Below are 72,089 nucleotides of genomic sequence, written 5' to 3'. Positions count from 1 at the left end.
CAAAACCTCTTTTGTAAGCTGCCTTTTCCTTTTCAAATATGCTCTAAAAGATAATTTCTAAACATACTTTTTAAATATGTTCTGAACATTAAAATTGAAAGAAAAATGTTATCATTCCAATACATTTTTATTTATTAAACATAGTTGGACACTTTCCCTGTGTCAGTAAGTGTTCTATGATCTGGGGGTGCAATTTTAAGAATTAAATTATTCCCTGAAGAGTTCCTACTCAGTGAAGAGACAGACAAGCCCACAGAAAGTAAATTCAGCTTCTCAGAGGAGAAGAAAAATACCTTTGGAAACAGAATTTATTAGTTTTCTTGGGCTGCTGTGACAAAGTACTGTAAACTGGATGGCTTAAAGCAGCATCAATTTGTTGTCTCACAGTTATGGACGTTAGAAGTTTAAATCAAGATGTTCGTGTGCTTGGTTCCTTCTGAAGGCTCTGAAAGAAAATTTGTTCCATGCCTCTCTCTGAGCTTCTGGTAGTTTGCTGGTAGACTTTGGCTTCTAATGCATCACTCCAGGAGCCTTCTAAAGTTGTCCTGAGGACTTTCTGGAGTTCTCAGTCTTGGGTCTCCCTCAGAGATGGTCTATAAGAAGTATCACCCAGATGTCTTTGGGGACAGCTGACCACAGGATGAATAAATTGTACACATAAGTGCAATAGGAGCCTTATTTAATCCAAGTGTGAATCTTATTTGATCCAAACAAAAACAAATGCTTTATTGAATATCTGCTGGGAACAGGGTGGTGAGTGAGGGAGAGGGAGTAACTTTCTGATACTTATACCATTTAATCCTCATAGGAATCCTCTTCCTCCTTAACAGGAAAGAAAGCTGAGGCCTAGTGATTTAAGAGGAGTAGCCTCCTTTCCAGGTTAGGTCAGATTGACCTGAAAGGCTGTACTGACTGTCCATGTGTACTGGATTTATCTGTTCTTTAGTCCAGTGAGAGAGGAATATAGCACAAGGATGCCCCAGAAAACCTAGAGACTGCATGCAGGAATATTTTGCTGCATAACCCCACCAACCCCATGATTCCATGAAAGTAAGGATGAGGAGGTGTGTGGTGCACAGAGTCCTCTTGTTTCCAAACTGTCAGGGAAAATTAATGGATTTCAAGCATACTACACTTTTGCTCTTTTAAAGATTTTGATCTTTAGTTTGACCTAATAGTTTTAACAAAACTTCCAAAAGACCATCGCAATCTATTTTAATTATAAAAATCTGTCTTAAGCCCTTAAAATTTAGAAGGGTGTTTCCAGAGGAATGAGCAAAGTACAATTAAAAAAATGAGGGACAAGTGTCTAAATTGTAGGGGAGTTAAAGGTAATTTTGAAAGATGAGTAGGAGTTTTCTAGACAAAGGAGCTTAGAGGAAGACTATTCCAGGCAGAGATCCTGTATATCATCTCTTAGTCCTGAATTTCCTGCTTGTGTCCATGGCATTATTTTCTCTTACTGAAGTGAGACTGCTTTATCTGTCTTGCCCCTGCTGTGTTCACACAGTCAAGAGCAGTGCCTGGCACAGAGCAATCATTCACTCAATAAATACTTGTGATGTAGAACAAGTGGCACTCCCATGCCCAGCAGTGACTGGCTATAGGAAAAGTCATTTTTATTCTCTTGGTTCTCCTACTGTCAGTCTGTTGCCACACCCTTTCCTTCTGTTTCTGCTCCCATCCTTAGAGCAAGATTCTCTTTACTGAAATTAGGGCAGCGGCCCCATAATTCATCTTCCCACTTCATGTATGTGAGTATTTCACTTATTTTACCCACCTCTGTAAACTTGGTATTCCTGAAGAGCAGTTAGAATATTTTTTTCCTCTGTTCAAAAACCATCAGTGCTGAGTACAAATCTATCTTAGCTTTCAAGACATCACAATATATGTGAGCACTCTTCTTTTTCAACTTCAGAGCTTACATCTTATCTTTTTAAGTTCTATGCTCCAGAAAAATAGAAATATTTCCTGTTTCCATGACATGGTCTCTATTTCCTTCACCTTTAAACTTTTCCTTCATATGATTTCCAGAATGTGGAAGCTCTCTCTCCCTTCCAAGTACACCTGTTGAGATCAATCCATCACCCAAAGGCAAACTTGGGCACGACTACCTCCATTAGTCTTTTCTGATCATGTCTTTCTATCATTTTGCACATTTGTGATGATACTTGAAATTTTATTCTCTGTGCCCATATTTCTATCCCAGATCCTTGAGTAGAGTAGACATTCTATGATATTTTAGGCATTAATCTGAGCACCAGTTATACATCAAGCCCACTGCTAGATGCAAGGGTTACCTTCTGAGGATGATATAAGGGAAAGCATGAAGAGTTACTTTGTATGTACGTTTGAGGTGTATACAGTTGGTGATAGTGGTGATGATGATGAATGTGCAGAATATTCACATTTCCCCTTCAAATCTACACTCCACTTTTCTCATCCTGCTCTTTCCCCTAGAAGGCTGATCCCTGTGACTGTATCAGCCAGGCTTCTTTGCCTTTTAGTTCCTGTTTGATTCAGCCAATAGGAAAAAATATCAAAGAGAAACCAGAAAATGAGAGGAGAAACAATTTGTGTATTTTTCCCCCTGGCTGTCCTTTCTGGGCTTAGTGTGATAGTGGTTGCGTTCAGAAAGTCACAGTGCCTTTCAGCTGATCTCTCCTGTATATTTAGATTCCCATAAGCTGTTCCTACCTTGCCCCTTCAGGACTAGGATGGTAATGGTTCCCCACCCCTTGCTGTTGCCAGTCCCAGAGAATGCTACTAATAAGTAAGTTCCCTTAAACTCCCCATAACCAACTTTATAAAACTCACAATTTTCCCATTTCAATATGGTAGCTACATTTTCTTACTGAGACCAACAATGATCGATGATGGTGGTTGTGGTGGTTTTTCTCCCAGCTGGTTAGTCTGAGAATCCTAATATGTCACTCCATGTAGAGAGGCTAGAGACTTGTGGCAAAGAATAGCAAGGTGTTCACTATATTAGTTATCTATTACTGTGTAACAAGTCACCTCCAAACTTAGTGGCTTAAAACAGCAATAAGTTATTATTTCTTATCATTTTTTTTGCAAGTCAGGAATTCAACTGGGTACAGCAGGATGGTTCATTTCTGCTCCATCATGTCTAGAGTCTCCTGCAGAAGGCTGAAGGCTCATTCACTTACAGGTCTAGTAGTTGATCCTGGCTGTTGGATGGGGAGAAATTGGGGGTTCTCAGTTGGAACATACACATGTGGCCTAGGTTTCCTCACAACGTGGTGGCTGGAGTCCAAAGGTGAGCATTTAGAAACACAGGGAGAGTGAGCCATATTGTCTTTTATAACCCAGCTTTAGAAGCCACTCACTGGCACTCTACTATGCTCTACAAGTGGAGAACACAAATAAGTTCTATCTAGATTCAAGAGGAGGGAATGAAGGCCCCGCCTCTCAGTGGAGGAGTGCTGATGTCTATGATTTATTGCCGACTGTATGATGTGGACTAAAGCCACTTCTGGACCTACACACAAATCTCCACGTGCTACCCACTCCCTTTTTTATGCAGTGGCAACAGTGTAGAATACATATTGAAAATGATAATGACACAAAAATCAAGGAGCCTGGATCCCTGAGTCATCATTTGGAGGAGCATCAACCAATCCATATTGACCTTTGTGAGTATGATAATTTAACTTTTCATGTGTTCTCTGAGATCTGGCAATTGCTACAATAATTTTATCCCTATCTCCAATCTTTGAGCCAATATGTTTCTCTTTCTGTATTAATAGCATAGCTATCAGGATGACAAATCTGTGATGAAAACAAGACACTAGAATTAAGTTCTTCTTCTCCCTTATAATCTATGCAACCACCCCCACCCCATGTAGTACTCATCAGTCAAATGACCATGAAAAAGGGAGAAAGAAGTCATGGGACTGCGTAGGACTTGACCAACAGGATCACTGACGGTATCCAAGTACTAGGCCAAATCAAACAGTGGCAAAGGGAAAGTGTTGAGATAAATGTGGTAAATATTCCGTCCTTCTTTGGAGGATCTTGGGGAAAATTGAGATCTTTGTATTAAGAATGATTGGCAAGCAGGCATCTACAGGGGCCTTTATAACACCACAGAGATGTTGTCTGAAGAAGAAAGTACGCATAATGTTTGTCCCAATAAAAGCCTGGGAAAAGCATCTGTAAAGTGACATTTAGAACTGATATTTTCATATGGATGCAGCCTATAGGCTTATAGAGGGTTTTCACTGGGCTTGGAAAACCACATTTTCCATACTTTTTCCCCCATGTTCTGTAATTAAGCAATGTTCATGGTGCTAAATGTATGAGTTAAATGACATTTTTAAAATGTTTTATTTTAAAATAATTTTGATAATAATAATAATTTTAATAATAACAATTGAATAATAATACAGATAATAATTGAAAGAAGTAATATTTTTCTTAAAATTTTAAGAGTAAATTGCATACATATCATGGTTCTTTACTCCTAAATATTTTCTATTTACCCTTAAATATTTCAGTATATATATATTCTAGGAGTAAAGATATTTTTAGCCCTGGCCAGTTTGGCTCAGCAGTTAGAGCGATGGCCTGAAGTCCAGAGAGACCCAGGTTCGGTTCCCGCTAAGGGCACATACCTCGGTTGCCGTTTGTCCCCTGCCCTGGATGGTCATGTGGGTGGCAGCCACTCGATGTGTCCCTTTCACGTGGATGTTACTCTCTCTCTCTTCCTCTCTCTCCCTCCCACTCTATCTGAACAAAAAATGGAGAAATGTCCTTGGGTGAGGATAAAAAAAAAAGATATTTTTTACATAACTGTACTTATGTAAATTTAAATTTGCATATTTGTAAATATGTAACCTCTGTAAATTTAAATTTGACAATATTTTATCTAATCTACTATCAGTATTCAGATTAATTATTAATTTGAGTCATTAATACACTGTTTAGCATTTTTCTCCCTAAGCACATGTTGTTAGTCTCTAGGATCTCTCCCTTTTTTAAAAAAAATTTGTATTAATTTATTTTTGTTACAGATGTTTCTACTTTTTATCCCCATTGACATCGTCCTCCCAGTACCCCCCACTCCATACCCAGCTTTGTTGTCCTTGTCTATCGGTTATGCGTACATGCATGTAAGTTCTTTGGTTTATCACTTCTCTCCCCCCAGCACCCATTCTTCTGAGGGTTGTCAGTCTGTACGCTACTTCCACCTCTATGGGTCTACCAAATTCCTCAGACTGTTATGTTCATTATATTCTACAAATAAGTGAGATTATGTGATATTTGTCTTTCTCTGCTTGGCTTGTTTCGCTCAGGATAATACTTTCAAGTTCTCTCCATGTCATCACAAAGGATAAGAGATCTTTCTTTCTTAGAGCTGCATAGTACTCCATTGTGTATATGTATGACCGCTTTTTTATCCATTCACCTACTGATGGACACTTGGGCTGTTTCGAGATCTTAGCTATTGTAAATAGTGCTCCTATAAAAATGGGGGTATATATATTCTTTCTCTTTGGTGTTTCAGGCTTCTTAGGGTATATTCCTAGAAGTGGGATCACTGGATCAAATGGCAATTCAATTTTTAATTTTTTGAAGTAACACCATATTGTTTCCATAGTGGCTGCACCACTCTGTATTCCCACCAGCAGTGTACTAGAGAGTCCCCTTTTCTCCACACCCTCATCAACACTTGTTGTTTGATGATTTGTTGATTGTGGCTATTCTGACAGGTGTGAGGTGATACCTCATTGTTGTTTTAATTTGCATCTCTCTGATGATTAGTGATGTTGAACATTTCTTCATATGTCTCTTGGCCATTTGTATGTCCTTTTTGGAGAGGTGTCTATTTATCTCCTCTGCCCATTTTTTAATTGGGTTCTTTCTTCTATTTGATGAGTAGCATAAGTATTCTATATATTTTGGAAATTAACCCCTAATCTGATATATCATTGGCAATTATGCTCTCCCATACAGTGGGTTGCATTTCCATTTTGATGATTGTATCTTTTGCTGTGTAGAAGCTTTTTACTTTGATGTAGTCCCATGTGTTCATTTTCTCCTTTGTATCTGTTGCCTTCATTGATGTATCAGTGAAAACTCTGCTGTGTATGATGTCTGAAATTTTGTTGCCTACAGTTTCTTCTAGAATTTTTATGGATTCATGGGTCACATTTAATTCTTTTATCCATTTTGAGTTTATTCTTTTGTATGGTGTAAGTTGATGGTCTAGTTTCATTTTTTTGCATGTAGCTGTCCAATTTTCCCAGCACTATTTATTAAAGAGGCTGTCTTTACTGCATTGTATTCTCTTGCCTCCTTTGTCAAATATTAATTGAGCATAATGTCTAGGGTCCATTTCTGGGTTCTCTGTTCTGTTCCACTGGTGTATATGCCTGTTCTTGTGCCAGTAAAAGGCTGTTTTGATTACAGTGGCTTTGTAATATAACCTGGTATTTGGTATTGTGATCCCACCTACTTTGTCCTTCTTTTTCAAGATTGCTGTGGCTATTCGTGGTCTTTTTTGTTTCCATTAGAACTTTTGAAGTGTTTATTCTAGTTCTGTGAAATATGACATTGGTATTTTAATGGGGGGTGCATAGAATCTATAGATTGCTTTGGATAATAGGGACATTTTAATGATGTTAATTCTTCCAATCCATGAACAAGGTTTGTGATTCCAATTTTAATGTCTTCCTTTATTTCTTTTTTCAGTGTCCTGTAGTTTTCTGCAAATAGGTCCTTTACTGCTTTGGTTAAGTTTATTTCTAGGTATCCTAATTTTTTTGCCGTGATGGTAAATGGAATTGATTTTTCAGTTTCCCTTTTTGTGAGTTCATCATTGGTGTATAAGAATGCTGTGGATTTCTTAACATTAATTTTGTATCCTGATACTTTGCCAAATTTATTTATCAAGTCCAGTATATTTTTTATGGATTGTTTAGGGTTTTCTATGTATAATATGTCATCTGCAAATAATGACAGTTTTACTTCCTCCTTTCCAATTTGGATCCCTTTCATTTTTTTCTTCCTGTCTGATTGCTGTGGCTAGGACTTGCAGTACTATGTGGGTGGCCAAAGTGGGCATCCTGTCTTGTTCTTGTTTTTTTTTTTTTTTTATCCTTACTTAAGGACATTTTTTCATTTTTGTTCAGATAGAGTGGGGAGGGGGGGAGAGAGAGAGAGAGAGAGAGAGAGAGAGAGAGAGAGAGAGAGAGAAAACATCGATGTGAAAAAGACACATTGAGTGGTTGCCACCCACACGACCCAACCAAGGCTGGGGAAAAATTGCAACTGAGGTACCAGCCCTTTCCAGGAACTGAACCCAGGACTCTCTGGATCTCAGGCCGAAGCTCTACCACTGAGCCAATCCGGCCAGGGTTGTTCCTGTTCTTGAGGGAAATGCTTTTAGTTTTTGCCCATTGAGTATGATGCTGGCTGTAGGTCTTTTATATATGGCCTTTATTATGTTGAGATATAATCCCTCTATCTCACATTGCTGAGCGTTTTTATCAGAAATAGGTGCTGAATTTTGTCAAATGCTTTTTCAGCATTTATTTATATGATCATGTAGTTTTTATTCTTTATTTTGCTTAGGTGATGTATCACATTTACTGATTTGTGAATATTGTACAAGCCTTGCATCCCTGGGATGTATCCCACTTGGTAATGCTGAATAATTTTTTTGATGTATTGCTGGATCTGATGTGCTAGTATTTTGTTCAGGGTTTTGGCGTCTATGTTTATCAGGGATACTGGCCTGTAGTTTTCTTTCTTTGTAGTGTCTTTTCCTGGTTTTGGTATTTGAATTATGCTGGCCTCATAAAACCTGGTTGGAAGTCTTCCTTCTTCTTGAATATTCTAAAATAGTTTGAGGAGAATGGGTGTTATTTCTTGTTTGAATGTTCGGTAAAACTTCCCTGTGAAGTCATCCAGGCCTGGACTTTTGTTTGCTGGGAGAGTCTTGATTACCTCTTCAATTTCCTTAGTGGTTATTGGTCTTTTCACGTTTTCTATCTCTTCCTGGTCCAGTTTTGGGAGACTAAGTCTTTCTAGAAATTTGTCCATCTGATTTTGTGTATTTGCGTTTTCTCTCGTTGTTTCTTGGTAAGTCTAGCTAAGGGTCCATCAATCTCATTTATCTTTTCAAAAAACCAGCTCTTTGTTTCATTAATCCTTTGAATTGTTTTTTTTTTTTTTTTGGTCTCTTTGTCATTTATTTCTTCTCTGATCTTTACTATTTCCTTCTACTTGCTCTGGGGTATTCTTTTTGTTTGCTTTCTAGTTCTACTAGTTGTGAGGTTAGAGAGTCTATTAGAAATTTTTCTTACTTCCTGTGGTAGGCCCGTAGTGCTATGAACTTCCCTCCCAGAACTGCTTTCACTGAACCCCATAGATTTGGTGTTGTGTGTTCATTTTCATTAATTTCCAGGAAGTTCTTAATTTCTTCCTTGAGCTCCTCGGTAACACATTCATTGTTAATAACATGCTATTTAACCTCATGTGTTCAAATGTCTTTGCATGTTCTTCTTGCAATTGATTTCTAGTGTCATGCCATTGTGATCTGAGAAGATGCTTGATATGATTTCAATCTTCTTGAACTTGTAGAAACTTAGTTTGTGTCCTAACATGGGTCTATCTTTGAGAATGTCTCAGATGCACTTGAGAAGAATGTGAATTCTCTAGTTTTGGGGTGTAATCCTCTGTAGATATTTATTCAATTCATTTGGTCTAGTGCTTCATTTAGACTCTCTGTTTCCTTGCTAATTTTTTGTCTAGAGGATCTATCCAGTGATGGTGTTATTGAAGTCTGATGCTATGATTGTGTTGCTGTTGATTTCTCCTTTGACGTTTTCCAAAACAATTTTAATACATGTTGGTGCTCCTACATTCGGTGCATATATGTTTACCAAGGTTATGTCTTCATGTTGGATAGATCCTCTCAATATTATGTAGTGGCCTTCTTTGTCTCTAGTTATGGCCTTCATTTTGAAATCTATTTTATCAGATATGAGTATTGCTAGCACAGTTTTTTTTTCCCTTTCTGTTTGCTTAGAAACATTTTTTTTATCCCTTCACTTTCAATCTATGTGAGTCTTTGTTGTAAGGTGGGTCTCCTGTAAACAACATATATCTGAGTCATGCTTTCTTAACCAGTCAGCTACTCTGTGTCTTTTTATTGGACCATTAAATCCATTTACATTTAAAGTGATTATTGATATGTACTTATTTATTGGCATTTATTCGTGTGATTATATTTTTCTTCCTATTTCTTCTATTGTTACAGCAGTTCTTTTAACATTTCTTGCAGTGCTGGATTGGTGCCAATGTATTCCCTTAGCCTTTTTTTTTTTTTTTTTTTTTTTTTTTGTCTGAGAAGCTCTTTATTTGTCCTTCTATTTTGAATGATGGCCTTGCTGAGTAGAGTAGTCTTGGATTCAGTTCCTTGTTTTTCACGACCTTGATTACTTCATGCCATTCCCTTCTAGCCTGTAGTGTTTCTTTTGAGAAGTCAGCTGAGAGCCTTAGGGGGTTCTTTTGTAAGTAACCTGTTGCTTATCTCTTGCTGCCCTTAAGATTCTCTCTTTGTCTTTAACTTTTGGCATTTTAATTACTATGTGTCTTGGTGTGGGCCTGTTTGGGTTCTTGTTACTTGGGGCTTTCTGTGCTTCTTGAACTTGAATGCCTTCTTCCTTCACCAAATTAGGGATGTTTACTGTCACTATTTCTTCAAATATATTCTTTAACCCTTGCCCATTTTCTTCTTCTTTGGGACTCCTACAATGCAAATGTTATTACATTTCCAGTTGTCACACAGTTCTCTTAAGCTGTCTTTCTGTTTTTTAATTGTTTTTTCCTTTTGGTTTTCTGATTGGTTGAATTTTTTCTATCCCATCTTCTAATTTACTGAATTGGTCCTCAGCTTCCTTTACTTGGCTGTTTAGTCCTTCCAATGTGTTCTTAATTTCTGCTATGTCATTCTTCATTTTCACTTCGTTGGTTTTTTAATGTTTCTATATCTTTACTCATGGTGCTGATGTCCTTTCTCATGCTGTTGAGTTTCCTCAGAATCATGGCTCTGAACTCTACCTCTGATAATTTGCTTAACTGCATTTCATTAATCTCATCTTAGATAGAGTTCTCTTATTTTTTCATTTGGGATTTGTTTCTTTGTTTCACCATTTTGGCTATCTTAGTGTGTTTAGCGGCCTGCCAAATTTTCCCTGTGGGTGTTGGTGTTCTGCTGTTTGTGGCTCCCTCTAGTGTGTTTGGATGAGCGAGGGAGGACCCACATTAAACACCACTGTCAAGTCTTACTTAATGGGCAGAATTGCAATCCCAGGAATAGTTCCGTTTTCATCTAGCTTTTTGCCTGGAGGCTATTAGTAGTGGTTATTTGAAGAGCCTTTGGTTCTTAGTTGAATAAAAAAGCTCTCTCAGGTGTTCAGCAGTAAGGGGATTTCCTGAAGGTAGTGCAGATTCTTATTGTTAATGAGCCTCAATTTCCATTTTAATGGCTACCCAATCTCTGAGGGAGGGGCCACCAACTCTCCCCAGAGCCCTGGGAAGGAGTAAGATGGCCACCGTCCTGCATGGCTGCAACTCAGCAAAAGCTCTGAGGGACCTCCAAATCCCGACTGTCCTTACACAGTTCCAGTCCAGTCCACCCTCCCTCTGCCGGAGCCCAACGTGAGTGGCTGTGGCTATTTCAGCACTCTGTCCCGGCTGTCTGCAGTGTGACACCGGATTGGGAGTTTAACCCCGAGGGCACTGCTCACAGCTAAGACCACCGTTGCTGTCTGTGGGCTCCAAGCCCCTCTCTCATGCCTCTAATATTCTACCAGGATTGGTTCAGTGTTCCTGGTTATATGGTCCTTGAAAGCTGCTTTTCTGTTGCTTTTTCCTAACGGTTTTTCTTTATTTTAGTTGTAATTCCAGTTTGGTCCTGGGAAATGATCTGTGTAGCTTTCATTTACTCTGCCACCAGTTTTTTTCTCTATGATCTCTTTTAATCTGGAAGAGTTCTATAACCTTTCCTTGTACTTATGATATTGACAGTTTTTACAATACAGTAACTTATTTTTGTTTTTTCTGTTTCCTCATGATTAGATTCAGGTTGTGCATCCCTGGCCAGGTACCCACAGATGATGCCATGTCCTGCCTAGGGCATCACTTCAGCTGCACAGTGTCCATCTCCCTTCATTGCTGATGTTAATTTTAATCACAAATGGCAGTTAATTTTGTAAAACTTAAAAAAAAAGAGATACTTTTGAACATATATTTCCCTGAAAACTATTTTTCAAAGTATAAGTCTGTAGAGTTTCAGTCTCTAAGAATGAAAATTTTAGTGTAATGTTTTCTTGATGGAATAAAGCCGGTCAAATATATCCTGAGTGGAGCAACTGTGCTTTTGACTTTGACTATCAGGGCGATGCTCGTTTTCCACTCAGGCTAAGAGAAACCAAGCTAGAACATACAAACAGGCAAAGTCCACTGTCATGCTGGGGTTTTAGATACAGAGGGAGGCCCTACACTTGTGGTTAAGCTTTGGAAAAAGAAAGCCAGGCTCTGCAGTTATTTTCCATCAAATGGAAAGTTTCTGAAGGAAAACATTGGTTGGAAGATAGGCGCATCGATGGATGTCCTATTTGGAGAAGTGTCTGTTTAGTTCCTATGCCCATTTTTCAATTGGATTATTTGTCTTCCTTTCATTGACTTGTATGAAAATAATTTTGTAGATTAACCACTTATCTGATGTATCATTGGCAATTATGCTCTCCTATATAGTGGGTTCTCTTTCCACTTTGATGCTTGTTTCTTTTGCTGTGCAGAAGCTTTTTAGTTTGATATAGTCCCATGTGTTTATTTTTTCCTTTGTTTCTCTTGACTTAAGTGTTGTATCCATGAATATTCTGCTGCGTGTGATGTCTGAAATTGTGTTGCCTACATTTTCTTCTAGAATTTTTATGGATCTTAGGAAAATGCTCTTAGTTTTTGCCCATTGAGTATGATGTTGGCTGTAGGTCTTTCATATGTGGCCTTTATTGTGTGAAAATATGATCTATTCCCACATTACTGAGTGTTTTTATCAGAAATGGGTGCTAGATTTTGTTGAATGCTTTTTCAGCATTTATTAATATGATCATATGGTTTTTATCTTTCATTTGTTTTATGTGGTATATCACATTTATTTTTTTTTTGAATATTGCATCAACCTTGCATCCCTGGGATGACTCCCACTTGGTCATGGTGAATAACTGTTTTGAGGTATTGCTGGATCTGATTTGCTAATATTTTGTTAAGGATTCTAGCATGTGTGTTCATCAGGGATATTGGCCTGAAGTTTTCTTTCTTTGTAGTGTATTTATAAGGTTTTGGAATTAGAATTATGTTGGCCTCATAAAATGAGTATGGAATTCTTCTGTGTTGTTGGGTTTTTGGAATAGTTTGAGGAGAATGGGTGTTAGATCTTCTTTCAATGTTCATTGAAACTCCCTCGTGAAGCCTCCCAGGCCTCAACTTTTGTTTTTCTGGCAGTTTCTTGATTAAATCTTTAATTTCCTTAGTTCTTATTGATCTGTTCAAGTTTTCTCTCTCTTCCGGGTTCCGTTTTGGGAGACTGTGAGTTTCTAGAAATTTGTTCATTTTGCCTAGATTGTCCAATTTGTTGGCATATAAGTATGTTTTAATGATCCTTTGTATTTCTGTGGTGTCAGTTGTTACTTCTCCTCTTTTGTTTCTGATTTTGTTTATTTGGGTCCTCTCATTTTGTTTTTTGGTGAGTCTGGCTAAGGGTCCATTAATCTTATTTGTCTTTTCAAAGAACCATCTCTGTTTCATTGATCTTTTGAATTGTTCTTTTTAGTTTCTATATCATTTATTTCTGCTCTGACCTTTACTATTTCTTTCCTTGTACTTGCTCTGGGTTTTTCTTTTTGCTTACTTTCTAGTTCTTAAATTGTAGGGTTAGAAAGTCAATTAGAAATTTTTCTTCTTTCTTGAGGTAGGCCTATTGTGCTATAAACTGCTTTCACAGTGCCCCATAGATTTTGTGTTGTTGTGTGTTCATTTTTATTGGATCCAGGAAGTTTTTAATTTTTTTCCTAGATCTCTTTGGTAACCCATTTGTTGTTTAATAACATGCTATTTAGCCTACATGTGTTTGAATGTTTTTGTTGTAATTTATTTCCAGTTTCATTTCAATATTCTTGCATTTATAGAGACTTACTTTGTGTTCTAACATATGGTCTGTCTTTAAGTATATCCCACGTGCACTTGAGAAGAATGTATATTCTGCAACTTTGGGGTGAAATGTTCTGTAAATATCAATTAAGGCCAACTGATCTAGTTCATCATTTAGGGATTCTGAATCATTGTGATATTTTTGTCTAGAAGATCTATCCAGTGGTGTCAAAGGGGTGTTAAAGTCACCCATTATGATTGTATTGCTATAGATCTCTCCCCTGAAGTACTCCAGGAGATTTTTGAAATATTTTAGTGCTTCTGAATTTGGTACATATATGTTTACCAAGGTTATATCCTCTTGTTAGATTGAGCCCTTAAATATTATGCAGTGAAATGCTTTGTCTTTTATTCTGGCCCTTGTGGGTTTTTTTTTTTTTTTTTTCTCCATGTGTTTCTAACCATTCATATATCTTTTTTTTTTATTATTTTATTTTTAATTTTATTATTGTTACAGATGTTACTTCTATTTTTCCCCATTGACACCCTCCTCCCCATCCTCCCCCGCCCCGTTCCCGGCTTTGTTGTCCATGTCTATTGGTTATGAATACATGCATATAAGTTCTGTGGTTTATCCCTTCCCTCCCCCCACCACTCATATTCTGAAGCTTGTCAGTCTGTACTCTACTTTCACGTCTCTGGGTCTACCCAATTCCTCAGACTGTTATGTTCATTATATTCTACAAATAAGTAAGATCATGTGATATTTGGGATTTTCTGCTTGGCTTGTTTTACTTAGGATAATACTTTCCAGGTCCCTCCATTTCATCTCAAATGATAAGAGATCTTTCTTTCTTACAGCTGCGTAGTACTCCATTGTGTATATGTACCAAGCTTTTTTATCCATTCGTCTACTGAAAGACTTAGATCTGGGCTGTTTCCAGATCTTAGCTGTTATACATAGTGCTGCTATGAATATGGGGGTACATATATTCTTTCTGATTGGTGTTTCAGGCTTCTTAGGGTATATTCCTAGAAGTGGGATCACTGAGTCAAACAGTTCAATTTTTAATTTTTTGAGGTAACACCATATTGTTTTCCATAGTGGCTGCACCACTCTGCATTCCCACCAGCAGTGTACTAGAGTCCCCATTTCTCCACACCCTCATCAACACTTGTTGTGTGATGATTTGTTGATGGCGGCCATTCTGACAGGTGTGAGGTGATACCTCATTGTTGTTTTAATTTGTATCACTCTTATGATTAGTGATGTTGAGCATTTCTTCATATGTCTTTTGGCCATTAGTATGTGCTGTTTGGAGAGGTGTCTATTTAGCTCCTCTTCCCATTTTTTAATTGGGTTCTTTGTCTTCCTTTGGTTGACTTGTATGAATACTCTATATATTTTGGAAATTAACCCCTTATCTGATGTATCATTGGCAATGATGTTCTCCCATACAGTGGGTTGCCTTTCCATTTTGATAGTTGTGTTTTTTTTTTTTTTTTTTGCTGAGCAGAAGCTTTTTGGTTTGATGTAGTCCCATATGTTCATTTTCTCCTTTGTTTCTGTTTCCTTAGATGATATATCAGTGAAAATTCTGCTGCATATGATGTCTGAAATTTTGTTGCCTGTATTTTCTTCTAGAATTTTTATGAATTCTAGGGTTACATTTGAGTCTTTTACCCATTTTGATTTTATTTTTGTTTATGATGTAAGTTGATGGTCTAGTTTCATTTTTTTTTTTTTTTTTGCATGTAGCTGTCCAATTTTCCCAACACCATATATTAAAGAGGCTTTCTCCCCCACCCAGGGTATCTTATTTTTTTATTTTATTTTATTTTTATTAATTAATTTTTGTTACAGATGTTTCTTCTTTTTCCCCTACTGATTTCCCCTTCCCCCTTTCTCCCTGCCCTTTCCCCAGTTTGTTGTCCATGTCCACTGTTCATGCATACATGCATATAAGTTCTGTGGTTTATCTCTCCCCCACCACACCCCTCTTCAGGGGATTGTCAGTCTGTACCCCACTTCCACGTCTCTGGGACTACCCCATTCCTCAGACTGTTATGTTCATTATATTCCACAAATAAGTGAGATCATATGGAACTTATCTTTCTCTGTTTGGCTTGTTTCACTTAGGATGATACTTTCCAGGTCCCTCCATGTCGTCTCAAAGGATAAGAGATCTTTCTTTCTTACAGCTGCGTAGTACTCCATTGTGTATATGTACCACTGCTTTTTTATCCATTCGTCTACTGATGGACATTTGGGCTGTTTCCAGATCTTAGCTATTGTAAATAGTGCTGCTACAAACATGGGGGTACATATATTCTTTCTGATTGGTGTTTTAGGCTTCTTAGGGTATATTCCTAGAAGTGGGATCACTGGGTCAAATGGAAGTTCAATTTTTAATTTTTTGAGGTAACACCATATTTAAAGAGGCTGTTTTTAATCATGGTATGCTCTTGCCACCTTTGTCAAATGTTAATTGAGCATAGTGTCATGGGATCATTTCTGGGTTCTCTATTCTGTTCCACTGGTCTATATGCCTGTTCTTTTGCCAGTTTCAGTCTGTTTTGATTACAATCACTTTGTGGTATAACCAAAAATCTGGTAATGTGTTCCCACCTACTTTGTCCTTCTTTTTCAAGATAGCTGTGGCTATTCAGGGTCTTTTTTGGTTCCATATAAACTGTTGAAGTATTTGTTCTAGTTCTGTGAAATATATTGTTGGTATTTTGATGGGGAGTGTATTGAATCTATAGATTGCTTTGGGTAATGTGGACATTTTAATGATGTTAATTCTTCTAATCCATGAACAGGGTATGCGTTTCCACTGTTTTGTATCTTCCTCTATTTCTTTTTTCAGTGCCCTGTAATTTTCTGCAAATAGGTCCTTTACTTCTTTGGTTAATTTTATGCTTAGGTATCTAATTTATTTTGCCACAGTGGTAAATGGGATTGTTTTTTCCATTTCTCTTTCTGTGAGTTCATGTTTGGTGCATAAGAGTGCTGTTGATTCTTCGACATTAATTTTATATTCTGCTACTTGGCCAAATTCATTTAATAAGTCTAGTAAATTTTTGATGGAGTGTTTAGGGTTTTCTATGTATAATATAATGTCATCTGCAAATAATGACAGTTTCATTTCCTCCTTTCCAATTTGACCCCCTTTATTTTTTCTTTATGTCTGATTGCTCTAGCTAAGACCTCCTGAACTATATTAAATAAGAGTGTTGAAAGTGGGCATCCTTGTCTTATTCCTGTTCTTAGGGGAAATCCTTTTAGTTTCTGCCCGGTGAGTTTGATGTTGGCTGTAGGTCTTTCATATATGGCCTTTATTATGTCGAGACATGATCCCTCTATTCACACATTGCTGAGTGTTTTTTTATCATAAATGAATGCTGAATTTTGTCGAAGGTTTTTTTTTTTAGCATCTATTAATATGATCATGTGGTTTTTATTCTTCATTTTGTTTATGTGGTGTATCACATTTATTGATTTGCGAGTATTGTACCAGCCTTGCATCTCTGGGATGAATCCCACTTGGTTAAGGTGAATAATTTTTGATGTATTGATAGATCTGATTTGCAAGTATTTTGTTCAGGATTTTGGCGTCTATGTTCATCAGGGATATTGGCCTGTAGTTTTCTTTCTTTGTAGCGTCTTTTTCTGGTTTTGGAATTAGAATTATGTTGATCTCATAAAAAGAGTTTGGAAGTCTTCCTTCTTCTTAAATTTTTTGAAACAATTTGAGGAGAATGGGTGTTAGTTCTTTCCTAAAGTTTGGTAAAACTTACCCGTGAAGCCCTCTGGGCCTGGGCTTTTCTTTTCTGAAAGAGTGTTGATTACATCTTCAATTTTATTAGGTGTTATTGGTCTTTTCAAGTTTTCTCTCTCTTCCTGGTTCAGTTTGGAGAGACTGTGTGTTTCTAGAAATTTGTCCATTTCACTTAGATTGTCGAAGTTGTTGCCATATAATAGTTCATAGTAGTTGTTAACGATCTTTTGTATTTCTGTGGTGTCAGTTGTTACTTCTCCTCTTTCATTCCTGATTTTGTATATTTGGGTTCTCTCTCTTTGTTTCTTAGTGAGACGAGCCTTAGCTCATCAATCTTCTTTATCTTTTTGAGAAACCAGCTCTTTGTTTCATTGATCCTTTGAATTGTTTTTTTGGTCTCTATGTCATTTATTTCTGCTCTCATCTTTACTATTTTTCTCCTTCTACTGGCTTTGGGGTTTTCTTTTTGTTTGCTTTCTAATTCTTTAAGTTGTGAGGTTAGAAAGTCAATTAGAAATTTTTTTTGTTTGTTTCATGAGGTAGGCCTGTAGTGCTATGAACTTCCCTCTCACAACTGCTTTAGCTGCATCTGATAGATTTTGTGTTGTTGTGTCTTCATTTTCATTGGTTTCCAGGAAGTTTTTGATTTCATCCTTGATCTCCTCGGTGACCCATTCATTGTTTAATAACATGCTATTTAGCTTCCATGTGTTCAAATGTCTTTGTAAGTTTTTCTTGCAATTGATTTCTAGTTTCATGCCATTGTGATCTGAGAAGATGCTTTATATGATTTCAGTCTTCTTGAACTTGTAGAGATTTAGTTTTTGTCCTATCATGTGGTCTATCTTTGAGAATGTCCCATGTGCACTTGAGAAGAATGTGAATTCTGTAGTTTTGGGGCATAATTCTCTGTAGATATCTATTAAATCCTTTTGGTCTAGTGCTTCATTTAGTGTCTCTGTTTCCTTCCTGATTTTTTTCCTAGATGGACTATCCAGTGATGTCAGTGGGGTATTGAAGTCTCCTGCTATGATTGTATTGCTGTCGATTTCTTCTCTGAAGTCCTGCAGAAAAAAAAATTTTTTTTTTATGAATTTTTATTTATTTTTTTGTTACAGATATTTTACCTTTTTACCCCATTGGCACCCCCCATCCTACCCCCCCTCTTCCCTGTCCCTGGCAAACAGCCCAAGTGTCCACCAGTAGACGAATGGATAAAAAAACCTGCAGAAAAATTTTAATATATTTTGGTGTTCCTATATTGGGTGCATATATGTTTACAAAGTGTATATCTTCCTGTTTGATAGATCCTTTTAATATTATGTAGTGGCCTTCTTTTCCTCTAGTTATGACCTTCATTTTGAAATCTATTTTATCAGATATGAGTATTGCTACCCCATCTTTTTTTCTTTTCTTTTCTTTTTACTTGAAAAAATTCTTTTATCCCTTCACTTTCATCCTATGTGAGTCTTTTGGTGTTAAGTGGGTCTCTTGTAAACAAGATATATGTGAGTCATGCTTTCTTATCCAATTAGCACTCTGTTTCTTTTTATCAGAGCATTTAGTCCATTTACATTTAAGGTGATTATTGATATGTACTTATTTATTGCCATTTTTGTTTTGTTTGATTTATATACTTCTTATTTCTCCTACCAATTATAGTAGTCCTATTAATATTTCTTGCAGTGCTAGTTTGGGGCTAATGTATTTTCTTAGCCTTTTTTTTTTTTTTTTTTTTTTTGTCTAGGAAGCTCTTTATTTGACCTTATATTTTGAATGATGGCCTTGCTGGGTAGAGTAGTCTTAGATTCAGTTCCTTGTTTTTCATGACTTTGATTACTTCATGCCATTCCCTTCTGGCCTGTAGTGTTTCTGTTGAGAATCAGCTGATAGCCTTTTGCAGATTTCTTTGTAGGTAATCTCTTGCTTATCTCTTGCTGCTTTTAGGATTCTCTCTTTGTCTTTAATTTTTGGCATTTTGATTACTATGTGTCTTGATGTTGGCCTGTTTGGGTTCTTCTTACTTGGGGCTCTCCATTCTTCTTGTATTTGAATGCCTTCTTCCTTGACCAAGGTAGGAAATTTTCTGTCACTATTTCTTCAAATATATTCTATAATCCTTCCTCATTTTCTTCTTCTTTGTGGAGTCCTATGATGCAAATATTATTACATTTCCAGTTGTTCCACAGTTCACTTAAGTGGTCTTCTTGTTTTTTAATCATTTTTTTTCTTTCAGTTTTCAGATTGATTGATTTTTTCTACCCTGTTTTTTAATTCACTGATCTGGTCCTCAGCTTCCTCTACTCTGCTGTTAAGACTTTCCAATGTGTTCTTTATTTCTGATATGTCATTCTTAATTTCTTCTTGGTAGTTTTTAATTTTTAATTGGTTGATATTCAACATCTCTATATCCTTTCTCATGCTGTTGAGCTTTCTCAAGAACATGGCTCTGAATTCTAGCTCTGTTAACTTACTTAACTGTTCCACATTTATCTCATTTTTGGTAGAGGTCTCTTGTTGTTTCATTTGGCTTTTGTTTCTGTGTTTCACCCTTTTGGCTATCACAGTGGGCTTTGGAGCCTGCCAAATTTTCCCTTTGTGTGTTGGTGTTCTGCTATTTGTGGCTCCCTCTCCTGGGTTTGGATCAGTTAGTGAGGACCCATGTTAAACACCACTGTCAAGTCTCACCTTCCTGGCTAGAGTTGCTAGCCAGGAATGGTACAGCTATGATCCATTTTTTTTTTGTCTGGAAGCCATCAGTAGCTATTACTTGAAGAGCCTTGGGTTCTCAGTTAAATGAAAAACTCCCTCAGGTGCTCAGTGCTAGGGGATTTCCCAAAAGTGGGCCTGATGCTGGTTGTTACTGAGCCTCAATTCAATGGCCCATCTGGTTGGGGTTAAATCTCTGAGGGAGGGGCCACTGCCTTTCCCCAGAGCCCTGGGAAGGATCAAGATGGCCATCGTCCTGTGTGGCTGCAACTCAGCATATTTCTGAGCGCCCTCCAAATTCTGAGTTTCTCCACATAGTTCCAGTGCAGTCCACCCTCCCTCTGCTGGAGCCCAGGGTGAGTGGCTGTTGCTATTTTAGTGTCCATCCCGGCTCTGCGCTGTGGAGCATCTTGGGAGTTTAACCTCAGGGGGCTGCTCAAATTTAAGGCCACTAATGTCTGTGCGCTCTCAGCACCCACCTCTCGCGCCTCAGCAGTTCTACCAGAATTAAGTCAGTGTCCCTGATTATATGGTTCTCCAAGCTGCCTTTCTGTTGCTTTTCCCATCTGTCTGTGTTTTAGTCGTAATTCCAGTTTGGTCCTGGGAGACGATCTGTGTAGCTTTCATTCACTGCGCCGCCATTTTGGAATCTGCCCTGGCCCTCATTTTGAAGTCTATCTTAATAGATATGAGTGTTTCTCCAGCAGCTTTTTTTTTTTCATTTCCATTTTCCTGGAAAATATTTTTTCATCCCTTTGCTTTCATCCTGTGTGAGTCTTTTGTTGTGAGTTGGGTCTCTTGTAGATAGAATATATATGGGTCTTATTTTCTTATCCAATCTGCTACCCTATGTCTTTTGATTAGAGCATTTAAGCTTTTCACAATTAAGGTTATTATTGAGTGATATGTATTTGTTGCCATTTAAATTCTATGCCTGTGTTCCTCTCTCTCTACTTCTCCTTCTTATAGCAGTCCCTTTAGCATTTCTTGCAGTGCTGGTTTGGTGGTAGTAAAATCCTCTAGCCTTTTTTTTGTCTTGTGGAGCTCTTTATTTCACTTTCAATGTTGAATGATAGCCTTGCTGAATAGAGTAGTCTTGGATTCAGACCCTTGATTTTCATTACTTTGTGTACTTCATGCCACTCCCGTCTGGCTTGCAGTGTTTCTACTGAGAAATCAGCTGACAGTCTAGTGGGAGCTCCCTTGTTGGTAACTTTCTTCCTCTCTCTTGCTTCCTTTAAGATTCTTGCTTTGTCTTTAATGTTTGCCATTTTAATTATGATGTGTCTAGCTGTGGATCTTTATGGTTCATCTTGATTGGGACACTTTGTGTTTTCTGGACTTGTGTGACTTTTTTTTCACCAAAGCGGGGAAGTTTTCTGACATTATTTCTTCAAACTTGTCTATCTCTTTCTCTGATTTTTCTCCTTCTGGTACCCCCATGATTCAAAAGTTATGTTTTGTATTGTCCCAAGGCTCCCTTGAACTCTCCTCCTGCTTTTTAATTTTTATTCCCATTTGCTGATTGATTTCGGCATTTTTTTCTACCTTGTCTTCTAACTTGCTGATTTGGTCTTCAGCTTCTTCTACTCTTGAATCTTTCTAAGGTATTTTTCATATCAACTATGTCATTCTTTATTTCCTCTTAATTTGTATTCACAACTTCTACCTCTTTTTTTTTTTAAGCTGTTGTGGTTTCCACTGAGCTCTTTATAATTCTCATTAAGTTGCCTGTAGTTCTTACTCAATTGTTTGAGCACCCTTAAAATCATTGCTTTGAATTATTTATCTGACCAATTGCTTTCTTCCATTTCATGCAGTTCCTTTTCTGGTGATTTCTTCTTTTCTTTCATTTGGGTGTTGTTTCTTTGTGTTCCCATTTTAACAGTCTGGTAATTCTAGGCTTGATGTGGGACATTGGGATCTGTGGGTTGGTCAGTGTGTATCGAATAAGGCTGCTGTGCCTCCCAGACTGTTTTGGTACATGTTGCCTCTTGTCTGCTGTGGGTCCTGGAAGATTAACAACTGGAAACTGGTATTGGCCTGTCATGTTAGGCACTGCTGGGGTGCACGAGTCCCTGCTGCAGAAACTCTGCTGGTGGGCATGGGTCCCCACCACTAGGGGCTTTTTTTGGGCACATAGGTCCCACTGCCAGAGCTTTGCTGAGGCTTGTGAGTCCCACCAGTGGGCTTCTGGGGTGCACTGCTGCCTGGTGGGCTCAGCTCCTGATCAGCTGAGTGTCAGCTCACAGTTTGTGCTGCTACTGCTGCTGCTGTTGCCAGGGAGTGCTCTCAGCACCCAATCTTCTGCTGCTGTTGGAAGCTGAGGATGCTCAACTCTGGATCCTCAGCTGCTGTTGGGGTGAGGTTCCACTCCCTGCCAGTCACTGCTGCTGTGGGCACCTTGACAGTATTGCTAGTGTGTGCTGGTTCACCTTGACACAGCAGGGTCCACTGGTCCAATGGTGCAAGTTGCACTGGTGGACTCAGGTTGCTTGGCCCCAGCTGCTCTTGCTGACTCCTCCCAGAGAAGAGCAGGGATCTTCCAAAAGGACAGGGCTTCCTGGTGCATAGGGAGAAATGCCCTGACAAGCCACTTACTATGGCAGCTGGCTGCTCCCTGTTCACAGTACAGACACCCTCTGCCCCACATCTCTGCACTGCTCAAGGTTGCTTGTCTACACTCTCGTCCACTCACATTCGCTCACACTGTCTCACACTCTCACACACTCACCCTCACTCTGGTCCTGCCTGATGCCATCTTTATGCAAAATTGTCAGCTTTTTAAAAAAGAAATTTTATTATGGACATATTTTCATATGATAATCTGTCCATATATCTTCTGTGGTGAAACAGCTGTTCAACATTTTTGTTAGATTTTTTGTTTCCTTTTATTGAATTTGAAAGATTTTTAGTCTGGGTAAGTTCTTTATCTGATATGTGTTTTATAAATACTGTCCTCCAGTGTCTTTTCATTTGTTAATAGTGTCTTTTTAAGAACAGATGTACATTTTGGTGAAGTTAAATTTATCAAATTTTTCTTTTATGTATTGCATATTTTTACATCATATTTAAAGAAAATTTGTCTAGTTCAAAGTGACAAAGATTTTCTGCTGTTGAATTTCACATTCAGGTCTACAGTTCATTTTTAAATTTGTTTTTAAAATGCCATAGCATGAGGTACAGATTAAAGTTGTATATATTTATTATGGTAAATTTTAAAATTCTTTTTCTGAAAAGATAATATTTAATTAAAGATGAATCTTATAAATGATAGCGTCTTCAAGTTAAAGAACCACAAGAAATACACGACTAATGCAGCCTGGCTTAGTTTTAATGAGAAACTAAATCCAGGTAGACTGCATGTTTATCTAATATTGACAGTGTACCTCAGCTGTTAAAATAGGTCGACAATGTGGCATACAGGTCAAATAAAGTACTAATTCTATTGTTTTTTATACTGGACAAACTGTATTTGAATTGAAGTTAAGTTTTCTTGGTGATATTTTTCAGAGAGACACCGAGAAAAAGAAAGAAGTATGAGAGTGACCTTGGTAGGTTTGGCTTATGTTGGGGGGGGGGGGGGCAAGAAGGTGAGGGAGCTGAGGAACTGAGGATCATTTCTGAGGAGCAATAGTCTTTGTTATTTGGAAACAACTTAGGGTTAAAACTCAGACTTTGACATCAGCCAATCTGGTTTAAAATACCAATCTTTTATCACTTTATCTGTGATAAAGTGACTTGCTTAACCACTCTGATTTTTTGTTTTCATACTCATAAAATATAGAGAAGAAAAAGACCTATCTCATAGTTTTTTTTTTATGAGCAATTAAAATAAAATAATGTATGCCAAATGCTTAGCTCAATGCCTGGAGTTTTGTATCTGCTTAAAAAATGCTAGCTATTTTTCTTGCTATTTATTATTTATCCACTGAAGTTTTAATTATTGAATTTCTACCATGAATCAGGCATTGGGGATATCAAAATGAGATAATCACTTAAGAAGCTTAGCCTCATAGAGTTGAAAATTGATACAAATGGGGGCAGGCTAGTATAGACTGAATTTAATTGTTTGCATAGGAGTTATCTTGTGTGTTTGTGTGTGCGTGTGTGTTTGTGTGCTGTGTGAGATATGACTGAGGTTATATACGTTTACCATGGTGGAATTTTTGTTTTTCTGCAGAGAGATATTAAGCCAAGGATGCACCTTTCAGATGATGGAATCTTCAACTGAAAGAAGTATATGATAAATAAAGGTTAGTGAACCATCTGAGTCAGCCTGGGGGGCAAAAGGCCAGCCACAACTTTCCAGAGGGCTGACCCTTGAACTAAGACCTGAAGGAATTAGCCAACCTGAAGTAGGGTGGGAAAAGACATAGAAGTGGCCCAGACTGAGCAGTCAAGTCAGCTTTCTAGAGCATGGTGGTGAAGAGCATGGGTTTTGGAGCTAGATAGACCTGATTTAGAAACTTCTGGGCAAGTGACTAACTTCTTTGAACCCTGCTCATTTCACTTAAGAGGCAGTAATTTCTATACCCCACATAGATATAAGGATGACAAAAGACATTTTTGTAGCTCCTAGTGAACACCCAGTGGGCTGACCTGTCTTTCTAATTAGCCTCATAACTCAAGAGATTTAGATAGTGTGAAAAAGAATGGTGGAGTAGACTTGAGAGGCAGCGGGGACAGAAAATAAATTGGCTGGGTTGTATGTTAAGGAAGATAGATGTTATCTGTAAAACAATGATTAGCTAGGAAAGCAAGTAGAACAGATTTTTAAAAAAGCATTTGGGCATCAGACAGGACAACAAATTGCAGAAGGTCAGACTGGAGGCGGAAAGAGTAGTTTGGAGACTTGCGGAAATCCAAGCAAGAAATGAAGGCTGCAGCAACTGAAGCCATGGAAAAGGGGTAAAAAATAGAGGGCAGAGTGGGGAGCATTCAAGAGGCAGCACTAGAGGCTTGGTTGACTGTAAGAGGTGAGTGAGAGGTGGAGGTGCAGATGACTTCCAGGTATCTGACTTTTGTGAGACAGGAGAAGATGGGATGAAACAAATCTGTAGGGAAAGAAAATGAGATCATATTCATCTTGAGGTAGCTGTGGTTAATCAAATGGAGAAGCCCTGTGTGCAGTTAATATTTAGGTCTAGAGCCTAAAGGAAGGTTCTTCCCCAGTGAAGCTGACATGGTGAATGTGAACAAGTGGGTAGACAGAAACTTCAGTGATGACAGATCTTGAACGACAGCCAAAAAGCTTATGTTTACATGCCTTCTCTGACTGACTAACCTTGGGTACATTGTTTAAGAACTCAGAACCTCAGTTTCCTTATCTATATAGGGCAAAACTGTTATCTCAAGTAATTTAACACATCCATATGGCTAGTATCCTCATTTTACAGCTGAGCACACCGAGTCTCAGAGATGTTAAAAGATTTGCTCAAGGTCTCATTGCTGGCAAGAATGGAGTCTGATCTCAGACTGACTTAGGGTTAAACTCTATATTCAATAGGTGAAGTTAGAAGGGAGGGGAAAGGGGTTCAAAATAGAAAGAACATTTTAGCAATTAGAAACACCTGTTGATGGACTAAACCATATCACAAAGTAAGAAGGCCCCATCATGGAGATGTTGAAGCACTGCCTGGATGAATAGCCTCTAGGAGGAACAATCACTTTGTAACATGTATATATATTTCTGCGCTTGTATCCTTCATTGGAGGATGAGTTTCTTGAAGTTTTATTAATTTTTTAACCTCCTGACTTATTACAGTACCTGGGATATAATGGGAGCTCAACATGTGTACTGACTGGCTTGCTTTAGAGGGGATTCTTGTACCAAGAAGTCAGACATGATGTATATGTTCTAAGACCCTTCCTTGGTCTGAGGCTCTGAACTCTCTGAGACACAAACAAAAAACCTGCAACAAGGCTCAGTTCTGAGCACCAGAGACTGACAAATAAAGTTGAGCAGGCACCAGCAAGATAAGAAGGAGCACGTATTTGCCCACCTTTTTCCAATTCACAAATATATGGCAACAGAAGGAAATTAGACTTTTGATGGTAAGCACACAATACGGTATATAGATATAGAATTATAAAGTTGTACACCTGAAATTTATATGTTAGTAACCAAGCTTACCTAAAAAAACAAACAAAAAAATCAACAAGAAGGAATAGGGTGGTGATCCAAGGCCAGGGGCCCAGATGAGAGATAAGAACCAACAGAAAGTATGGATGGGGGAATGCAGAGACTCAGCACACCAAGGCTTTACTACAAATGTCTACCATTAACAGCCAGCTCTAAGATGGAACAGAGGTACAGTACAGGATGGCTGACATTGAGCCAGTCAAGTTCTCAGGCTCTCTTTTGTAGGGTAAGTTGGCAAGTAGCTTAGACCCCAAAGAGCTGGGACATGTTTGCATATACCTCAAGAATCCTGGGTGAACTAAAGTGTTGTCATCTGGGGATGCTGGGAAAAAGTGCAAAATTCTTACCTATTTGGCTGGACAAAATACAAGAGTGCCTTAGATAATCCTTGCAGAAATGCTTCAAAAATGAAGGGTCAACAACAAAGCATGCCATATACATTATATGATTCAGTGCCCAAAGTAAATCAGCCAAATTTGGATGATGATCCTGTCTTTATACGGAAAAATACTGAAGCTTTGAGAGGTCGGCATCAAGTCTAGGATAACACAGCTAGAAAATGGGAAATATGGAATTAAGCCCAGACAGCCAGGATTAGGAAAAGAGAGCTTCTCAGGTCATAAAACTTCTTAAAATTGGTCTTTTATCCATTAGATATCAACACCAGAGAGAAAACACTGATATAAAATTAAGACAGTCCTTTTAGAGCCGGGAAGAGAAGAAATATTTTGTCTGTTAGGTTGTGCTCCTTGATTCCAGATGCAGGAATAATAATCCTACCAAACCTATGAATGTAATTGAAATTACTCTCAGAATTCAGAGTAGTATTTGGAATCATTGAGGAGACCATATATTAAAATGTCAAATGGTGGTCAAGGCAATATGTGTGTGGTAAATGTGACTGTGTGCAGCTGTTATTAATCTTCACAAAGGGTGCTGTGGGGAACTCATTCTGTGTGGAGTTTGGAAAGCATTGTACAGCAGATTCTTTGTGGGAGCTGGATTCCAGTTCTGTAGGTGGCAGGCACCTCTCTGGGTAATTCTCCAAGCATCAGGCCTGGAGAATGACTTCAAGTCCTTGAGAAGTGCTTTGCTCTTTACTTCCTGCCCCACACTGGCCTTTGTTCCTGGATTAGCTAATTTGGCTTAGTAGTCAATTAGCAGGCTCCAAAGTTAAGGAGAACAATGTCAGAAGCACTGGTGGTTCCCTCTACTTGGCTTCTCATTTTTTGGAGGTGAGTAATGGGGGTTTGGGAGAATTGTGTTCATACCCCCTCTTCCAAACTATTTCCTCAGTCACATATGTGCTAAGTTCTGTCTCTTTCTAAACTGACCTGTTGACACTGTCACATCCTTATTAAGTTCAAGGATTGTCCTGGTGATTTCTGGGATGCGTTTGTGAGAAAGCTGAAGTGTTTTTTCTTTCTTCCTGAAAAGTAAGCTGCCTCTAACTGTAAGAGGGGAGAAGACAAGGGAACCACTAGGGTCTATCAGATAACCCATGATAACATATTTGACCTCATAATGTTCCCAAAAGGTCTGTGGTGGTACCCTGGCTTGCCCAAGTTCATGCACGAATGTTGTCAGGTTTCCAAGCTGTGTAATACACTCACGCAAATTATCAGTCTGTAAAAAGGTCTATTGTGATCTCTACAGATTGGGGCACAGCTTGTTACCTAAGTAGGACTCTGAAAGTTTTCCAGGCCTGTTTATTTGTGGACACTTGGTCATAGGAAAGGCTCTTAGAGAGTTTTTACTATCTCATTTTTTTTTTTTTTTTTTTTTTTTTACTTTGGGGTTCAGAAAAGCTAAGAAATTTATCTGAGCTCACTAAGGGGTAACTAAAACTGTAATTCCCTATAATTTTCAGCAGAACCCCAGCTAGCCTTGGCCAGCTGACATCACAGATATGATGAAAGTATTCAAGGATCAAGGAAAAGCCACATGGGAGTGAGTCTATTTGTTGTCTTCCCATCTTCCATTCTTCCCCCACCTCAAATCTCTAGTGTTTATCTGGAGGATAGTTTCTTTGTAATTAATTCACATTGAGTGACCAGAGATAATGCACCCCTGCTCCTACAATGTCATAAACTATAGAGGTTAAGATGGAGTGTGAGGTCATAGAGAGGATTGGGATCCCTTATTCACCACTCATGATCTATAAGACTACTGGCCCTGTCCTGTGACCTCTTTGTGCCTCAGTTTCCTCATTTATAAATGAAGATAATAGAACATAATTTACAAGGTTAGTCTGAGATTAAATGAGTTACTATGTGTAAAATACTTAAAATGAATTATTATTATCTTTACCTTTCAAAAAAAATAGATGGGTAATGGTATAAATCCAAGAACATTGCTCAATGAGAGTAAAAAGAAGTGGTGGCTTTCTGGATGGTTTATGGTCTAAGATAATTTCAAAGTGTTTTGCACCATAGCTGGCTAATAATGAATCTTGTATTCTGTGTCCCGCCCCCTCCTTCCCCCTGTGCTTTCTAAATGCTTTGGTTCTCTAAGGTGATAATCAGCTGATATTATTGATTAATCAAATTTAGCAGATATATTTTTAAAAAAGAGTAAGAATAACCAACCATTATATAGGAACTTGATAAAAATACTTCTCTTTATGTGGCATGTAGTCTTTAAGATGACACCCAGTGGCCCCACCTCCTGGCCTTGTGTAATCTTCTCCCCTTGAGTAATACGTTTCTGTCAGAGTATGGGCACAGTGAGGGGATAGCTCTTTCATGATTAAGTTACAAAAGATTGTGACTCCTTGCTAGCAGTCTCTCCCTCTTACTACTTTGATAGACCAAGACACCATGTTAGAGAAGCCCACATGGTAAGAAACTGAATAGTGACCTCTAGCCAATAGCCAGAGAGAAACTGAGGCCCTCAAGAAACCGAATCCCAATAACAATCACATATGTGAGCTTGGAAGTGAATCCTTTCCCAGTAGTGTTTTCAGTTGAACCCCCAGTCCTGCCTAACATCTCAATTGCAGTCTTACAAGAGATTTCAAAGCTGAGAATCCAGCTAAGTCATGCCTGGTGTCCTACCAACAGGAACTGTGAAATAATAAATGAGTGTTGATTAAGTCACTTAGTTTCAGGGTAATTCATTATATAGTAAGAAGCACCTAATAGAAAATACTAGATTTTCTGATTTCATCCTTGCATCATTTCTCAGAGAGGTGAAGTAACTACTGGCAGATCACACAGCTATAAATTTCTACAATCTGGCACTTGAATGCATTCATAGCTGCCTCTTAGAAAAGGCTACAGAACATAAGGTCCCAGAATGTTTTTGAGATTTCCTTTATGGACTTTAGCTCTGGTTTTATAGAATGACCGCCTGCTTTCACTGTCTGTGTGGGAAAGGAACTAACGATCATTGATCACCAATTCTGCCAAGGACTTTCACATATCATCACACCCAATCCTCCCAGCTTGGTAAGGTGGGCATCACTGTACCCAATGTACTGAGTTTCCCAAGGTGGGTTTTTCAGGCACTGATCCCTCCAGGTACTTTGTGAAAGGTGTTCCATGGCCCAGTATGTTTGGGAAAATGCTGTATGTCTCTCTTGGAAACTCATTCTGCATGTGAGTCCATTAAAGGTTCAGAGGAGTTGCAGCAAGAAAACCTGCTTAATATTTTCTAACATCATAGACACTAGTTCCATCAGACTACGGAAACTCATCATCTCACAACTCACATTTCAAGAAATAGTCCACAAAAATACTTTTGGGAATGCTGGTTTACAGGCAGTTGTGACACTTGTATTTTTTTCAACCATACCTCACAAAAAATTTATAACCACAAAATTACATTTTCCATTTTACAGATGAGAAAACAGAATCAGGGAGTGGTGAAATTATCATTAAATAATTTTTGCCCTAGGATGGTGGTTGATCTCTGAAACATTTGTGGTTAATCTTTCCTCCCTCTTCCCTCCTTCTGCCCTTGCTTTCTTTAATTTCTCCTAAGGTCACAAGACATATTTTAAAAATATATTTAAAAATTTTTAAAGCCCAGTCTGTGTGGCTCAGTGGATTGAGCATCGCTCTGTGCACTGAGAGGTCCTGGTTCAATTCCCGGTCAGGGCACATGCCAGGGTTTCAGGCTCCATCTCCAGTCAGGGGCGTGCAGGAGGCAGCTGATCAATGTTTCTCTCTCATTGATGTTTCTACCTCTCTCTCACCCTTCCTCTCTCTAAAAAAATTTAAATAAAAATTTTTAATGTGTGACCTGGCTGTACCATATTATATTCTCTTGCATTTTCAGACCACTCCTTATCCTCATCACCCTTTGCTAAATCCTTGTCATCTATCGTGTCCCTGAATGTCTGTGTTTCTGTCAGCTTTCTCTCATCTGCCCCTGTTAGCACCTCTCCCTGGGTGGTTAACTTACTCACGGATCTTCATCTTAGCCCTGAATAGTGATGATATACAAGTCCAACCTCTTCCCCAGACACCTTTCAGGGGCTCAGATTCTTATTCACAATTCTTCTTTAATAGTCCTCCTGGTACTTTATCAGTGCCTTAGGTTCAAGCTAAATTAACTACCTCCTTCCATACCCATCTTTAAGCCTTTTTTAAAAATATATAATAATCCTCACCAGAGGATATTTTTTCCATTTATTTTCAGATAAAGTGGTGGTTTGGGTGGGGGTGGAGGGACATTGATGTAAGAGAGACACACATTGATTGGTTGCCTCCCACATGACCACAGACCAGAGCCAGGGGCGAGCAGGGACTGAACTGTGACTGAGTTTTGTGCCCTTGATCAGAATCAAACCCATGACTCTGGTCCGAGGGCCGACACTCCAACTGCTGAGCCAAACTGGCCAGGGCTCATGTGCCCTTTTAAAGCTGGGTGATGTTGTGTCCAAGAATCTGGGAGACATCTATGTTCCTATCTCTGATCCATTACATAAAAATTTTAATAATTCCATGTTCCTCATTTCTCTATTGGCCTCTTATGACCACTGTCTTCTCATCACCATCCCTCATCCCAACTGCTTCTTTCCATGGATATCTTTCATGCATGCAAATCTGACCCTAAAGTCTTCATTTGGCACCTTAGAATGGGGTCCCCATTATCTCCACAATCAGGCCCTTGTCCTTTAACACTGTGTATGAGGAAGTACTTTCACTCATCTCCCCCAGGGCATCTCCTAGGGATTCCATGAACTTACCTCTTTATTTAAAATCTCCCATCCTTCAGCTTAGACTCAACTTACATTCCTGGCCACACATAACTTAATTCTTTCTTAAAAAACTGCTTGAAAAGTGATCACCTGCTAACAAGTAAAACATTCAGCCTTGTAGTACACTTTGGGGGATAATAACAGTATGTATCAAAAATTTTTATATTCTATAAATCTACCTCTGAGAATTCTGGCTTTGGAAACAAGGTAATATATGAAACATGCTTTAGACCAATAGATGTCCATCACACAATGTTATTCATAAAGAATGTTATAAAAAATAGGTAATGATCAAATTTATTATTAAATATCTACCAGAGGGAATGCATTCATGTGATAAATATAAAAATGATGTAGCAACTTTGTACCTGCTTTAAATTTAAGTGACAGGAACACAAAGGCAGCAAACTGTTGTATTATTACAAATGTTAAATATGTGGGGGAGTCTGACTGGTGTGGCTCTGTGGTTGAGCGTCGACCCATGCACCAAGAGGTCACCAGTTTGATGCCCAGGTTGTGGGCCTGATCCCCAATGGGGGGCATGCAGGAGGTGGCCAATCGATGTTCTCTCTCATCGATGTTTCTATCTCTCTCTCCCTCTCCCATCTTCTCTCTCTAAAATCAATAAAAAATATATATTAAAAAAAATCAATAATGCATGTTTATAGGACCATAACTTCTTTTAGAAATGAGGCCAGTGAGGCACTTTGGATACTAGATAAAAGAGTGTGGTATGGTCCAGCTGTGTGGCTCAGTGGTTGAGCACTAAGAGGTCACCAGTTCCATTCCTGGTCAGAGCACATGCCCAGGCTGTGGGCCTGATCCCCAGTGGAGGGCATGCAGGAAGTGGCCAATCAGTGTTCTCTCTCATAGTTGTTTCTCTCTCTCTCTCTCTCTCTGTCTCTAAAATCAATAAAAAATACATAGTTTTTTAAATTAAAAAAAAAATATGTTGGGGAAAGGTGAGGAAAAAGCTCGCAAACACCACTGGGTTATGGGGCTTTGAGATTACACAAATACGTTATTTTTTTATTAAGAAAAGCTTCGTAGTTTTTGTTGTTTTTATATTGAAAAAGAAATAGGATTTTTATTCTCTTAATGCTAATCTGAAAAGCAATTCTGAAAAGCCCACATTGAAGCAGCCAATTTCTACAACACCTGAAAAAGTTCCTTAGCCTTCCTGTACAAAGGTAATGCCCCATGACACCTGTCACTGTATGAGAGACAGCCCTGGGGGTGGGTGTGGGGGGTTTAGGATTGCAGGTTCTAGAGCAGTGGTTCTCAATCTTCCTAATGCTGTGACCCTTTAATACAGTTCCTCATGTTGTGGTGTCCTCCAACCATAAAATTATTTTTGTTGCTACTTCATAACTGTAATTTTGCTACTGTTATGAATCACCATTGGAAATATGTGTTTTCCGATGGTCTTAGGTGACCCCTTAGGTTGAGAACCACTGCTCTAGAGCAAGACTGCCTGTGCTTGCTTGTTTGTGTCTCAGTTTCCTTCTTCATAACATGTACATTCTAATAGAACTATGTCATAGAGCTGTTATAAAGATTGAATCATTTAATTTAGGGAAAGTCTATAGAATAGTGCTTGGCAAGGAGTAAGACTCAACAAACATTTAATAATAATAATAATAATAATAATAATAATAATAATAATAGCATGGCCTATGCCTATGTTGATTCTTTGTGGATCCCTTGAGGGTATCTTTATCTATTTTTACCACCTTAGCTTCTTATACATGGAAGCTCCTTATACATGGAAGGACAATATTGTTACTAACTCATTGAGTTAAGAAACAAATGTAACATTCTCTGAAATAAAATGTGCATCTAAGATCCTTTCCCAGGAGGGCTGATACCAGAGCTGAAACTCTGGGACTCTGAGGCCTCTGGTAACCCAGGAAGAGGGCAGGGGCAAAATCCCAGGTTGGCTAACTTTGACAGAGTGCACAACACACTGCTGCTCTTGGATTCTGATCTCTCAGCCTTGCCCAGTCCTGGTTGGGAACCAGCAGCTTTAGATGTGATCATCTAAGATGTGACCGTGACTCCTGCTGCCTAAGAACAAAGGGCAACTATGGGTCTTTTGTGAGAGTGGAAGCAGCTTAAGTGGAAGCAAGGAGCTGATTCACCAAAGGGTGACCTGATCACTGGATCAGTTTCTGAAATAAATACCCTGCCTGTACCCAATTTCTCTGTTGGTAACAACTCATCATTTGCCTGGAAGTCTCCAGCTCTTCCTGACATGTTTCTGGGGGACTCTGTTCATCTTTGGGATCGTTTTAGAACATCTAGTCCCCACTCCCAGGTCTGTGGTCTCCAACATAATAAACTATGCTCTGAGAAAACAGCCTCTGTGAACCCAACTTCAAAGCTTGGCCACGTGGGCTCTTTGCAGAAGTACTGGATGCAACAATGGACTTGAACCAGGACTGAGTAGGGCTGCCGAGCAGGAACTCCTTAACTTGGCAACTATTACGTTCAAAGTCATTTCTGCGTCCACAGTTGAACAATGCATTTGGCAACCCAGCGAGGTCTTCTTTCAAATCAAAGTTACTCTTGCCAGCAATGCCAAATAGAGGGCTCTGGGGTATAAAAAACCTCCATTTATTTTTTCAAAATCAAAGCAATAATAATGTTTTTTCTAAAAAAAAAAAAAGAAAAGAAAAAGAAAAAAAGTCATATAGCCACACTAAAGGTAACATTTTCATAAAGGAAAGAGAAAGTCTTTCTATAATCCTAATCCCATTATCAAATCATCAGGATCTTTTTAAGTACCTCTACTTCTATTCTTTTTGTTTTCTTTTTTAACATAGCTGTGATAAGTATATAAAAAGTTACCTCTCTGCTTCTTATTTTACTTAATATCATTAATAGTCATAAAGTTGCTATATCATCTTTTCACCTAATGTTTTAATGGGTGTAGAGCATTCCATAAAAGTAATGTGCCATAACAAATTGAAAGATTTTTGAAGAAGTCTTGTGCTATTATAAATAAGATTGTGATGACATTTTTTTCTTTGTTTTGCATTTTGATAATGCTGCCATTTTTTTTCTCCCCTAAAATGAATACTCTAAATTCACTGCAGTATAAGACTGCAGTTTTGGATTAAGGTAATTTTTAAAAAATCTCCCCCAAATTTATCATGAGATATTTCAAACATATAGAAACATTGAAAAAATTTAATGTACTGATTTAGGATGACTTTTGAGCACAAATACATGTCTTTGAAGATGATGAGCAGAAATTAATCAGTTGGTAGAGAAATGTGTGATCTTCCAGATAGTGCTCCTTGGACATAATAATCATTGCAATTTATTATTATATTTTATAGGCTGTAGTCTTTGTTGTTGTTAATCCTTACCCGAGGATACCTCCCTCTTTTTTAGATAGAATTGAAGGGAGGAAGAGAGAGAGAGAAAAACATGTTAGGAGAGAGACACAATGATTGGTTGCTTCCCACATAGAGATTTAACCTGCAACCCAGGTATATGCCCTTGACTGGGAATCAATCCCACAATCCTTTGGATTGTAGGTGAACACTATAATCACTGAGCCAAATCAGCCAGAGCTAGGCTGTAATGTTTTTCCAAATGCCTTTAGGCTTTGTTTTTTTGCTGGATCCTTAATACCCTCAAGGTATAGTCAAAAGAGATGTTATCAGGTGTTATTTTGGTATTCATAGGTGAGGAAACACCTGATCAGTATATGTTGGGGTGGGGGGAGTTGCTTAATGTCACACAAGAGAAGTCCCACTGAAATACCAGTGATGGGCTCTCCGCTGAGACACACTCCTACAGAAATGTCTCTCCTTAATTAATTAACAAACTAATTAATAACAGATTTTCTACAGATCATTTAACTCCCTGATTCTGCTTGTCTGTGACTTTGGACCTCTTCGGGATAGTAGGGTAAGGGCATGTGTCATCAGTAGTCAAGTCACCACAAATGCCAACATGAGAATTAAAAGCAAGCGCCAACGAGAGTTCAAAGGTCTACATAATCCCTTTACTTTTATAACAACACAGTGCTTTTGTATGTGTAAAATAGGGTTAATTTGGACAACAGTTAGACCCCAAAAGTAATTGTACATATGTGCTGAGCTGTCTCCATTTAAAGAAGAAACTGGATGGTTCAGGAGGCAAAGGGTTCACTCTGGAAAGTTAACCACCAACACCATTCTCTCCAAGACGTACTGGGGACTAGCAAAGACAAAAGTCCCTGCACACAACTCAAATGTGTATTTCCCCAATTAATGGTGGTTCCTCCAGAACAGCTTAATTCTCCAGATTTAAGTTTCTTCTTAATTCTTCAGATTTCAGTCTCTTGCCTTGGGGATGTAGACATCCGTGCTAAAGAATGCAACCAGAGGTGGGATCTCTGGCCTCCTCTGACATGGCAGCTGGGATCTGGAGCAGGAAGAATTGTTACTGAATTTCACAGTCTGCACTTCCCCAACTTTCCTTTCTTTATTCCTCCGTAAAAACAAGTCAACTGTCTCCATTTCTGCTAATAACATATTTAGCAAGCACTGAGCCTACCCCAACACAGGCATCTTTATTTTACTAACTTGTTATTTTATTGTTTCATAGATGCAGAAACCGAGACTGGAAAAGATTAATTGGCATGACCACCTTGGAAGAGATCAACTCATCTTGGAAGCTATGTAGACAGGGCTAGAACTCATTCCTCTTGACTCTGAAGTCTTGTATTTTTTTGTTGTTTGTTTTTTTTTTTTTTTCCCATGGTTTCCACTTTGTACATATAAGGAGAAGCTGTGCTTATGTAATTTGGCACTCCTCTAGCCTGTGTCATTTTGGACTCTGGGGCCACTCCCACTTTGTGTAAACAGAGCTGTCCTGGTCACAGCAAACCTTTGCTAGTGTGGACATACATACCAGAAGTTAGAACCAGAGTCACAGGAGCTCATGGAGATGGCTGAACTCAAGACATGAGGTTTGGGAGATGGCCTTCTATAACTGGGCTGCTTTTCCTATGAAATTGCCCCCTGCCCTTTGAATATTCCACAGTAGCCAACCTCAGGATTTGTTTCTTTGTTTATTTTCAGCTTCCAGAAGAGCAGTTGTTCAACATAAAGAATAAAGAGTGAGTGTTGGAAAACCATTGGGAAGACCTTTTTTAATGGGGCTTTTTGTACTTGCCCTTTGGAAAAAAATCAATGAATTTGATTTTCAGACAGTCATTTTCCTTAAGTCTGAAAATATTCATTGGAATACCATGGGCGAACAAAGTCTACCCTTCTAGCCCTTATCAATTTAGGTTGGTCAGATGCTTTCAGTTTTAGGGAGGTTCTGTGGTGAAAATAGCACATGGGAGCTTTCATGAACCAGCAGTGCATCCACTGCCAATGGACAGTGTTCCAAGCAGAGGTTTGTTGTTTTTTTTTTTTGCTTGTTTTGTTTTGTTTTTAGGACAACATGACTTTTCTCAAAAGCAAACACAAATTCTGTAACAAAACCCATTTGACCCATAAGAAATACAGTGGAAATGCTTTCATAATTTGGAACTTTATAAGTTTTAACTGAATATTTTGTGCCAAGATTAATGATGAAAAACTTCCCATAAATGATTGGTTATAAAATTCATTGCCAAGTTAGCAATGAATTAGGGGCTCATGGGTAGGAAAGTACAGTAATTTCTGATAGATTACAGAAATGAAACTGGAATACTGGAGACTAGGAGGAATTTTGTTGAATGCATATATCCAGAGGCCCACAAATTTCAGCACTTCCCAAGAGAATGGCATGCAGTTTTACTCTTCATGGAGAAGGGTTCAGGCCCCCCAAGTACCAGTCAATCTCTCTTCACACTGTGACTTTGGACCCAATAGCTTCTACTTTATAGCATCCCATCATTATTTCTGTGGCCCAAACATGCCATTGGGATATCAACATTATTTTGATGAGATTTTATGTTATTGTGAGAATTACAGGCAAATTACATAATAGCTTTCTGTTCACTAACATCCCTGTCAGAGGGGAATAAAATTAGATAATCCAGGAAAGAAGAAAAAACACTTTTATTGCACTCCTCCTAAATCCAGGTGCTTTACATAGATTATCTCAGATAAATTTATCCTAGGCAATAGTTCTGTGAGAATTGAGAGAGAAAGGGAGACTTATAGAGGTTGAAAAAGTTATCCAAGATTTCAAGACCAGAGTTTAAAAGCAGGCAGACACAGGGCCAAAGTCTAGAATCTTATATCAACTCCTGAGGTCTGCAGACCATCAAGGGAAAGAGTGATAACAACCACCTAGTGTCTTGGAGTTGGGAAGAGCCATGGGAGCTCTTAGGAGCCTTAAATAAATGAGTCTTGAGTCACAATAACTCAAGGCCAGTCTTTCTTCTCCAGAATGCAGCTTTCCCTTGTTCAGACAGAAAGGAGAGTCTGACTGTGAGTACAATAGGAGCCTTGCCTTCTGCTCAAGGCTGCAGATTGAAGTTCTCACTTTGAATGATCCAAGCCCTTACCTAGCTATCAGGGCATATAGGGCTGACTTGTTACCTTCAGCCTGTACCAGGGAATGGCCAGATGGCATTCAGGCTGATTCTGTGCCTCTGGCTCACTAATCTACCCAGGTACAAGAGTAAACAGGGAGCTTGGGGACACCATATGTTCCTGACTCATAGTGCTTGCTGGAATCACCATAATTCTACATGGCATATGCTTTCCTGGGCCAAGGTAGGAGATGGTTCAAAGAAAATGTATCTTGAAATTGAAGGTTGAATGATTAAAAACATAAAGACATATATAGGAAGTGTGCATCTGTTAGTCATATCCTAACTGAAGTTTATTTCTAAAACATTCAGCTTTGTTCATTCCTTTTAGCACTTGCCATTGCAGGTCCTCCAGAACATAAATTGAATGCAAGTGTTGAGTTCCTAATCCATTTTCTTTGATTTTCAGTCTGGAATTTCACTCTACATTGAAAATGAAGCCGATTTGAGTTTAGTTTGAAGACTCTCCTGTTGAGATTGGGACATGGCATCCCTATAGGGTACCAGGTTCTTTTAACCTCTCCAAAGCCTCCCTTCCTCCTCACCCCCAACAGAAAGTAAAGGGGAAGTTTGGAGATAAGGGTCCTAGAGTCAGCTGCTAAGGACTGAGAAAACTGAATGCTTCTGAGGTTGGTCACATAGCGCTCATCAGAAAGATACTGGCTCATGAAGCTTCTCTTACCTCAGTTTCTTAATTAACCAGAGTAAAGGGAGTATAAATTAGTCAACACCAGAGTCTTAAGTGCAGGTTATGGAAGCATTGAGCTGTAGGAGTTAGACATGTCCCATTCAATTTTTTTTTCCACATAAAGAGGAATGAAGTAATTCACCTAGGGTCATATCATTGTGAGTGGTCCTAGTGGACCTAGAGCTCAGGGTCTCTCTATGGTCTAGTGTTTTTCTTGAAAGACAGAATCTAGTGTGGGCTCTAGTGTTTGAGTCATGTGCTGTGGGATCCAAGGGTGGATGTCTGTCTTCCATAATGTAGACATTTAAGCCATTGCCTACATACTGTAATCAGAGTCTTAGGAAGCTTAACAATTATACAGAGTTGTGATAACAGTAAAAGTCATTCTAGACCAAATCCTCAGTACTATCTAGAGCTTTTCAGCATTCATGGCAGTTTCTTTCTTTTTAAAATTTTATTGTTGAGAATATTACAGATGTTCCTCCTTTTCTTCTTCATTGCCCCCCTCTTCCTGGTTCCTGTCACACCCCAAGCCTTCTCCACTCTATAGTCTGTGTCCACGGGTAATGCATATATGCATGTAAGTTATTTGGTTTATCTCTTCCCAGTCCCCTTCCCCCCTTCCCTCTGAGATTCGTCATGTTTCCATGCCTCTGTTTCTGCTTTATTCATCAGTTTATTTGTTCATTAGATTCCACATATAAGTGAGATCTTGTGATACTTGTCTTTCTCTGACTGGCTTATTTCACTTAGCCTAATTTCTCCAGGGCTCTCTATGTTGTCTCGAAAGGAAATAAATCCTTCTTTTTCACTGTGTAGTATTCCATTGTGTATATGAACCATAGCTTTTTTATCTACTCATGTACTGATGGGCACTTGGGCTGTTTCAAGATCTTGGCTATTGTGAAAAGCACTGCTGTGAACATAAGGGTGCATATATTCTTTCTGATTGGTGTTTCGGGATTCTTAAGGTATTCCCAAGAGTAGGATCAATAGGTTAATTTTTTAATTTTTTGAGGAATTTTCATTCTGTTTTCCATCGTGGCTGCACCAGCATTTTACTAGGGTTCCCTTTTCTCCACATCCTCACCAGCACTTTTTACTAGTTGACTCATTGATGGTAGCCATTTTGGCAGGTGTGAGATGGTACCTCATTGTTGTTTTAATTGGTATATTTTTGGTGATTAATAAGTTTGAGCATTTCTTCATATATCTCTTGGACATTTGTATGTCCTGTTTGGAGAAATGTCTATTCAGCTCCTTGGCCCATTTCTTACTTGGATTGTTTGTCTTCCTTTTTGTTGACTTGTGTGAGTACTTTATATATTTTGGAAGTTAACCCTTTATCAGACGTATTATTGGTAAGTCTGTTCTCCAAAACAGTGGGTTTCCCCCTTTAATCTGATGCAGGTTTATTTTGCTGTGCAGAATCTTTTTAGTTTGATATAGTCCCATTTATTTTTTTCCTTTGTTTCTCTTGCCCTAGGTAATGTATTAGTGAAAATTCTGCTATGTGAGATGTCTGAAATTTTGCTGCCCATGTTTTCTTCTAGAATTTTTTTTTAATCCTCATCCGAGGACATTTTTTCATTTTTTGTTCAGATTGAGTGGGAGGGAGAGAGAGAGAAAGAGAGAGAAACATCGACGTGAAAGGGACACATTGAGTGGCTGCCACCCGCATGACCCAACCAGGGCCGGGGACAAACTGAAACCGTGGTACATGCCCTTAGCGGGAACCGAACCTGGGTCTCTCTGGACCGCAGGCCAATGATCTAACCGCTGAGCCAAACCGGCCAGGGCTCTAGAATTTTTATGGTTTTGCAACTTAATTTAAGTATTTTATACATTTTGAGTTTATTGTTGTGTATGGTATAAGTTGATCATCTAGTTTCATTTTTTTGCATCGTCTAGTTCATTTTTTTTTTTGCATGTACCTGTCCAGTTTTCCCAACATCATTTATTGAAGGGACTGTCTTTACTCCATTGGATGTTCTTGCTTCCTTTGTCAAATAATAATTGACTGTAATAGTGTGAGTCAATTTTGGGTTCTCTATTGTGTTCCACTGATCTATGTGCCTGTTCTTATGCCAGTACCAGGCTGTTTTGATTACAATGCCTTTGTAGTATAACCTAATATACAGTATTATAATCCCTTCTACTTTGCTCTTCATTCTCAAGATTGCTGCAGCTATTTGGTGTCTTTTTTGGTTCCATATAAATTTGTGGAGTATTTTTTCTAGATCTGTTGGTATTTTAATAGGAATTACTTTGAATCTATAAATTGCTTTGGGTAGTATGAACATTTTAATGATGTTAATTCTTCTAGTTCATGAATTATCCATATTCTTCCATTTGTTTATATTTTCCTCAATCTCTTTAGTCAGTGTCCTGTAGTTTTCCAAGTGCAGGTCTTTTACTTTCTTGATTAAGTTTATTCTTAATTATCTTAATTTTTTTGTTGCAATGGTAAATGAGACTTTTTTTTAAGTTTCTCTTTGGATAGTTCATGATTGGTATAAAAATGCCATTTCTTTCTTTCTTTCTTTTTCTTTTTTTAGTACAAAGATTAATTAATAACTTCTATATTGATTACATATTGAAATGATAATATTTTGGATTAGTGGGTTAACTAAAATACATTGTTAAAATTAATTTCACCTGTTTCTCTTTTTTGTTAATTCTCACCCATGGATATTTTTCCATTGATTTTTTTTTTTTTTTTTAATCTTTATTGTTGAATGTATTACAGATGTTCCTCATTTTTCCCCCATTGACCCTCTCCTCCCCACTCGTGCCCCCCTCCTGCCTTTTCCCACACTATTGTCTGTTCCATTGGTTATGCATATAAGTTCTTTGGTTTATTTCTTCCCACCCCCAACCCCTTTCCCTTTGAGGTTTGTCAGTTTAGCAATGAATTTGTACTTCTTAATCCCCTCAGGTTTTTTACCCATTTTCCCAATCCCCCTATCATCTGGCAACCAACAAAATGTTCTCTGTATCTATAAGAATGTTTCTGCTCTGCCTGTTCATTTTGTTTGTAGATTCCATTGATATGTATTGTCGATAGATATGTATTCATTGCCATTTTGTTTGTTCATATATTTTATCTTTTTCTTCAAAAAGACCCTTCATCATTTCATATAATAATTGTTTGGTGGTGATGAACTCCTTTAACTTTTTCTTGTCTGGGAAAGTCTTTATATGGCCATTTATTCTAAACGACAGCTTTGCAGGATAGAGTAATCTTGGTTGTAGGTTCTTGCTTTTCATCACTGAATATTTCATGCCACTCCCTTCTGGCCTGCAAAGTTTCTTTTGAGAAATCAGCTGACAGTCTTATGGGAACTCCCTTGTAGGTAACTAACTGCTTTTCTCTTGCTGCTTTTAAGATTCTCTCTTTGTCTTGAACCTTTTGCACTTTGATGATGATGTGTCTTGGTGTGGGCCTCTTAGGGTTCATCTTGTTTGGAACTCTCTGTGCTTCCTGGACTTGTATGTCTGTTTCCTTCACCAAGTTAGGAAAGTTTTCTGCCATTATTGTTTCAAACAGGTTTTCAATTTCTTGTTCTCTCTCTTCTCCTTCTGGCACCCCCAAGATGCGAATGTTGGCATGCTTGAAGTTGTCCCAGAGGCTCCTTACACTATCCTCATTTTTTTGGATTCTTTTTTCTTTTTGCTGTTCTGATTGGGTGTTTTTTTGCTTCCTTAAATTTCAAATTAATGGTTTGCTTCTTGGATTTACGTACTCTACTATTGAATCTGTGTAAATTATTCTTTATTTCAGTTAATGCCTCCTTCATTTCTGACTGTGCATCCATCATTTCTGACTAGTTCTTTTTTATGCTCTTGAGGCCCTCACTAAGTTCGCTGAGGTTCTCACTAAGTTCATTGAGCATCCATATAAGCAGTGTTTTGAACTCAGCACCTGTTAGGTTGTTTATCTCTATTTTGCTTAGTTCTTTTCTTGGGGTATTGTTCTGTTCTTTCATTTGGGACCTGTTTCTTTGTCTCCTCATTTTGGCTGCCTCCCTGTGTTTGTTTCTGTGTATTACTTAATGAGAGGTATGGGGCTATTTGAGACAGATGCTCCTTGTTTGAAAGAATTTAGGAAAACCTGAAGCAGGATCCAAGACAGGCCAATCCTATGGTTAAGCAACTGGCAACAGCTTAGGTGGGCCTGAAGTTGGGTGGGGCAGGGCCTCAGGGAGTTACCTGGGTGGAGCTACCAGTGTGAGCGAGGTTGCTGGAGTCCCAGATATAGTGACTGTCTGCTGCCCCAGGGAAGGGCTCACCAAAAGAACAAAGGACTATGACAGCACGCCTGTCCCAGAAAAAACCCCCTCTTCAGCCCTTGCTCCAGTGCCAAACAGCTCAGTTCTTCCCTGTATGTCTCTGGTGCCCCTCGAGCTGCCTCCCCTCCGAGCTTAGAGGGAGAGAGTCCGACAAGTCCGTGCGCGGGCCCTTTAAGGAGCTGCCTGGGGCTCCAGCCGCCTCAGCTTCCCTGAGCCTCAGTTCCCGCTGGTTTTTCCAGCCAGAAGTTATGGGAACTTCTCTTCCTGGCACTGGAAACCTGAGCAGGGCACCTGGTGTGGGATGGGGACCCCTCAGTCCTCAGGGAGGACCCTCCCAGCTGAGGTGTCCTCCTGATTTTTATCCGCTACACGTGGGTGTGGGACCAGACTGTCCGCCTCCGCCCCTCCTACCAGTCTCGATGTGGCTGCTGCTTTAATACTGTAGTTGTAGGATTTCCATTCAGCTCTATTTCAGGTGGTTTTGAATGGTGGTTGTTCTGTAGTTTAGTTGTAACTTTGATGTGGTTGTGGGAGGACATGATACTGTGTTTACCTACGCTGCCATCTTGAGTACAAGTTGCCATGGATTTCTGAGTGTTAATTTCATATCCTGCTACTTTGCCAAATTTATTTATTAAACTAGTCATTTTGTGTGTGTGTGTGTGTGTGTGTGTGTGTGTGTGGAGTGTTTAGATTTTCTATGTACAATATCATGTCATTGACAAATAATGACAGTTTCACTTTTTCCTTTCCTATTTGGATGCTTTTTATTTCTTCTTCTTGTCTAATTGCTGTGGCTAGGACTTCCCAGTACTATGTTGAATAAGAGTGGTGAAAGCATACATCCTTATCTTGTTCTTATTTGTAGAGAAAATGCTTTTAGTTTTTGCCCATTGAGTATGATGTCGGCTGTAGATTTTTCATATATGGTATTTATTATGTTGAATATAATCATTCCCACTTTGCTGAAATTTTTTTTATAAAAAAATGGGATTTAGAGTTTGTTGAATGCATTTTTTTGCTTCTATTGATATAATCATGTGATTTTTATCTTTCAATTTTTAATGTGAGACATCACATTTATTGATTTGTGAATATTGTGCCAGCCTTGAATCCCTGGAATAAATCTCACTTAGTTATAATGTAGGATCTTTTTAATATATTGCTGAATTCAATTTGCTAATATTTTGTTGAAGATTTTAGCATCTATGTTCATCAGGGATATTGGCCTATAATTTTCTTTATATTGCCTTTATCTTGTTTTGGAATTAGGATAATACTGGCCAAATGAAAAGAGGTTGGGACTGTTCCTTCCTCTTGGATTCTTTTGAATAGTTTGAGGAAAAGTGTTAGTTCTTCTTTGAATGTTTGGTAAAACTCCCCCATGATGCTGTCTGGACCAGGGATTTTGTTTGCTGGGAGTTTTTCTTATCACTGCTTTAATTTCATCAATTCTTATCAGCCTATTTAGGTTTTTGGATTCTTCCTGATTAAGTTTTGGAAGATAGTATTTTTCTAGGAATTTGTCCATTTTGTCTTGATTGTCCAGCTTGTTGATATATAGTTATTCATAGTATTTTCTTACAATCTTTTGTATTTCTGTGGTATAAGTTGTTACTTCACCTTTTTCATTTTTTATTTTATTTACTTGGGTCTTATCTCTGTTTCTTGGGGAGTCTGGCTAAAGGTTGATCAATCTCTTTTATCTTTTTGTAGAACAAGCTTTTGGTTTCACTGATCTTTTGTATTTTTTTTTTTTGTCTCTATGTCATTTATTTTCACTCTGATGGTTAGTATTTCCTTCTTTCTACTTGCTCTGTTTGGCAGTTTCTCATTTTCTTATCACATCCAATCCTGAAAAGATTGTGAAGGGATTCTAATTGCCACTGAAGAAGTTGAGACTTTGAAAGGCCAAACAGCCCACTGTTAACTGGAGAGAGATGGAATTTGAACTTGAAGATAGTTCCAAGGCTCTATTCATAATCATTAGAAGATAGTTCTTAGACATATGAATCTTATTAATATAGACTGGGAGTTTTATGTGGTTTTATGTGTGTTCTTACATATTTTGAAAGCTCCTGCTCCAGGAAAGTAGCTCATAGGTGAGGTTGGACAAAGAAGGCCAAAAGTAAAATATATAGGAGTGCTTCCCTCCATGAAGCTCTCCATTTTCAAGCCTCCTCCTGTCCTACTGGTCCCTGCCACAAATATAATTTTCCCAACTTTGTTTGGTCGTTTTATTTTTTTGTAATCAAGGCTGTAGCTTTTCTTTTAAAACCAAAATTCCAACTCAAAAATAGGAGTACTCATAACTCTGGTCCTCAATAGAGATTTCTGTTTACTCTTTTGAAAACTCAATCAATGGAACACCCTCTTGTTGAATAGAATAAAGTTTCCTTTAAGACATGAAATCTTGGGAAATATACCTTAGGAATAAAATCTCATGAATTCTCATCCAATAGAGTAAACTTTTATCAAGAGAGGAGAGTTGGTGCACAAGTTCAATCTAGCCTCACCAGCATCATTGGGGAAAGGAACACATTAGCAACTTATAAATGGAAGTGTCTTTACTGCAAGGGATTTTTGGGAAAGAAACAAGTTTGAAAACGTTTATGCTAATATTAACAAAGTATGTTGGAGTCTTCAAAGCACTGTCTCTTGCCTAACTTCTCCTTGGAACTTCTCATTTATATTCTCTGTGGCTGTAGTGGTATTTCCACATACAGATCTCCCTCAAGGGGCACCTTTTAGCTGATGTCGTCAGAGCCTCAAACTATCCCCTTGGCACTTGCCTGTCCATTCACATGCAAGTGCACCCACACATTCATCCTGGAGCCACTTTCCTTTTTGCCTAAGGGCTTTTTCTCAGGCCTCCTCCAGAGGAAGTCAGCAATCAATGGGTCCCTGATAATCTGTGAATAAACACCCAGCTCCCCAGGTGGAAAAAGTCTGATACTCTTTGCTTCTTCCAGAGGGCCCCGCAGGGATGATAATACCCCTACTCCAACAACAGAATTCTGTGCAAGTCTATGTTTGTGCCTTTTCTACTGTCTTGCTTCCCTACTTTTCTACATTTTTTAAAAACAAGGTCTTCTTTTAAATACACTACTTAAAAATTAATGTTTTCAGAGTCAGTTTTTGGGGGAACCCAAATTAAGATACATCTCAACTCAGCATGCTTGAGTCATGTTTCTCTCCCTTCTGCTTTGTCCATCTCAGTTTATGAAAATACCCCGACAGCTCCCAAACTAGAAACCCAGGGACTGTTTTTTATTTTCTTTCCTCCACATTGGAAAGTCTATCTTCTTTCCTTCCTCCCTTCCTCCTTTCCTCCCTTCCTCCCTTCCTCCCTTCCTCCCTTCCTCCCTTCCTCCCTTCCTCCCTTCCTCCCTTCCTCCCTTCCTCTCTCTCTCAACATTTGCTCAGTTTATTAGATATTGTCTTAAACAGTTTTTGTAATACCTTCATTTAAATCAGCATAAGGATATTTTCATAATTTAACCATTCTCTCCAGTTTTCAGATGTTTAGGTTTTGAAACGAAAGCTTATAAATGATGCTTGCATATGAATTATTAATCTGTTCTATTGAACAGAATAGTCTAGACACAAATCTATAATCAAAACAATTACTGTAATTATAATGGGAATTTATAGGAAGGAGTACTGTTCAGATGGACAGAACTTAGAGAAAGGGAGCAGGGGGGATGGATGAGATAAACCAAAGAACTTATATGCATGTAAGCATAACCAATGGACATAGACAACAATGCTGGGGTGGGGGTGGGAAAGTGGAATGGGGAGGAGGGTGTCTATGGGGGAAAAAGCAGAAACATTTGTAACAAAAATAAATTAATACAAATTTAGAAATAATGAATTTGGTCTCTTTCACCACACCAAACATAGTAATTAATTCAAAATGGATCAAGGACATAAATATAAGAGCTAAAAATGTTTTAAAAAAATACATAGGGGTACATTTTCATGACCTTGGATTCGGAAAGTTCATCTTTCAATTGGTCACTGATTCCTATGAATTAAACCAAAAATCTTTCCAATCAGTTTTTCCTTAACTTCTCTAGTTAAAACTGTCCGATGGCCTGGGGAACTGGCACCAGGCAAAGTGCTCGACCATTGTCTCCTTGCTCAGCCTTGTCTCCCACCCTGAATGGCCTGCCTCGAGGCTATAGATTAACTCCCATCTTATCTATTCATATTCCATAGGCTCCATGCATAGCCCCCCGCAGGGCCAAACTCTAAGAGACAAATTCCAGCTGCAACAGGCAGATATAAAAGACATAAGCCCCTACATTGAGTGCGGCTTCTAGGACTCGACCCCCGGAGTCTGTGAACCCGCCCGGAGTGCACCCAATAAAGCCTGATCCCTGTTTATTCGGCTGATTGGCTCTCCAGTCTCTTCTCTGTTTTATTCGGGGGCGCCCCCGATTCCTTACATCTGGTGCCGAAACCCGGGAGGAGGAATTGGCGACCCGGCCCACCCCAGGGCCGAGAGTCCCCCTCCTCTCCCAGCGCCGCCACCGATTTCCAGGCTCGGATCCGGAGTTGCCCTCTGAATACAACAGACTGTAAGTCATTTTTGGCTCTCTAAGGGTACTGGTTCTCCTCTCCGGGTCTCCTGTCCTAGACTTGGCCAAGCCAGGACGACCCCCGCTTCTCTCCGGGACTCCTTCGTCCCAGGGTAGAAGCTTCCCTTGGGGACGCCCATAGGGTTGCTTCTCACCCGATTCCGTCCGGGAACGAACGTTTGTCAGGGACGCCTTACAAACGTCTGCTCCCCGAGAATCAGTCCCCCTACTAAATTTGCCTCATGGGTAATTCCGAATCCAAGCCTGACCCCAAGACCCCTCTGGGATGTCTACTCCAAAATTTCGCCAAATTGGGATACACTCAGACTCTCCGGAAGAAAAAATTAATCTTCCTATCCCAGGTCGCCTGGCCCCAATATACTTTAGACAATCAGTCGCGATGGCCCCCGATGGGCACCTTTGATTTCAATGTCCTTCGTGACTTAGATGACTTTTGCCGGCGCACAAAGAAGGACTCTGAGATCCCTTATATTCAGGCCTTTTGGGACCTCCGTTCCCGCCCCGACCTGTGTTCCCACTGCTGTACCCTGCAGATCCTCCTGGCTCAGACAGACCCTCATTCATCTAAAACTACCCCCACTGATTCTCATCCCTACCCCCCTCCTGATGATCTCCCAGATCACCTAGCGCCGCCCTGGTTCGCCAGCCTCCTCAGGACCCACCTCCCTCCTCTCCCACAGCCCCTCTTCCCGGGGATCCCCTTGGGTCCCCTGTCTCCGCTCATACTCGCTCCCAAGGGCCCTCTCTCCTTGCCCCTCTTCGAGAAGTCGCGGGCGCTGAGGGCCTTGTACGGGTTCACGTTCCCTTTTCCTTGCAAGACCTTTCCCAAATCGAGAGGCGCCTGGGCTCTTTTTCGGCGGAACCTTCCCTTTACATCCGTGAATTCCGCTGTCTCACCCAGACATATGACCTGACCTGGCATGATATTCGGGTCATTTGCGCCTCCACCCTAACTCCTGAGGAATATGAGCGCATTTCTGCGGCGGCCCGGCAGCAGGCAGATAGGGACCACCTGGTGGACAATACTGTCCCCCTTGGCAATGAAGCGGTTCCCCAGGACGATCCTGCCTGGAATTATCAGGCCGGCCCTGGGTCTAACATCCCGCGCCGGAACCTCATGCTCCGATATCTCCTTCGAGGCATGGACACGGTTTCCAACAAGGTAGTCAACTATGATAAAATGAGAGAAATCACCCAGCACCCTGATGAGAACCCAGCTCTCTTCCTTAACCGACTTCAGGATGCCCTACTCAAATACACCCGCCTGGACCCGGGGTCCCCAAATGGGGCCACTGTCCTTGCCTCCCACTTCATTTCCCAGTCCACCCCTGATATCAGAAAGAAGCTCAAGAAGGTTGAGGAGGGCCCTGAAACTCCCATCCAAGACCTGGTAAAAATGGCCTTTAAGGTTTTTCATGCCCAGGAGGAGACAGCTGAAGCAGCCCGCCAGGCGAGGCTCCAGCAGAAGGTAAGCCTCCAAACCCAGGCTCTGGTAGCTGCCCTACGGCCGGCAGGGGACCCGAAAAGACACCAGGCCCCAAAAGGGGGACCTCGCTCGCCTCCAGGCGCCTGTTTCAAATGCGGCAAGGAAGGCCACTGGGCCAAAGCCTGCCCACAGCCCAGGCCGCCTACCGAGCCCTGCCCCCAATGCAAACAAATGGGACACTGGAAGTCAGACTGCCCGACCCTGGCTCAATCCTCAGCACCTCAATGCCGGGGAAATGAGGCCCAGGATTTCCCAGCATTGGAGCTACTAGGGCTCATGGACGACTGAGACGGCCCTGGTTCTGCGACTCCGGTCACCCTCGCCAAGCCCAGGGTCACGCTCCAGGTAGCGGGTAAGTCTATTTCCTTCTTAATAGACACGGGGGCTACCTACTCTGTCCTCCCCTCCCATTCGGGCCTCACTTTTCCTTCCCAGGTCTCGGTTATGGGAATTGATGGGCTCCCTACAACCCCCAAACGAACGGCCCTACTTAACTGCATCTTTGAAGGCCACTCGTTCTCCCATTCCTTTTTAGTAATGCCTGCCTGCCCAGTTCCACTCCTGGGGAGAGATATCTTATCTAAACTCCATACTACCATCTCTTTCCTCCCCCAGCAGCCGCATTTAATAGCTTTACTCTCTGGCCCTACCCAGGCTACTGCCTCAGCTTCCGCGGTCCAGCTCTTACCGGCAGTCCACCCTGGGGTCTGGGACACAAACACCCCCTCGGTTGCCTCACATCACGCCCCCATCCTCATCAAATTAAAAAACCCATCATCTTACCCCAATTGCCCCCAATTTCCCATCTCTCAGGCTCACCGACTAGGACTCCACCCCATTATATCTAAACTCAGAAGCCAGGGCCTCCTCATTCCTACCAACTCCCCCTGTAACTCCCCCATTCTGCCTGTTAAGAAACCCTCGGGGCAGTACCGCCTTGTCCAAGACCTTCGCATAATTAATTCAGCGGTCATACCCATCTCCCCTGCAGTCCCAAACCCCTACACCCTCCTCTCTCATATTCCCCCCCATACTACTCATTTCTCGGTTCTTGACCTAAAGGATGCTTTCTTTACCATCCCGCTACATCCTGATTACTATTTTCTCTTTGCTTTCACCTGGGAAGATCCGGTCTCCAATATTTCCCAACAGTTAACATGGACTGTCCTCCCTCAAGGATTCCGAGACAGTCCGCACCTCTTTGGTCAGGCTCTTGCTCAGGACTTAAGGGAATGTGATCTGTCCCCATCCACTCTTCTCCAATATGTAAACGATCTTCTCATCTGCTCCCCCTCTGAAGGAGATAATATCTCAGCCACCACCGCTCTCCTCAATTTTCTTTACACCAAGGGTTACCGGGTGTCTGCACAGAAAGCCCAGATCGCGACTCCCTCGGTGACCTATTTAGGGCTCCTTGTCACTCCGACACACCGGGCAATCACCTCTGACAGGTTGCAGGCCCTTAGGGACTTACAACCCCCAACCTCGGCAATGGAAATTCAGTCCTTTCTTGGGCTTATGGGGTTCTTCAGGCACTGGATCCCCAATTTTGCCCTCCTAGCCAGACCACTCTACCAGGCAGCCAGAGACACCCCCGAGGGACCCCTGACCTCCCCTAAGGAGGTCTGCCGGGCTTTCCAGACCCTCCTTGAGGCTTTGTGCTCTGCCTCAGCTCTTGCTCTCCCCAATCCCCAAGGACCTTTTCTCCTCTATACAGACGAAAAACATCACTTAGCCATAGGGGTCCTGGTTCAGCCACTCGGCCCCACCCTGGTCCCTGTTGCTTACCTCTCAAAGCAGCTGGACCCCACTGTTCGTGGATGGCAGCCTTGCCTCCGGGCCCTCACAGCAGCGGCAGAACTCACCAGGGAGGCACTGAAGATCAATCTACAACAGCCTCTCCAGGTTTTCTCCCCCCACCGCCTTACCGACCTCTTAATTCTTCCAGATGCCCAAAGACTGCAAATACTGTCGGAGATCCACAAGACTCTCCACATAGGCCCCGAAGCCCTTCACCAATTCTTATCCCCAATCCTCCACCCTGACAAACTCCGGCCAGCTATCCAGGCTGCACATGCCTCATGTTCTGTCTGTTCCAGGTCCAACAGCCAAGGAGCTTGCCATGTGCGCAGGCCCCTACACCAAATGCGGGGTCACCTGCCAGGACAAGACTGGCAGATAGACTTCACTCATATGCCTAAACACAAACAACTAAAATATCTTTTAACCATGGTTGATACTTTTTCAGGTTGGATCGAGGCCCTCCCAACCGCCTCAGAGACTGTAGAAACCGTAGCCACTCACCTACTGAAAGACATCATCCCTCGCTTTGGGCTGCCAAACTCCATACAATCAGACAACGGGCCAGCTTTCATCTCCAAGGTCACTGAAGCAGTCTCGGACTCTCTTGGCATCAAATGGAAACTACATGCAGCCTATCACCCCCAGTCCTCGGGTAAGGTTGAGCGGGCCAACGGCCTCATCAAGGAACATCTAACCAAACTCAGCCTGGAACTCCGACAGTCCTGGCCTGACCTGCTACCCCTGGCCCTTACCCGTCTTCGAGCCGCGCCTCGGGGACCCTCTCACCTCAGTCCATTTGAACTTCTATACGGAAGACCCTTCCTCCTTCCTACTCCGTCTATAGACTCCCCACCCCCTCTGGCCTCATACCTGCCCTACCTCTCCCTCCTTCGCTCCCTCCTCCGAGAACATGCTAACCGTACCCTTCCTAAACCTGGACCTGACCTGGGATCAGAGCTCTCCCAACCCATTTCACCCGGAGACCGGGTACTAATCAGGACCCTCTCACCCCGACCCCTACACCCTAAATGGGAGGGGCCATACACCGTTGTTCTGACTACTCCCTCTGCAGTTAAGGTGTTGGGGATCTCTGCCTGGATCCATCTCTCTAGGATAAAGAAAGCCCCGATTCCAGAAGAGCAACCAGTCCTGGAGCCTCGCCTCACCTGCACTCCATTGGGGCCGACGAAAATCAGAATACACAAGACACCCTAATTGGATCATCCACGATAAGTCTGACTCTGGGCCTCGCCCCTCACTCTTGCCCACTCACTCTTGCCACCTTCTCTCCTTTGCTTCTGGAATCCTCCCATCTGTTTCGTACCCTGAATTTGACCCAACGCCTCCTCTATAAGGCCAACTCCACATTTGCGCCTGACTGTTGGGTCTGCCTATCCCTGTCCTCCTCAGCCTACTCTGCCATATGTGTGGGTCCACCACCTATATGTGTCTCCCCACTAACTGGACCGGCACCTGCACCTTGGTATATCTCACCCCTGGGACCACCAGAATAACCGGGTGGATTATGCCATCTCCCCTGAAGCCAACAGGCTTTTCACAAACGAGGTCCATTTTTTTGGGGGGCTCCTCAGGTGTCTGCTACTGGCCATAATTGCTCATACCCCACAGACAATATACATCCCTGGTTAAGAAATAGCCTCCACCCTTCTCAGCATCCAAGATCAACTAGACTCCTTAGCAGCAGTCACGCTTCAAAATCGAAGGGGCCGAGATTTCCTCACTGCAGAAAGGGGAGGTATATGTGTTTTCCTAGAAGAGCAATGCTGCTTCTATCTTAACCAGTCAGGCCTCGTCCAAAATGCTGCCAATAACTTAAAAGAAAGAGCACAACGCATTTGGGAAAGGCGAGATCAATCTTGGAGCACCTGGTTCGATTCCAACTGGGCACACTGGGTTTTGCCGCTTGTGGGTCCCCTAACTCTCCTTTTTCTAGCCTTAGCCTTCGGACCCTGTCTCCTGCGACTACTCTCCTCCCTACTACAAAACCGACTGAAGGCCTTCACCAGCCAGACGGTGCACGAGATCATGATGCTAAGCCATTATCAACCTCTCGCCAGATCCTCAGGCCCGGATCATGCCGACATGGGCCCCCTCCCCTAACGCCGCCCCTGTCCAGCTCGAAGTAGCCAGAAAGACATCTGCGCCCCTTTGTCATTATCACAGAGTCGGGAATGTCCGATGGCCTGGGGAACTGGCACCAGGCAAAGTGCTCGACCATTGTCTCCTTGCTCAGCCTTGTCTCCCACCCTGAATGGCCTGCCTCGAGGCTATAGATTAACTCCCATCTTATCTATTCATATTCCATAGGCTCCATGCATAGCCCCCGCAGGGCCAAACTCTAAGAGACAAATTCCAGCTGCAACAGGCAGATATAAAAGACACAAGCCCCTACATTGAGTGCGGCTTCTAGGACTCGACCCCCGGAGTCTGTGAACCCGCCCGGAGTGCACCCAATAAAGCCTGATCCCTGTTTATTCGGCTGATTGGCTCTCCAGTCTCTTCTCTGTTTTATTCGGCGGCGCCCCCGATTCCTTACAAAAACCCTTAATAAAACCTCTATATATTTGAAATGTAGCCTCTCTCCCATCACTTCGTCATAGAGTTAGGTGACTTATATTTTGAAAACACAAATTTGACCGTGTAGCATCCTGTCTAGAAACTTCTGATCTCTCACCACTACCTAGAGAAAACCCAGGCCCCTTAGCTCTTCACATATCCTCATGAGCAGGCCCCTATTTGAATTCTCTCTTCTCATGCTGGGACTTTTCCCACAGGCTGCCCACCATCCACTCCACTTGCAAGTCCCCAAATAACCCACCTTCTTTGTCAACATTGGGCTTTCCACATGCTACTTCTTGACTTTAGAATACCTTTTTAGTATTTTGGGTCTGATGAATTTGTATATATCCTCAAATAACTTAATTGAAACCTAATAGACAAGTTAGAATGGTTATTCTTTTTCATTTCACACATGTACTATCATACAGAGTACTGTTTCTCACATGCATGTATCTTTTTTGCCACTTTGCTGTGGGTTCCTTCAGTGCAGAAAGCATTTGGATTTCTGTATTTTTTGCATATGCTGCCTGATACAAAAAGTGTGTATTTAATAGTTACATCTTCCTATTAGCATAGGTAGCTAAATATTAATAAAAGAAGAGAATGATACATTGTTAAGCATAATCAACTAGGGGGCATAGTCTTGCTTCATTAGGAAGTTACAGTTTTATACACACCCCAGGGCATCCTCCACCCTTGGGACCTGATTCCCCAAGCAAAATGGGCAGGAAAGATCATTACCAGGGGAGAACTAAAAGCAGCAAAAAATTCCTCTGCTGGGGGCATGTGCAGTAGGAAATAAAATAGCAAACATAAAGACCTGTCCATCTAGCCTGGGAAAAGGTTCAGATTGCCTAAGTACTTCAGAATCCAGATAGAACTAGGGAATGGATTGGTAAGAAGGTGGGCCAAGTGTAAGCCCACAAAAGATTGACAAGTTGATTGGTTAGTTTGAAGAAGCACCTGTTCTGTACCAAGCCCAAAATAATATAATCTGCCTAACAAAGAATCAATCTCTCTCTCTCTCTCTCTCTCTCTCTCTCTCTCTCACATGCTTGCCCCATTCACTCTCATGTTCTCTCCATAGCAGTCATGTGTGTTTATCAGCTGCATGGCTGTGCAACATAGCACCAGCTAGAGCACAGCCAGAAACCTACTACACTAGTTGGATGTGGACAAATGTGGACTGAACCAACGGCACCCGATCTCTGGACGCTGGCCCTACTTCCAGGTCTAATGAAGACAAGTCTGAATTTTTTCCATGGCAGGACAATGGAGATGAGATATTGGGAACCTGGGGGCAGCCTTTGTTTCCACCCAAATAAATCTTACTACGTCACAGCCTCCCAAGCATGGGTCCCTGCAGTGTTTTCTTGCAACTCTATGAAAGAACACAAATTCCACCAGCAAGCCTCCCAAGTGCTTACATCAAAAGCTGGTCATCATCTTTGACTTCTCTCTTTCTATTACACCTCACATATTCTCTCTTTCACACCTCATATATGCATCAAGACATCCTGTTAGTGCAACCTCAAAAGTACATCTAGAATCCTGCCACTTCCTACCACCCCACTGTTACCAATGTGCTCCACCTGCACATACATAGCACCTGCATTTTTGTAGGAGTCTCCTTACCGGTCCTCTTGTTTTTATCCTTGCCTGTCTAAATCTTATTTTCAACAAAGCAGACAGTAGTCCTCCAAAAATATAGTGATTTAAGCCACATCTCACCTCCACACACCAGTTACATTCCAGCTCACTGAGATTAATGTAAAAATTCCTAATTGCTGTCCCATTACCTCACTGATAATCATTTCCTTCCTCGCCCTGCTCATTTATCTGCTCCAGTCCCACCAGCCTCCAGTCTATTTGGAATGCTCTCTTCTTAGTATGGTAAATACCCTCACATCCTCCATGTTGTTGCACCATTATTTTCTTAATGAAAACACCAAATTTACAATGGTAATCCATTTGCCCACATCATCCTCATTTCTCCCCTTTCTTTGTATTTCCATAGCACCCATTGGCTTTGAGCATGCACTAAAATTTACTAATTTCTTATTTTTATCGCTTACCACATGTTTCTGACACAAGAAGATCACCTCACAGTCACAGGGAACTAGTGAGTGCTGGGAGCAGTATCTAGCATGCAGAATGTGGTAAGTAGATTTTCTCAAGTGAATAAGTCAATAATAAATCAAATAATATTTGATAAGTACAGAGTGAACTCTAAAATATAATTAATCTGATAAAAAAGCAATTGGCAAAATTAATTTTAATATTTTATTTAATCTAATATATCCGAACATCATGTCAGTGGGCAATCGATATAAAATTATTAATGAGATTTTTTATTAAATTATCAAAATCTGCCCTGCTGGTTTGACTCAGCAGTTAGAGCCTTGACACAAAGGATCCAGGGTTTGATACCTGGTCAAGTACATATACCTGGGTTGCAGGTTCGATCCCCAGCCCCATGAGGAGGCAACCAATTGATGTGTCTCTCTCACATCAATGTTTCTCTCTCTGTCTCTCCCCTTCCCTCCTTCCCTTCCACTCTAAAAATCAATTGAAAAATATCCTCAAGTGAGGATTATCAACAACAAAAATGTCTAATTTGTGTTTTATACTCGTAGCACATCTCTGTTCAGACCTACAACCTTTGAAGTACTTAATAGTTTTTAAGATTTTGAGGCTGTGATTGACTGTCAGTAACTGAAACGACAGAAAGGAAACCATAGATAAGGGGGTCTACTGTACTTGATTTAGGTACTGGAAAACTTTTTAGTATGTTTGGAACAACGTGAGTATATGACTCTGCTCTTTCAATTGTAAAATATCTAAATACATAGCAACGGTATATGAAGTGGATTTAGTATTTATATTGAGATACATGCTAAGTGTAAAGTTTACCCTGGATTTCTAATACTTAATACAGAAAAAGAATGCAAAATATTTTATTAATACTTTTATATTGATTATATGTTGAAATTATGCTATTTTTGATGTGTTGATTTTAATAAAATATATAATTAAAATTAATTTTAACTGTGTACTTTTACTTTGTTTACATGATTTCTAGAAAATATAGAATTATATACTATATATATTATATATATATTATAGACGTGCATGTTATATATCGAACATACACCCACAGAGTATTCAATTTAAGTTTTTACAGAACAAAGGAAGTTTTAATAAATACCAAATAAGCCCTGGCTGGTTCGGCTCAGCAGTTAGAGCATCAGCCCGTGAACTGAAGGGTCATGGGTTTGATTGCTGGTCAAGGGCATATACCTGAGTTGCATGTTAGATCCCCAGCTCCTATCAAGGTCATGTAAGAGGCAACAAATGGATGGCTCTCTCACATCAATGTTTCTCTCTCTCGCTCCCTCCTTCCCTTCCATTCTATCTAAAAAATCAATGAAAAAATATCCTCAGATGAGGATTAAAAATAAATAATTAAACACACAAATAAATACCAAATAATCCATATGTACAGATTGTACTCTCTGATTATAATGAAATAAAATAAGAAATTAGTATCAACAACAAGAAAGCTTTAAATATCTCCTTAGTCCATTAAAAGATTATTATATATAACATGTACTACACAGTCATTGGAGTTAAGAGAAAATTTTAAAATTACAAAATATTTGTCCTGGCCAGTTTGGCTAAATGGTTAGATCATTGGCTTGTGGACCAATGAGTCATGGAGATGCAGGTCAAGGGCACGTACCTCGGTTGCTGTTCGTCCCCGGCTCTGGTTGGGGTCGTGCGGGAAGCAGCCAGTCAGTGTGTCCCTTTCATGTAGATGTTTCTCTCTCTTCCTTCCTCCTACAATATCTGAAGATAGATAGAAAAATATCCTTGGGTGAAGATTAAAAAAATAAAATAAAATTACAAAAATATTTAGAAATGAAAGTGTCAAATGTCAACTTTTGTGGCCCATAGTTAAAACAACACCTAAGTTTTGCATAATTTTAAATATATTAATAGTAAGCAAAGCATACTGAAAAACCAAGGACCAAAGAGCATAACTCAACATATTAGGGAAAAAAAGAAAATAATAAAATAAAATAAAAGCAACATGAAGGAAGAACATAAAAAAAAGTTAGATGGGAAATAAATGAAACTGACCTAATTCCTACTAAAATTGTGTTCCTAATTTTTTTTAGCTGATCTTAGAGGGAGGGAGAGGGAGAGAGAGGGAAACATTGATTGTTATCTCTCGTACATGCCCTGACCAAGGATCAAACCCACCACCTTTTGGTGTACAGGACAATGCTCCTACCAACTGAGCCCTACCTGCCAGCGCTAAAACAGGATTCTTTGAAAAGTCAGATGATAAAGGTGGGCATGAAATTCTATAGACTTATACATTTTAAAACTAGATTAAATGGACAATAGCACAAAGAAAAATAGTGATCCTTGATTAAAGGGATCAAAGGAAAGAACTGACATGACTCAAAGAAAGCACTCCCATCCCCCAAACATGCCTGTTAGCACAGATTATACTGTGCACATCCTTCAGTAATCTACACTTGTCCCGCACTGCATATGAAATGCAGTTGGGTGGATGCCTATGTAAGTTTGGGAGCTAGAACACAGATGAAGGTTCACGGTGAAATCACAACATAAATCAAGAGAGGGGCCATGTGAACATGATGTGCTTGAGTATTACTATTATTTAAGTTCTTTGCACTTGAGGAGATGTTAACGTTCCTTTCAATGTTGTAAAGAATTTTTGGTTGACCTTCCCATCCCATGCTTTTCTCCTTCTTGAATACCAAAAATATGGTAACACCATATTTAAATATGTCACTTCTCAATGGTTTCTCCTGTTTTGTAGTTTCTTTAGAATTGAAATGGCTTTTGTTTCCTTGAGATACATTCTCAGTACTTAGACGTTCACTAAATCAGTAGTGCTTAGCTGCTACTGATTGACCCGACATGATAACACTGAAGCCTATGTGTGTGTGTGTGTGTGTGTGTGTGTGTGTGTGTGTGTGAGAGAGAGAGAGAGAGAGAGAGAGAAGGAGAAGGAGGTGGAGGAGAGAGAAAGGTTAAGGGGGATACATTTTCTTGGCTTCTTTGCTTCTGTAGATACAGTATAAAAACTAATTTGGGGGCTTATTTTCTGGGCACAACATCTTAATTTTATATCTGGAAATTACCTAATTTAGGCAGTGGCACCTACCTACAGTAAATACAGCAATTGTTCAGTGAGCTGAGTGAGTCATGTACCACCTGTAAAAGAAGATAGAGACACCTGAATGGTCCAAAATACCCAAATGATAAAGACATCGCTTTTTCCTAATGTATCCAGACAATGGCCACACCACCCTTTGCATTGGGCCTGTAGCATCAGCTGTATGTCCTCTTTCTTTGTCTGCAAACAGAGAGGAGCAGCAGGTTGGAGCCCCAGAATTGGTTAGCCTCCAGGTGCGTTTCCTTTGGTTGCAAGGGCCAGGTTGAGCTTGATTTGCTTCAGTACATAAAGATAAGAAGCTAAGGGCCCCTTCCCAAAGCAAACACGTTTAATTTCCACCACCACCTCGCTGTGATTCAGCGGATGGAATTTATAATGGTGTTAACCCTTTTCCATAAAAGTAGCAAATGAATCAGTCCTAAAAGGAAATATAAATCCACAGCTGACATTCTTTGAAGCCCATGGAGATTTTACTGAGAAGGCCTCCACCCCTCCAGAGTGTCCCCCAGATGTAAGAGTACAGAGTGGCTAAATATTTTGAGAAGCAACTCTAACTACTAGCAAAACAAGTCTTTGCATGTGCTAAGTCCTGCCTGACCACTCTCAGCAGCGGGAATTCAGACAAAACTTCAGGAGTGCTTTGCAGGGCAGCTGTGGTGCATTTAAAGCAGAAAAATGGCCTTAATCTTTGCAAAACCAACAAAGATAAGCAATAGCTTTAGTTGGGTTGAAATTAGCCAACACGCTGCTACACAATGTCCTTGTGACTATTATTCGGGCTCTGACCGCCGAATGGCACTGCTCAAGTATGCTGGCAATGTTTAACAAACCATCTGTCTTGTACCTGTTCCCACTAAACAGGAGCCTTTGTCTGAACCCTGGCCCCATTCAGCATGTCTGCTGTCTGCTCACCAGCCAGTGAAATCTCCTCACTGCATTGTATTAATTTCACAAGTTTCTTGATTATGGTTTGTCCTCTGTGGAGCCGCTGCTGCCGGAGACCAGTTTTGAAAAGAAGGATATGAATCTTGTCCCTGACTATCTATTACTTTATATACCATCATGTGTGTAAAAATATTCCTTGCTTATTTGATTTTTCCCTGATTCTTTTTCTTCTTCTTTTTTCTTTATTGATTTTAGAGAGAGAGGAAGGGAGAAGGAAGGAGGGATAGAAACATTGATGAGAGAGAACATCGATTAGCCGCCTCCAGCATGCCCCTCACTGGGGACTGGCCCACAACTTGGGCACATGCCCTGACTAGAAATCAAACCAGCAACCTCTTGGTGTATGGGTCGACACTCAACCACTGAGCCACACTGGCTGGGACTGATTATTCTTCTTTTAAAAGGAATTTCAACATTCATTCAAAGGTAACTATTGCTGATTTTATTTTTTATCATGGTTAATTGTTCTTACATTAGAACCCCCACACTCTCTCGTATATATTTTTTATTCCTCAGTAAAAGATTTTCTGCTTAAATATCACACTTTCAGTTTACTGATTGTTATATAGTGTTATGCTAAACCATTTTAACTTAATGTTTTCATTAAAAGAGTCAGATATTGGCATTTTCATATGACTCAACTATATATATATTTCCTTGTAAAATTGCCCATTTTTTTTAGAGTACAGATGTAAGAAGATAACTAAACCAATTTATGGTTTTCATTTTGTAAAAAAAAATATTTATAAAGCAAAATTTTCTTTTCAGAATTTATTTTTTTTCTGCTCTGCCTTACCTGCTCAGAAGTAAAATGTTCCCAGCTGTCACAATACTCTTTATAATTATGACCATCTCAGGCACACCTTTACAATGGCAATGAAGGGAATCCCCTTCCAAGTCAAAGCCACTCTTGGAACTCACTCATCAGTCCCTTACACCAGCAGACTGGAGACTGAGACCTGGAAAACGGTCATCACCCAGCTGTGCTGTCTTTAGCTCTCACTTGGACCCTCCAGACAAGAGATTCTTATCCATCAAAGGGACTACATTTGATAAAAGACATACATTGGGGAACTCCAAAATGCATAGAGTATAAAGTTAAAAAGTTATGTGTTTAGACATCTTTGAATATAGGTTTACAGTTGGGAGTACGTGAAGCACACAGTTAATAAAGTTATTGTAATAACCATAAGCTGTATATCTTTTTCCATTCTAACAATTATAAACCTGCTTTTGCCCACCCTTGTACTGTCTACTTCCCCATCCTACCACCAGAGCTTTGTTTTGATTTATTTCATCATTCTCACAGGCACGACCTAAGCATAGTTTTGTCTTTAGAGCAGATGTAACTAGTAAAGGAATTCAAATATGTACCTATGTTGTCTTTCCAGAAGAAATTTGGAAAACAAAACAGTCATCTTTAAAATAGCAGCACAACAAATTTTATTCTTAAATTTCAAGTTTTACTGAAGCCAGGATGGAAAGCAGAGATAAGGGGTGGGGGAATCTCTTAAGGCTTTAACTCTCAAAGGGAAACAAATGTGGGAGTGTTCTGCCAGATTAGCAGCCCCATTGGAAGCTTGCGGAAAGAGAACTTTCTTCATATTTTTAATTTCATCTTTCAATTTCAATTTTGGTATATATAATATTTTTTGCAAGGTAACCTACTATTAAATGCATGTTGTATTAATACATTTTATTTTCTATTTTTATCACTTGATTGGTTTTAGAGAGAGAGAGGAAGGAAGGAAGGGAAAGAGAGAGAGAAATATTGATTTGTTGTTCCACTTATTTATGCCTTCAATGGTTGATTCTCATATGTGCCCTGACCTGAGACTGAACATGCAACCTTGGCATATCAGGATGGTGCTCTAACTAACTGGGATACCTGCTCAGAGCATATTAATATATTTTTATTACAATATATATATATTATTTATTAAACAATAATATAGAATTGATAATATATAAACATTAATACAATTATATATAAATAATTATATATCATTTACTCATGAGTATATTCATTCATCAAACATCTGTACTGCTTCCACTGTTTGGCTATGGTGAACAATATTGCTATAGACATGGGTGTGCATGTATTGGTTTGAATCCGTTTTCAGTTCTATTAGAGTGGAATTGCTGAATTATATAGTAATTCTATATTAAATTTCTTGAGGAACCACCAAACTGCTTTCCACAGGAGCTATACTCTTTTTTTTTCTTATAAAATGCCCATTTGCTGAATCCTTTCTCCTTATCTTGAAAAACAACAAAAAATATGCTCATGGAAAAGAACCTCAAAAAGGAATAAAACTCTAGGAGGTGAGAGATGGGAGGCCAGGTGGAACCTGACCATGCTGGGGCATCTCTCTCCTGCTCCTCAGCCTCCTCCCTTCTTGGACTTCAGTGGGGCACCTCAAACCCCATAGGTGGGTCCATGAGAGAAGGTGCCAGGCCTAGGTAGGGTTCCTGGGGTGGCCAGAAAGGGAAAAGACTGGGACAGAGGAAAAAGGTCCACTGGGATCAGTTCAGGCTTGTCCCCAGTGAGTGAGAACACAAGGTCGAGTATCTCTAGGTTCAGTCCCCAGCCTTGCCCATCAGCTATGTACAAGTCCCAATTTTTCCACCACTTCCTAAACATTTATATTCTTTTCTTTTTGTTATCTTTTTATTGACTTTTAGAGAGAGAGGAGGGGGGGCGAGAGAGAGAGAGAGAGAAACATCGACCAACTGGCTCCTGCATGCCCCACATGGAGGATCAAGCTTCCAATCCAGACAAGTGCCCTGACTGGGAATTGAACCAACGACCTCTTAGTGCACAGGTCAACGCTTAACCAATGAGCCACACCAGTCAGGCTTATTGTAAATTTTTCTTTATTAAGATGAATTTTTAAAAATTGTATTTCTTAATTATAGCTTATATTTTGTATTAGTTTCAGGTGTACAGCATAATTTTTTTTTGCAATTTTTATTAATTTATTTTTGTTACAGATGTTTCTCCTTTTTCTCCCTTTGATACCCCCTCCTAATCCCGCCCTCCCACACCCCCACATTGTTGTATATGTTCATTGGTTATGCATACATGCATATGAGTTCTGTGGTTCATCTCTTCCCTCACTGTGCACCCCCTGTCTCCTCTTCTGAGGTCTGTACCCTACTTCTATTTCTCTGGGTCTATTTTGTTCATCAGCTTGTATTGTTCATTATATTCCACAAATGAGTAAGATCAAGTGATATTTGTCTTTTTCTGCTTGGCTTATTTCACTTAGCAAAATACTCTCCAGTTCCTTCCATGTCATCTCAAAGGATAAGAGATCTCTCTTTCTTACAGCTGCATAGTGTTCCATTGTGGATATGTACCACAGCCTTTTTATCAACTCATCTATTGATGGACACTTGGGCTGCTTCCAGATCTTAGCTATTGTAAATAGTGCTGCTATGAAAATAGGAATACATATACTCTTTCTGATTGGTGTTTTAATCTTCTTAGGGTATATTCCTAGAAATGGATCACTGAGTCAAATGGCAGCTCAATTTCTAAGTTTTTGAGGAAACACCATATTGTTTAGCATAGTGGCTGCACCAGTCTGCATTCCCACCAGCAGTGTACTAGAGTCCTCTTTCCTCCACACCCTCGCCAGTACTTGTTGTTTGATGATTTGTTGATGGCAGACATTCTGGCAGGTGTGAGGTGATACCTCATACTCGTATTACTTTGCATCTCTCTGATGATTAGTAATGTTGAGCATTTCTTTATATGTCTCTTGGCCATTTGTATGTCCTGTTTGGAGAGGTGTCTATTTAGTTCCTCTGCCCATTTTTTAATTGGATTCTTTGTCTTTCTTTTGTTGAGTTATTTGAGTACAACATATATTTTGGAAATTAGCCCCTTATCTGATGTGTTGTTGGCAATTATGCTCCCTGATACAGTGGGTTCTCCTTGCATTTTGATGCTTGTTTATTTTGCTGTGCAGAAGCTTTTTAGTTTGATGTAGTAGCATTTGTTCATTTTTTTCCCTTTGTTCTTGCCTTAGGCATTGTATCAGTGAAAATTCTGCTGCATGTGATGTCTAAAATTTGTTGCGTACATTTTCTTCTAAGACTTTTATGGATTCACAAGTCACATTTAAGTCTTTCATCCACTTTGAGTTTATTCTTGTGTATGGCGTAAGTTGTTGCTCTAGCTTCATTTTTTTTTTTTTTTTTTTTTGCATGTAGCTGTCCTATTTTCCCAACGCCGTTTATTAAAGAGGCTGTCTTTACTCCATTGTCAAATATTAATTGATCATAATGTCTTGGGTCGATTTCTGGGTTCTCTGTTCCGTTCCATTGATCCATATGCCTACTCTTGTGACAGTACCAGGCTGTTTTGATTACAGTGGCTTTGTAGTATAACCTGATATCTGGTATTGTGATCCCTCCTACTTTGTTCTTTTTCAAGATTGCTGTGGTAATTCATGGTCTTTTTGGTTCCATATAAACTTTTGGAGTATTTGTTCTAGTTCCATGAAATAGGTCATTGGTATTTTAATGGGGCTTGCATTGACTCTATAGATTGCTTTGGATAGAATGGACATTTTAATTATATTAATTCTTCCAATCCATGAACAAGGTATATGCTTCCACTTTTTAATATCTTCCTCTATTTCTTTTTTCATTGTTCTGTAGATTTTTGTGAACAGGTTATTTGTTTCTTTGGTTATATTTATTCCTAGGTACCTTAGTTGTTTTTTTATTTGCTGCAATGGTAAATGGGATTGTTTTTTTAGTTTCTCTTTCTGCAAGTTCATTTTTGTTGTATAAGAATGCCATTGATTTTTTTTTTTAATGGCTGTATTTGCATGTGATTTGTGCTTTATTTTTTTAAATATGTTTTTATTGATTTTTTGGAGAGAGAGGGAGAGAGAGAGAGAGACATGGATGTGAAAGAGAAACATTGATTAACTGCCTCCTGCATGCCTCCTACTAGGGATCAAGCCTGAAACCTTGGCATGTGCCCTGCCAGGAATTAAACTGGGACATCTCAATGCAGGGGACAGTGTTCAATCCAGTAAGCCACACCGGCTGGACATGCCGTCCATTTCTTGATGTTAATTTTGTATCCTGCTAATTTTCAAAATTCATTTACTAGCTCTAGTAGATTTTTATTGAATCTCTAGGGTTTTCTATGTATAATATCATCTGAAAATAATGACAGTTTCTCTTCCTTTCCAATTTGATCCCTTTTATTTTTTATTCTTGTCTAATTGCCATGGCTAAAGCTTTCAGTACTGTGTTAAATAACAGTGGTGAAAGTGGGCATCCCTCTCTTGTTCCTGTTTTTAATGGAAATGCTTTTAGTTTTTGCCCATTGAGTATGATCTTGGCTGTAGGTTTTTCATATACGGCCTTTATTATGTCCAGACATGATCCTTCTATTCCCACATTGCTGAGCATTTTTATAAGAAATGGGTGCTGGATTTTGTCAAATGCTTTCTAAATGTCTATTGATATGATCATATGGCTTTTATCTTTCATTTGGTTCATGTGGTGTATCACAATTATTGATTTGTGAATATTGTACCATCCTTGCATCCCTGGGATTTATCCCACTTGGTCATGGTGAATACTTTTTTTTTTAATGTATTGTTGAATCTGGTTTGCTAATATTTTGTTAAGGATTTTGGCATCTAGGTTTATCGGGGATATTGGCCTATTGTTTCTTTTTTTGTAGTGTCTTTTTTTTTGGTTTTGGAATTATAATTATGCTGGCCTCATAACGTGTTTGAAAGCCTTTCTTCTTAGATTTTTTTTTTTTTTGGAATAGTTTGAGGAGAATGGGTGTTAGAGCTTCTTAGAATGTTTGGTAAAACTCCCTTGTGAAGCCTTCTGGGCCTCTACTTCTGTTTGCTGGGAGTTTCTTGATTACATCATCGATTTCCTTAGTTGTTATAGGTTTGTTCAAGTTTTCTATCTCTTCCCGCTTCAGTTTTGGAGACTGTGAGTTTCTAGAAATTTGTCCATGTCACCTAAATTGTCCAATTTGTTGGTGTATAATTTTTTGTAGTATGTTTTAATAATTCTTTATATTTCTGTGGTGTCAGGTGTTACTTCTCCTCTTTTGTTTCTGATTTTGTTTATTTGGATCCTCTCTCTTTGTTTCTTGGTGAGTCTAGCTAAGGGTCCACCAATCTTGTTTATATTTTCAAAGAACCAGCTCCTTGTATCATTGATGTTTTGAATTGTTTTTTAGTTTTTATGTTGTTTATTTGTGTTCTGACCTTTACCATTTCTTTCCATGTACATGGTCTGGGTTTTTTGTTTGTTTGTTTGTTTACATTCTAGTTATTTAAGTTGTAGGTTTAGAAAGTCAATTAGAAATTTTTCATGTTTCTTGAGGTAGACTTGCAGTGCTATGAACTTGACTTTCAGGACTGCTTTCACTGTGTCCCATAGATTTTGTGTTCTTGTGTGTTCATTTTTATTGGTTTCCAGGAAGTTTTTAATTTCTTCCTTGATCTCTTTGGTAACCCATTCATTGTTTAATAATATGCTATTTAGTGTCCATGTGTTTGAATGTTTTTGAGTGTTTTTAATGTAATTGATTTCTAGTTTCATTCCATTGTAATCTGAGAATACTCTTGATATGATTTCAATTTTCTTTAACTTGTAGGGTAATAGTTTGTGTCCTAACATGTGATTTATCTTTGAGAATTTCCCATGTGCACTTGAGAAGAATATGAATTCTGCAGTTTTGTGACATAATTCTCTGTAGATATCTATTAAATCCATTTGATCTAGTGCTTCATTTAGAGTTTCTGTTTCCTTGTTAATTTTTTGTCTAGAGGATCTATCCAGTGATGTTGGCGGGGTGTTGATGTCCCCTGCTATGATTCTATTGCTATTGATTTCTCCATTGAAATCCTCCAGAAGTTTTTAAATGTATTTTGGTGCTCCTATGTTAGCTGCATATATGTTTACCAAGGTTACATCCTCCTGCTGAATAGATTCTTTTACTATTCTGTAGTGGCCTTCTTTGTCTCTAGTTATGGCCTTCATTTTGCAGTCTATTTTATCAGATGAGTATTGCAACCCCACTTTTCTTTCCATTTGCTTGGAAACATTTTTTGCATCTCTTCACTTTCAATCTTTGTGAGTCTTTTGTTCTGAGGTGGGTCTCTTGTAAATTATATATATATATATATATATATATATATATATATATATATATATAATGCTTCCTTTTATATATGCTTCCTTATTCATTGAGCTACTCTGTGTCTTTTGATCAGAATCCTTAATCTATTTAGATTTAAGGTTATTATTGATATGTATTTATTAACAATTTTGTTTATTATATTTATATTTTTATTCCCATTTCTTCTACTTATTAGAGCAGTCATTTTAACATTTTTTGGAGTGCTGGTTGGGTGATAATATGTTCCCTTATCCTTTTTTCCCCTGGGAAGCTTTTTATTTCTCCTTCTATTTTAAATGATAGTCTTACTGAAAGAGTAGACTTGGGTTCAGATCCTTGTTTTTTATTACCTTGATTACTTTATACCATTCCCTTCTGGCCTGTAGTGTTTCTCTTGAGAAGTCAGCTGATAGCCTTGTAGGGGCTCCTTTGTAGGTAACCTGTTGCTTATCTCTTGCTGCCTTTAGGATTCTCTCTTTGTCTGTGATTTTTGGCATTTCAATTATTATGTTTCTTGGTGTGGGCCTCTTTGGGTTCTTCTTCCTTGGGGCTCTCTGTGCTTCTTATACTTGTATGCTTTTTCCATCACTGAGTTAGGGAATTTTTCATCACTCTTTCTTCAAATAGATTCTCTAACCCTTGTTCATTGTCTTCTTATTCTGGCATACCTATGTTGCAGATGTTGTCATGTTTCATATTGTCCCACACTTCTCTTAGGCTGTCTTCTTGTTTTTTAATTATTTCTTGTTTTTGGCTTTCTGATTAAATGATTTGTTTTTATCTTGTCATGTAAGTCACTGATCTTGTCTTCGGCTTTCTCTACTCTGCTGATTTTTCCTTCCAATGAGTTCCTTATTTCTGCCATGTCATTTTTCAATTCCAGTTGGTTGCTTTTCAATGTTTCTATATCTTTACTCATGGTATTAAGCTCTTTACTCATGCTGTTGAGTTTCCTCTTAATTATATACTCTAAACCCTCCCTCTGCTTAATTCTATGTCATTTATTTTTTTATTTTATTTTTGTTACAGATGTTTCTTGTTTTTTACCACATTGAAACGCTTCTCCACATCCCCCTCAGCCATCCCTGACTTTCTTGTCCATGTCCATTGTTTACACATACATACATATAAGTTCTGTGGCTTATCTCTTCCCACCCCCTAGAACTCCCTTTTCTGAAGGTTGTCAGTCTGTACAGTACTTCCGTGTTTCTGGGTCTACCCTATTCCTCAGACTGTTATATTCATTATATTCCATATATAAGTGAGATCATGTGTTATTTGTCTTTTTCTGCTTGGCTTGTTTCACTTAGGGTAATACTTTCCAGGTCCCTCCATGTCATCTCAAAGGATAAGAGATCTTTCTTACAGCTGCATAGTACTCCATTGTGTATATGTACCACAGCATTTTTATCCATTTGTCTACTGACGGACACTTGGGCTGTTTCCTGATTTTAGCTGTTGTAAATAGTGCTGCTGTGAACATGGGAGTACATATATTTTTTTCTGATTGGTGTTTCAGGCTTCTTAGTGTATATTCCTAGAAGTGGGATCACTGGGTCAAATGGCAGTTCAATTTTTAATTTTTTTGAGTAAACACCATATTGTTTTCTATAGTGGCTGTAACAGTATGCATTCCCACCAGCAGTGTACTAGAGTCCTCTTTCTCCACACCCTTGCCAACACTTGTTGTTGGATGATTTGTTGATGGCGGCCATTCTGACAGGTGTGAGGTGATACCTCATTGTTGTTTTAATTTGCATCTCTCTGATGATTAGTGATGTTGAGCATTTCTTCATATGTCTCTTACCCATTTGTATGTCCTATTTGCAGAGGTGTCTATTCAGTTCCTCTGCCCATGTTTTAATTGGGTTCTTTGTCTTCTTTTTGTTGAGTTGTATGAGTACTCTATATATTTTGGAAATTAACCCCTTATCTGATATATCATTGGCAATAATGTTCTCCTATACAGTAGGTTGCCTTTCCATTTTGATGGTTGTTTCTTTTGTTGTGCAGAAGCTTTTGAGTTTGATGTAGTCCCATGTGTTAACTTTTTTCTTTGTTTCTGTTGCCTTATGTGATGCATCAGTGAAAATTCGGCTGTGTATAATGTTCGAATATTGTTGCCTACATTTTCTTTTAGAATTTTTATGGATTCACAGGTCACATTTAAGTCTTTTATTCATTTTGAGTTTATTTTTGTGTATGGTGTAAGTTGATGGTCTAGTTCAATTTTTTTTGCATGCAGCTGTCCAATTTTCCCAACACCATTAATTAAAGAGGCTGTGTTTACTTCCCTGTATGCTCTTGCCACCTGTGTCAAATATTAATTGAGAATATTGCCTTGGGTCCATTTCTGGGTTCTCTAATTTTGTTCCACTGATCTATATGCCTATTCCTGTGCCAGTATCAGTCTGTTTTGATTACAGTCGCTTTGTAGTATAACCTGATATCTGGTATTGTCATCCCACCTACTTTGTCCTTCTTTTTCAAAATTGCTGTGGCTATTCAGGGTTTTTTTTGGTTCCATATGAACTTTTGATATATTTGTTCTAGTTCTGTGAAATATATCATTGCTATTTTGATGGGGATTGCATTGAATCTATAGATAGCTTTGGGTAATATGGACATTTTAATTAATTTAATTCTTCCAATCCATGAACAGGGTAGGTGCTTTCACTTTTTTATATCTTTCTCTATTTCTTTTTTCAGTGCCCTGTAGTTTTCTGCAAATAGGTCCTTTATTTCTTTGGTTAAGTTTATTTCCAGGTATGTTAATTTTTTTGCCACGATGGTAAATGAGATTGTTTTTTTCAGTTTCTCTTTCTGTGAGTTCATCATTGCTATATTACAATGCCTTTGATTTCTTGATGTTAATTTTGTATCCTGCTACTTTACCAAATTCATTTCTTATGTCTAATAGATTTTTGATGGAGTCTTTAAGGTTTTCTATTTATAGTATCATGTCATCTGCAAATAACTGCAGTTTCACTTCCTCCTTTCCAATTTGGATCCCTTTTAATTTTTCTTCCTGTCTGATTGCTGTGGCTAAGACCTCCAGTACAATGTTAAATAAGAGTCGCAAAAGTGGACATCCCTGTCTTGTTTTTAGTTTCTCCCCTTTGAGTATGTTGTTGGCTGTAGGTCTTTCATATATGGCCTTTATTATGTCGAGATATGATTCCTCTATTCCCACATTGCTGATCGTTTTTATCAAAAATGAATGCTGGATTTTGTTGAATGCTTTTTCAGCATCCATTGATATGATCATGTGGTTTTTATTCTGCATTTTGTTGATGTGGTGTATCACGTTTATTGATTTGCGAATATTGTACCAGCCTTGCATCTTTGGGATGAATCCCACTTGGTCATAGTGAATCATTTTTTTGATGTATTGCTGGATTCAATTTGCTAGTATTTTGTTCAAGATTTTGGCGTCTATGTTCATCACGGATATTGGCCTGTAGATTTTTTTTTTAAATTGTAGTGTCTTTTTCTGGTTTTGGAATTAGAATTATGCTGGCCTCATAAAACAAGTTTGGAAGTCTTCCTTCTTCTTGAATTTTTTGAAATACTTTGAGGAGAATGGGTGTTAGTCCTTTTTTGAATGTTTGGTAAAACTCCCCCATGAAGCCATCTGTGCCTGGGCTTTTGTTTGCTGGGAGAGTGTTGATTATATCTTCAATATCTTCTGTTGCTATTGGTCTGTTCATATTTCCTATCTCTACCCGGTCCAATTTTGGGAGACTGTGTGTTTCTAGAAATTTGTACATTTCACTTAGATTGTCGAATTTGTTGCCATATAATTGTTCATAGTATTTGAAAATGATCATTTGTATTTCTGTGGCGGTAGTTGTTACTTCTCTTTCATTTCTGATTTGTGCATTTGTGTTTTCTCTCTTTGTTTCTTGGTAACTCTAGCTAAGGCTCCATCAATCTTGTTAATCTTTTCAAAAACCAACTCTTTGTTTCATTGATCCTTTGAATTTTTTTTTTTTTTTTTTTTTTTGTGGTCTCCATGTCATTTATTTCTGCTGGGATCGTTACCATTTCCTTTCTTCTACTTGCTGTGGGGTTTTCTTTTGTTTGGTTTCTAATTCCTTAAGTTGTGAGGTTAGACTGTCAATTAGACATTTTTATTGTTTCTCGAGGTAGGCCTGTATTGCTATGAACTTTTCTCTCATAACTGCTTTGGCTGCATCCCATAGATTTTGTGTTGTTGTGTGTTCATTTTCATTGGTTTCTGGGAAGTTTTTAATTTCTTCCTTGATCTCCTAGGTAGCGCATTGGTTGTTTAATAACATGCTATTGAGCTTCCATGTGTTCAAATGACTTTGCATGTTCTTGTTGCAATTGATTTCTACTTTCATGCCATTGTGATCTGAGAAGATGCTTGATATGGTTTCAGTCTTCTTGAACTTGTAGAGATTTAGTTTGTGTCCTATCATGTGGTCTATCTTTGAGAATGTCCCATATGTACTAGAGAAGAATGTGAATTCTGTAGTTTTGGGGTGTAATTCTCTGTAGACATCTATTAAATCCATTTGGTCTAGTGCTTCATGTAGAGTCTCTGATTCCTTGCTAATTTTTTTTCTAGGGGATCTATCCAGTGGTGTCAACACAGTGTTGAAGTCCCCTGCTATCATTGTATTCCTGTCGATTTCTCCTTTGAAGTCCTCCAGGAGATATTTAATATATTTTGTTGCTCCTATATTGGGTGCATATATGTTTATCAAAGTTATATCTTACTGCTGCAGAGATCCTTCCAATATTATGTAGTGGCTTTCTTTGTCTCTAGTTATGGTCTCTATTTTGAAATTTTTTTTTACCAGATATGAGTATTGCTACCCCAGCTGATTTTTGCTTTCTGTTTGCTTGAAAAATTTTTTTTCCATCCCTTCACTTTTAACCTGTCTGAGTCTTTTGTTGTGAGATAGGTCTTTTGTAAACAACATATAGATGAGTCATGCTTTCTTATCCAATTAGGTACTCTGTGTCTTTTCATTCAATCCATTTAGATTTAAGGTGATTATTGATATGTATTTATTTATTGCCAATTTTGTTTAGTTTGGTTATATATTTTTTTCTGTTTCTTCTACTGATTATAGCAGTCCTTTTAACATTTCTTGTAGTGGTGGGTTGGTGCTAATGTATTTCCTTAGTCTTTTTTTTTTTTGGCGGGGGGGGGGGGGGGGTCTGGGAAGCTCTTTATTTAACCTTCTGTTTTGAATGACAGCCTTGCTGGATAGAATATTCTTGGATTCAGATCTTTGTTTTTTATGACCTTGATTACTTCATGCCATTTCCTTCTATAGTGTTTTTGTTGAGAAGTCAGCTGAGAGCCTTATGGGGTTTCCTTTGTAGGTAACGTGTTGCTTCTCTCTTGCTGCTCTTAGGATTGTCTCTTTGTCTTTAATTTTTGGCATTTTGATTACTATGTGTCTTGGTCTGAGCCTGTTTGGATTCTTCTTACTTGGGGCTCTCTGTGCTTCTTGAACTTGAATGCCTTCTTCCTTCACCAAATTAGGGAAGTTTTCTGTCACTTTTTCTTTGCATATATTCTCTAACCCTTGCCCATTTTCTTCTTCTTCGGGTACTCCAAGGATGTGAATATTATTATGTTTCCAGTTGTCCCATAGTTCTCTTAAGCTGTCTTCCTGTTTTTAAATTGTTTTTTTCTTTTGGTTTTCTAATTGGTTGATTTTTTCTATCCTGTCTTCTAATTCACTGATTTGGTCCTCAG

The sequence above is a fragment of the Molossus molossus genome, unplaced genomic scaffold (genome assembly GCF_014108415.1).
Source record: "Molossus molossus isolate mMolMol1 unplaced genomic scaffold, mMolMol1.p scaffold_m16_p_6, whole genome shotgun sequence".
NCBI classification, from domain to species: domain Eukaryota; kingdom Metazoa; phylum Chordata; class Mammalia; order Chiroptera; family Molossidae; genus Molossus; species Molossus molossus.
Note: the sequence above shows the minus strand (reverse complement) of the source record.